At 42.9% G+C, this 71,848-nt stretch overlaps 2 protein-coding genes across 2 annotated transcripts; one reads left to right on the top strand and one right to left on the bottom strand.

Moving 5' to 3' along the window:
- Nucleotides 1–38,752: 38,752 nt before the first annotated feature.
- LOC308610517 (uncharacterized protein) lies at nt 38,753–71,570 on the top strand (the record flags this gene model as incomplete). Its single annotated transcript, XM_081259622.1, has 10 exons — nt 38,753–38,822; nt 42,110–42,765; nt 46,726–46,812; nt 49,927–49,951; nt 54,023–54,352; nt 56,283–56,459; nt 56,588–56,645; nt 58,640–58,711; nt 58,906–59,074; nt 71,047–71,570. 10 exons carry the CDS (start codon nt 38,753–38,755, stop codon nt 71,524–71,526), a joined length of 2,124 nt encoding a protein of 707 aa, XP_081115748.1. The 3' UTR covers nt 71,527–71,570.
- On the bottom strand, nt 47,656–57,315 carry LOC308610514 (uncharacterized protein). Its single transcript, XM_081259620.1, has 3 exons — nt 56,140–57,315; nt 54,128–54,254; nt 47,656–50,855 (listed from the first exon to the last, which is right to left on the bottom strand). The coding sequence occupies exon 3, from the start codon at nt 50,318–50,320 to the stop codon at nt 48,671–48,673; it is 1,650 nt and encodes a 549-aa protein (XP_081115746.1). The 5' UTR covers nt 50,321–50,855; nt 54,128–54,254; nt 56,140–57,315; the 3' UTR covers nt 47,656–48,670.
- Nucleotides 71,571–71,848: the final 278 nt, after the last annotated feature.

The raw sequence follows: 71,848 nt of genomic DNA, 5'->3' as shown, positions 1-71,848 counted from the left end.
TCTGAAGTTAGCCCCATCTTCCTCTAAACCCATTTGGTAGGGTTTTGAAAATCTCCTCCATGAACATAATACACTTGACATGAATTCATGGAAGTAAATGAGGTTAACAGGATCTGACCAACACCTTAGTGTCTCTTCCAAAGGATGGGCAGTGTATCCATAATGAGGAAAGGGATATGAAATGCTCACAAATCCCATGATGAAAATGCCTCTTGGTCTATAAATCATGTTTCCCTGCTGTTCATAGCTCTGAAAAGGATTAGAGAGAAACCTACTCCTGGGTGTGACAACTGGGGTCACTGAAGATTAGATGTTGCCATGAGCCCACAGAGTCTGCCCTGCAGAAAGCAGTAAAATGATCAAACCCCCACTCCTTCTGCTGGAATATTTACTGTTGACACAAGAGTTCAGCTGTAGACTATGAGCAAAAACCTTCTGTCAATCACTTTCAGTCCTTAATTGGATAAAAAGAGCTAGAGATCTTTCAAAACAGTTGAAGATTGCTACCTGACAGGGGGGGCTGGGAGTAGTGCAACTGGCATATGGGTAATTTTTAAGGCTACTTTTAAGTGTGAAGCCCTTTGACTGGTTCTCTGTCTCATGGGTGTCCCAAAATTTCCATCTCACTGAAATTTGGAAAAAAATTCAGGTTCTGTCTTTCCCCAGAGAGGGGAGGCAGCCACAAGCTTTACAAACCTAGCGTTTGTACAAACAGCGAAGTTACATTTGCTTACTATTGGAGCCTGACAATACTTGATACCTGATAAAAATCACTGTCAAATAACATTTATAAGAACCCAATTGCATGAGATGGGGTACGATGTTGAGGATCACAAGCAGTTACAGCAAAGGCCTCCAGGTGCCCAGAGTTTAGGGCAAGCAAATGAGTATATAGGAAAGGCAAAATTTAAAAATGGCAGACCAAATTTGAATGGACCAAGTAACTGCTTTGCCCTTGTACATTCTTCCTATTCCCCGTCACCCATCCATCTATCCATCCCCCCAAAACATACCCCAACCCTAGTGACAAAGGTGGAGGCAAAGCCTGGAAGGACAGTCCACAGGTACTGAGATGCTCAGGGTTGGGAAGGACTTTGATGCTTGTGAAATCCAATCCACGGCACCTTTGAATTTCCTCTGCCATGGCTCCACCAAGTAATTACTTGGCACATGTCCTAGGACCTTCAGGGACTGGGAATCCACCACTTTCTAAAACAACAACAACAAAAACTCAACATATTTAGGCAGATAAAACATATTTAGGCAGATAGAACAAAAAATTCTTCCTTGTAAGGACAAATCCACTTCCCCAGAGCCTGTGGCTTCTGGTTGCATCTTTTAGGGCCACAGAGAAAAAAAAATCAACATTCCTCTTCCACAAGACAATCCTTCTAATATTTGAAGACTGTTATCTCAGCCCTTCAAGTCTTTTCTTCAGCTGCACAGCCCTATTTCCCTAAACGTCCAGATTTCATTTCCACATTGTGATCCAAACTTTCTCCTGAATGTGGGTCCTAGTTGCTTTATATTTATCTTAGTCTACAGTCCCCAGAACTTAACACAGTATTCCAACTAAGGTCTGACCAAGGCAAAGCAGAGTGGGGTTCTTACCTCCCCCACCAGAGATACTTCTCTTAAGACTGGCTTTTTGGTAGCCACATCAAACTGCTAACTCCTACTGAGCTGATACAGCCACTTTAAAGTAGCCAAGTCATACTTCAAAACCATTATTTCTCACCAAGTAATGGAGCTATCTGGGTTATCCAGACCTCTTCTATCCCTCACCCAAAGACCATCCATAAGCCTCACCCCACCAACATAAAAGCACAAGAGATGGGTAAAGTTTTCTGTTTTGTTCTTTCCTTGGAAAAAGCTGAAAATTATTTGATTCGCCCAAGACTCCTCAAAATACCCCAGGTCAGGGGCTTCCCCGGTGGCGCAGTGGTTGAGAGTACGCCTGCCGATGCAGGGGACACGGGTTCATGCCCCGGTCCGGGAAGATCCCACATGCCGCGGAGCGGCTGGGCCTGTGAGCCATGGCCGCTGAGCTTGCACGTCCGGAGCCTGTGCTCCGCAACGGGAGAGGTCACAACAGTGAGAGGCCCGCATACCACAAAAAAAAAAAAAAAAAGAGAAAAAAAAAATACCCCAGGTCAAAAATTGTCATCTCAAAACGTTATGCAACTCGGTGAGCTAATTTCGTGAATCTTTAAATCCCATGAAGGATGCCTAATACGTTAGACCATTAAGTGGATCCTGCCTAATTAACAGTAAATCCTAGGGGAAAGAGTGCAGGTCTGTCATTAGAGTCACCTGAGTCTGAATCTCAGCCATATTCATAAAGTGCTGTTGGCCCAGGACAACTTATTCTGAGTCTTGCTTTCCTCCCCTAGAAATGGGGCTAATACATCCATCTTGCCATGGCCTTGTATAAAGTACTTGACACAATGCCTGGCCTGTGGCGGATGGGCAGTAAATGCTATGTTTCCCCTCGCAGCACAGATTATTACAGCTTACACCCCATTTCCCTTAGTAGATTCCTAGCTCTTAGACAAAGGGCCCGGGACTTGCTTGTCTTCACATCCCCCAGACCCTCAACACCAGCGTTAAGTAGACACACATTCCTCTTGAATATAAATGTGAGCATTTGGCTTTAAATTCAGTTGTGTATCATCTAGAAATAATTACATTTCTGCTCTGGCCTCTCAGTTTCAAAGGGGTATTTTTTAATTCCCAGGGAATAGCTAAGATTACCTATTATTAAAAAGAAAAAAGATAGACTCTACTCAAGTCTCGGGCAATCGCGTTCAAATGGTGCTCTAAGTCTCGGAGAACAGGTTGACATTGACATTTCTAATATTCTTAATGTTGACCCAATTTTAAGCTCTATTCCTCTCCTCAGGTAACCGCGTTTCAAGACACAGCCAGAAACAGGAGGGGCAAGATGAGGCTCTGACGGGGAAAGCCAACCTCTGATATATCCAATTTCTGACCTATGGCTCAGTCAGCTCAAGGAAAGTTTTGTGGGTCCCCAGTGTCTTCCCAGGGCGACAGACACTCCCACACGGCCTCAACCAGGCTGAGGTAATTGTTACTCTTATGGCTTTAACGATGTGAGTGGGAGAACATGAGAATTCTGAGATTTATTTACTGCAAAGCATCCCAAATATCTCATTAATCTGCTTTTCATTTGGCAAACTCTTCCTTCCTTAAAAGTGCCACACTCTGCTCTGCGGTTTATGACAAAGCAAAAACGTCTCTGGGAGGCAAAGCAGCAAAAATGGAAAGAATGGGGGCTCTGGAACAAATCAGACGTGAGTTTGATTTCCAAGTGTGCTATTTACTTGTTCTGTGACTGTGGGCAGTTTTCCTTAGCCTGTTAGAACCCCATCTTCCTCATCTGTCAAGAGAAGATGATTGTCCTGTCCTGGTTTATGAATACTGAGATCAGCCCTAGGCCCTAGGGCACTATGTTTGTTTCTCCTTTAAGGTTCAGTGGTCACCTGCAAAAGGAAGATCATTATATTACCAACTTCATACACTTCGTGATGAGGATTTAAATGGGTGAATGTATATAAACTAATTAGAACAGAGTCTGGCACAGAGGAAGTTCTATACAAGTGTGTGTTATCATCATTAAGGATTAAATGACACACATAAAGGACGCTTTGAATGGGGACTTGCACCTGTTACATATGAGGTGCTCAATACATGTACGGGAAAACATCTCCCCTCCCAACTAGAGACTTTTCCTCGGGGTCTGAAGAAACTCCTTGGGTGGGAGGAGCTTTTCAAAATTATATACTCAGGGCTTCCCTGGTGGCGCAGTGGTTGAGAGTCCGCCTGCCGATGCAGGGGACGCGGGTTCATGCCCTGGTCCGGGAAGATCCCACATGCCGCAGAGGGGCTGGGCCCGTGGGCCGTGGCCGCTGAGCCTGCACGTGCGGAGACTGTGCTCCGCAACGGGAGAGGCCACAACAGTGAGAGGCCCGTGTACCGCAAAAAAAAAAAAAAAAAAAAAAAAAAAAAAGTATATATATATATATATACATATATATACATATATATATATGTATATATATATACTTTCTTGCTCTACCATTTGAAAATAAGTTCCAGACACCATGACAGTTCATCCCTAAATATCACACATCTGCTAAGAATGAGTGTTCTCCTATATAATCAGAGTATCACTTTCATATATCCACATTCAAATTTCCCCAGTTGACCAAAATTGTTTTTTTTAATTGTTTTACTTTTTCAATCTAGGGTCAAATCAAGGTTCACACATTGCCTTTGATTATGTCTTTTAGTATCTTATCTTTTTTTTTTTTTTGCTGTACGCGGGCCTCTCACTGTTGTGGCCTCTCCTGTTGCGGAGCACAGGCTCCAGACGCGCAGGCTCAGCGGCCATGGCTCACGGGCCTAGCCGCTCCGCGGCATGTGGGATCTTCCCAGACCGGGGCACGAACCCGTGTCCCCTGCATGGGCAGGCGGACTCCCAACCACTGCGCCACCAGGGAAGCCCTGTCTTTTAGTATCTTACATCTTTTCCTGAAGAGCATTCTTTTTGTTTCTGTTTCTATTTTCACAACATTGAAAAATTCAGGACAGTTGTCCTATATTATGCCCCACATTCTATATTTCATTGTTCTTCACCACGAGAATCAGGTTAAATATTTTGGCATAAGTACTACATAGCACACAGGGGACACTGTATGCCTCCCATTGTGTCAGGTATCTATTCTAAAGGTTAATTTTCCTTGGCAATGGAAACACATAATCCATGGGATAATACCTCTTGCCACCTCCAACAACATTTTACTCAAAAGTTTTAGTATTCTTTGATGATCTTTGCTTGAATTGCATTCAGGTGCAAAATGGTGATTTTTAAAAAAATTCTCTCCTTTTTCTACATTTACTATAATCTTCTGTAAAGAAGAGCTTTCCTACTTATTTCTTCTCTCTCCCTCTCTTTCCCCTCTTCTTTCTATCACTCTAGATTTATGTTCACTGTGATATAATCTCGTACCATCATTATTCTTTTCAATGCTCAAATTGTCCCATTTTGACAAGTGGAAGCCCCTTCATCCTGGCTTCTGTTATTCTTTTGACATGATCCCATTAGTCTTGGAGCACTTCCCTGCTTTACAGTATGACAAGATATCCCAGACTTACCTTGTATTGTCCTTGCCCCAAACCTGGACTTAGTTCTCCAAGAAACCCTGGTTCCTTTCAGTACACGCCAATATCTGTGCGTTGTAACCACTCTGATGAAACAGAATGGATCTCCCACCCCAAATTTGGTTGGAATGTCAAGACTGATGACACACAGGAAGAGGGTATGAAAGGTTTATTACTTACTTAATGAGGCTTTCTGGGGAGAGCAGGGTAGTCTTCATAAGCTGGACTGAAAATGGTTTGTGAGAGCTGGAAGAAGACCTGCGGGGGCTTTTATGGTGGTTAGAGGGTGAGGCTGGTATGAGGGCCTCTGTGCACAGGCAGGGGCTTGTGTGGCTTGAACCTCCCATCAACACCAAAGGTGGAAGCACTCAGACTTTCTTTTTTTTTTCTGTTTTTTTTTTTTTTTTTTTTTGTGGTACGCGGGCCTCTCACTGCTGTGGCCTCTCCCGTCGCGGAGCACAGGCTCCGGACGCGCAGGCTCAGCGGCCATGGCTCACGGGCCCAGCCGCTCCGCGGCATGTGGCATCTTCCCGGACCGGGGCATGAACCCGCGTCCCCTGCATAGGCAGGCGGACTCTCAACCACTGGCGCCACCAGGGAAGCCCTCACTCAGACTTTCTTATCAGATTTCCCGGAAGTGGGGCACAAGGGGAGGAGGGAAGGATGAGGTTTAAGATGTCAGCAAACATCAAATAAATGGGGTCAGATAAAATTTAAAGTAAATAAAATCTAAAATATTTTTAAAATTTGTTTAATTTAAAAAACGTTAAAAATAGAAAAATTTTTAAATTTTTTAAAGTTTTTTTAATTTTAAAAAATAAAAATAAATTAATTAAAATGCTTTAAAAATGCGGTCAGACTATTACACTGGGCTACACTTACATTCTTTTACATAAGTCTATGAGATAGAGATCTGTTACATAGGTACCATGTGTGCCCAAATCACCTTCACAGGGTACATGTCAAGTACCTGGAATAAGAACACAAGGCACTTCCAGCTCTTTAAGTGGGAAACAACCTCTATTAATACACAGTAGCAGCAGCAAAATCATTATTCCTTTGCAAGTTACCTGACATTTTCCAATTGTTTCTAAATCAGTTATGGACTGGGCTATCAATTTTCTGTTTAGAAAATCAACTTTAGAAAGGATATGTGATTTCATGATGTCAGAGGGCTCCCCAGAGGGTCAAAAGCATTTAAACTTCTCTCTCAGTCAAGACATCAAGATAATTCTAAGAGCCTCTGTATTTCATATAAATGTCAGATTAGAGCAGCTCATCACTAAATTCAATTAATAGAAATAACCAGTACATTTAAACACTCAAAAAATAAACCTACAGATCTTTGTCAAAACATATAATGATAATAACAATAATATTAGCAGCTCACATGAATTGAATGTCTTTATGTTCCAAACACATTACAGTCATCCTCGTAACAGTTCTTTGGATTTACTATTAATATTATCTCAAGTTTGCAATGAGGAAATTGAAGCCCAAAGAGGGGAAGTAATGTGACCAACATCCCACAGCAGGTAAGTGAAGAAGTGAGAATTCAAACACAAAGCAGAAAAATAACATTGAAAATTCAACATTTCGGGACTTCCCTGGTGGTCCAGCGGTTGAGATTCTTTGCTCCCAGTGCGGGGGCCCCAGGTTCAATCCCTGGTCAGGGAACTAGATCCCGCATGCCACAATTAAAAGATCCCACACGCTGCAACAAAGACCCTGCAGGTCACAACTAAGACCTGGCACAGCCAAATAAATAGACAGATAGATAGATATTTTTTTTAAACAGAAAATTCAACATTTCATAACTATTTTAGCTCTGAAAGTAGAACACAGATTGATTTCCACTCGAGACAGAAAGTGCCAGACTGGCTCAGATTTTAACCTAGTCAGCATAAACTTTTATTCTCTGCTCTTCTATTTTTACCTTAGAATATTAGGGTCCAGCATCCAAGACAGCCAGTAGCCAAATGACCAGGGATGGGGCAGATGAACTGTTTGGACTTTTCCAATCCAAAGGATCACATCAGCAATCAGTTTGGAATTCAGCGAAGTATGCCCTGTTGCGGTCTTGAGGTGATTTTTTTCGGCTGAAATCCAGATTTCTCTGTGTTGTAACCACTCTGAAGAAACAGAATAAACCCCCCACCCAAAATCTGGTTGGAAAGTCAAGACTGATGACACACAACAAGAAGGTATGAAAGGTTTATTACTTACATGAAATGAGAGAGGTGTTGAGTTCAAAAGTACCTACAGACTAATGGGTTAAAAAAATTGTTCAACCACTGCTTGACCTTCAGCTTTGGAGATCTCAATATCACATGTGTAGTGTAATAGTCTACATGACATAGCTTTCAGAGCACTTGTACACACATCTCATTGAATCACCTCAATAACTGAGTGTGAATGACAGAAAATTTACCTATGCAAACGTGAAGCAAATATCTCATGGAATCAATATGTGTATTCCAGTAGGCAGAAGGTGCTAAACACCTTTATAACCCCTTGGCGCACGGCTTTGCTCAAATGGCTGTGGCAACCAGCTGTGCCGCAGATATAACCTTTGACAAAATGACACACCTCTGCTGCACTGCCCGTCACTTGCTTTCTGGCCCAAGCTTCTCTGTCCACTGAGATTCTGGGCTGTGATGGGTCATGTGCATAACTGTAAGTACAAGGAAATTAACACCCCTGGAGCAACGCTTGATTAACATAGGATAGGAACTGGGAAATAAACACCTTTCCCCATCCCTGGTGGACGATTCTGAGGCATGTTCTGTATAACTCCAGTGCGGCCCTGCTAGCATTGAGCCCCAGCTGCACCCGGCCACCCTCTTAAAACTGCATCCTTGGATTGGCTTCCTTTCTTCCCTGTTCCACTCTTCCCAATCTGCTGTGCTTATCCTGCTTTATCAGATTTGGCTACAGTCGTTAATTAATAAATCGTTAATATACACTTCAAGAAAAATCACATTCCCTAGGGACCATTCATCAAGCCCTTGTCATAGAATCTGCTTTAGGGGGGAACCCAAACAAAATCAGAGAGTTTAAGTAACTTAAAAAAGAGTCAGTTAACGTTGCAGTTAGAAAATAGCTCTGCTGTCTCCTTATGGGATGTGATTAAAAGCACAGGCACTAAAGCCACATTCAACTGGGTCGCAAACTAACTGGTGTACCTTAAGAATGTGACTTGATTCTTCTGATGCTCAACCACTTAACTGGAATATTAATATAAATGGTAATAACAATGGCCAGTCATTATTGAGTGCTTCCAGGTGTACACTCTTTGCATATATTAACCTTCTAATCCTCACCGTAACCTTATGAGATATAGATATATATATATATATATATATATATATATATATATATATATATATATATATTAATTCAAGACCCATTTATTCTCTAATTCTGCCCACATGGAGACACTCTCCTGGAAAAGGCATTGAATCCTTCCATTCACTTTAACACCTTGTGCTGAAAACATGTGTTCCGAGGTTTCACCTATGAGATCCACATTCTTAAAGCACTGATTCTTAAACCTCATCTAGATTTCTCCCCTTGGATGGGGGGAGACGACGCAAACACAGCGAAGAACAGCTCAGGACTGGGGGCTCTGCTCACCCAGAAGACCTTGCAGCTCCCCTGACCACCCGGCTGGATCCAGGACTAGGGCCCTGAGATGAGGGGCGCCTGCTGGGCTGCTGCCAGCGCCCCCGCCCCCAGCTCCTGTCCTCTTCACTAGGCTGGCTGTCCCCTCTAGTTTCCCTGGAGCTCGGGGATTCCAGACGGTCTCCGCTCACACTTCTGCATCACACCTGCTGCCTCAGCACTGCTGATCCACACCAAGGGGGAAAAGCACACAGAACTGCTTTTCAACCCACCAACATTCCACACAAAAGTTATTTTATAAGCCTGCGGGTTCTTTTACAGCAGGAGGAGACTCCCAAGGCCATGACTTCCCCCGGCTCCCCACTGCCCTTGCCGGCAGACTGGACGTGCGTGGCCACCGTGCTGAGCCGGGCACACACACCCCCACCCCCCGGCTCCACTCCGGAGCACCCTCCTGGAGAATCCAGGACGGTTCCCTGGCCTCATCTGTCCTGAAGCCAGCCCTAGAGTGACAAGAGCCACACCTGCAGGTCTATTCCACTGACCAGCCGCACAGGACCGAGCTGGGCCCACGGACCTTGGTCTGGATTGTGTTGGCTGGTCATTCTTGCCTAGGTTCACAGGCCAACAGCCAGTGTCCTTCCTTCCCTGCTCATCACTGCACCAGCGGCTCACTCCTACCTGCTGCCGTCACACGCTTGGCAACCTCGTGTTCGGGGCCAGCCAAGAACTGAGACCCCAGCAGGCCCCTAGTTCCCAGCAGGCAAACTCCCCGTTAAACTACCGCTGCCTGGCCGTATTCTCGAGGCTTCAGAGCCGGGAAAGTGCGGAGGGCATAGCAAGGCGCGGCGCCCCCAGCCCCTGACCCGCCATGCTCCGCGGAGGCGCCGGATCCTCGCCCCACCACTACCCCCAACACAAGCGACCTCGGCGCCCGCCTGTCCCGCGGAGCCGGATACGCCTCCGGCCACCGCGACCCAGGACGGAAGCGCGGGGCGTGGGGCTCGGCGCGGCGGACGCTGGGGCGGGCGGGGACCCTGGGTTCCGGCCCCAAGGCCGCGCGGACCCGCCAGGCCCACCTGCGTCCCAGCCGCCCGGAAAGCGAGACATAGTAATAATAATATTAATAATAATAATAGTATTACTAATATAATAATATTGAGATTAGGTTAATAATAATATATAGTTATATAGTATATCATAATAATATGATAATGTTGGTATTCTATTATTAATAATAATTATTATTATATATTATTATTATTGCCACTATTCTGCAGATGAAGAAACTGGGGTACAAAAAGCTTACTATGCCCAAGATCATAGAGCCAATAGGTGACACCTCAGGTATTCCAACTCCAGACGATCAAACTCTAGGGCTCACACATTTAATCATTATTAAACACATTTAAACACTATTAGCCTCCTCACAGGGTTGTAATAATAAAATTTAAAATAAAGCATCTAGTACAGTGCCAGTTGCATCAACAAGTGCTTATAAACATTAATGCAAAAAGGAAAGAAAAATACTTTTTAAAAAGTTTAAATCCTGATGAAAAAATTGACAAATACTTCTTCTCTGTTCATTTATCTTTGTTTCTCTAACTTCCTTTTTTCTTGGACTCTCTTCCATTAAAATGTCAGTGCCCTTCCACCACTGTGACTCACTGATGTTTTATCTTTCCCTTGTTCCTGGTCCCCAATCACCTGCTCCAACTTCACCCATTTCTTCCTTTCAAAGCTCATTTTTCTCAATTTCAAGGCTGCTGACATATCAGCTTGTGAAACATTACAGAGTTTATTTTCATACCATTCCCTTCAGAATATCACCAGAATAAACGTGTTTGTGGTACTTGAGACAAACACCCCAAAATACACGGACCGTTGCAATCAGTATTTGTCAGACCCTTCAGTATGTAAACAGAGGCTTCTCCAGTGAGGATAATTTGCATATGCAAAAGATTCACTCAGGGAGCTTTAATTAAGGTCCCTGACAACTTCTCCGATTGCATTTTTCACAACTGCCAAGAAACAGTGAACTGCAGTGTGGACTTCTTTACCCTGGTGGAAGAATACTGTTTATAGAATTCTGAATGAGTCAATGATCACTAGTGAAACATCAGCAGACGACACATAGATGATTCCACAACTGATGCACTTTGTCTCCTTAGGCAACCTTGAATTATCCTATGTTTTAGGAAAGCAGCATCTGTAACAGCTTGACTCTTCTTTGGAACTAAGCCGAGTATGAATTAATTTAGTTTAGTTTAATTATATTAGGTGTTTCCCAATGAAGAAACATTCCCAGGCACTGTAAGTAAACTTGCAATTTAGGATCTCCCATTGATATAGCCAATATTTTATGATAAGTTTAAATGAGTATAACCTTTAAAAATCGTGAAACACTACATCATAACTTATATAATATTGTACATCAACTATACCGAAATTTCTTTTAAAAAAGACCTTCCATTGAACAACCTTTTCAAGGTGGTTGGCACATTGACATTTCCAAGGTTTGCACTGGTTCCTCTATTCCTGTGGGAAACAGCCATTTGCTCTGACTTCTGCACAATGGTTAATTAATAAAAAAAATTAATCGACACATCAAAAGACCTTAATGGATCCACACCTCACACTGAAATATTCCCCCAGCTGAAGAGCTGACTACATATTGCTTACTCTTTCAGTCATCACTTGTTTCAAATGAGTAATTAAAGGAAAAGCAAAATTCTCAGGACCCACATATTCAATGGTATCTGTGTTTGTCTAATGTCCAGGATGTGCATTTCCTTGCATTTTAGGGGATAATATTTCCATGCCAAATATCAATATACTTCAGTGGTAATCATATAAATGTCTATAATTTCAATTTTCTCTCTGTGTTCCCCGTCTAGTTAGCTCAAATATAGAACCCCATATTAAACATTCTGAAACAGTGTGTCCTCCAGCTTTATCAGTTGAGGAAGTTGTACTGAACTTTAAAATCTAATGACATATGATGCTTTTAAAGGGGAATTCTTAGCACCACTTTCACAGAGCACTCTTGGTACAGGAATCACAATTATTAGCAGTGCCTTTTTTGTTTCTTGTTCTAAGAGACTTCTCATTTGGGGCTCATGGTTACACCTCTAAATAGATTTCACGCTCCATGCTCAGAGAAAGAAAAGCACACACAGCTCTCCTAGTATCCAAATGATAATCTCTTCACTCATCATCACAAAAGTCCAATCTCTATCCCAGAACCTATTAAATTAACTACAAACTCTTTGCTGGACTTGAGTTCTCATCAAAAAAGCCTGTCTGTGAGGACATTGTACTCATTTAACCTCACTATTCTACAGGATGTTCCTACATTCCAGAATGTACCTGAAAGGGTTAAAAACAAGTCCTTTCCTGTGATCCTCTGAATTAATCATAATGACTGCTCTCGATGACAAAGAAGGTCCCACATGAGGAGAGATCTGAGTGTAAGAACTACTGCTTGGTAAAAGCTCTGGCTTAGGGATATGCCATCACTTAGCCATAGGAAGTTCAACTTATTATAGTTCAAAAACAAGAAAGGGATTACTTGCAGAATCCAACTGAAGATGCTAACAATCCAAGAGGCAATTGATTCCCAGGGAGGCACTGACGCCAAAGCTGAGCAGGGCTCTAAGACAATAGCCAACATTGGAGGTCAGAAATCGGGTCATAGAGTAAGGGTATCAGGAGGGGGCCGCAGGCAATCAGCTCAGAGGACACCTGCTCCCCAGGAGTGACACACCCCCACTGGTCCTTAAAGACCTACCACAGCAATGGTGCCTGGCAGGAAATATTCACGAGAGATGAAAGCTTTTCCTTTTGAAGCTTTGATGGCTCTCCATAGCCTAGTACTACCCAGAATCAGCCTGTGCTGCTGGAAGGCATGCAGCTAACAAGTGAGAATGGCACTTTCATCCATTTGTTTCTCAATTCTAGAATGCTATCATTTTAGAAGAATATTCGAAAGAGATCTTACAGTGACCTCGGAGAAGGGGGACATACTGGGTGCAAGTATGTTGCTGTCACAGACGCTCATTTAGGGCTGACTCCACCTCTCCCGATATCACCTTCCCCACAACCATCACTATCAGTCAGTTCACCAGGAACCAATAAGCAACATCACCCAAAGCTACCAAAAATTTAATTTTAAGTTCGAAATGGTCTCAGAGGGTGTCAAAATTGTTAATGCCACAGGGCCTAAGCCAATGCTTCTCAAACTTTAATGTGCACACAAATCTCCTGAAGGATCTTGTTAAAATTCTAGAGTTCTGGGGTGTTAACTGACTGCTTGCATTTGTAACAAGCACTCAGGTGATGTCAAAAGCTGCTGATCTATGGATCACACCGTTGAGTCCCTTGGTGACTCAGAACCCCCATAATTGTCCAATACTCTTGATGCTCCTTCAGATTAGAACTCAGCCTAGAATCAAATCAAATGCTCCAAACCAAGGGGTCTCAAACTGAACTCCATGGGTCTCCAGCTCTGGCACCAGACTGTCTAGGTTTTCATCTCAGCTCCTCTGCTTACTTCCTCCATTTCCTCATCTTATAGAATGAGTATAACATAGAACCTGTCCCATCAGGTCATTGCTGGAATTAATTGAGATGACTCAGGTAACATGCATCACATAGTTCTTAGCATGGTAATCAGACAACAAAGGTTAGTTGTCCTTAGAGGACCCCAAGAAGAACTTCCGGGCACTCTACGAAGCCTTCAAAGTTATTTCTAAAATACTCTATGTGCTGAAATTCATTTACCCGAGAGAGAGTCTATGTCTTTCATAGATTCTCAATGGGATTCACAACCCCAAAAAGTTTGAGAACTGAATTTAACAGCACATTAAAAGTACTATACGGGCTTCCCTGGTGGCGCGGTGGTTGAGCGTCCACCTGCCGATGCAGGGGAGGCGGGTTCGTGCCCCGGTCTGGGAGGATCCCACGTGCCGCGGAGCGGCTGGGCCCATGAGCCATGGCCGCTGGGCCTGTGCGTCTGGAGCCTGTGCTCCGCAACGGGAGAGGCCACAACAGTGAGAGGCCCACATACCGCCAAAAAAAAAAAAAAAAAAAGTACTATACACCATGCCCAAATGAAATGCAGTGATGATGAAACATATGAAAATCAATCATTGTAATACAGCAAATTAACAGAAGGAAAGACAAAACCACGTGATTATATCAACTGATGTAGAAAAAACATTTGACAAAAGTTTAATATCCTTTCCTGATAAAAACACAGCGAACTATTAATAGAAGGAAAGTACTTCAACATAATAAAAGCCATATATGAAAAACTGATATCCTTTCCTGATAAAAACACAGCGAACTATTAATAGAAGGAAAGTACTTCAACATAATAAAAGCCATATATGAAAAACTGACAGCTAACATCATACTCGGCAGTGAAAGACTTAAAGCTTTTCCTCTAAGACCAGGAAGACGGAAAAGATACCCACTCTCATCACTACTATTCAACATAGTACTAAATGTCCTAGCCAGAGAAATCAGACACACAAAAAAATAAAATAAAAGGCATCCAAATTTGAAAGGAAGAAGTAAAATGATCTCTGTTTACAGATGACATATTAGGCACAAAAATTCCTAAAGATTACACACACACACACCCACACAAACAAACCTGCTGAACCCAAGAAATAATTTTAGCAAAGTTGCAGAATACAAAATTAACAAACACAATGCAGTTGCATTTTTATACATTAACAATGATCAATCTGAAAGAGAATTAAGAAAATAATCTCACAGCAGCATCAAGAAGGAGAAAATGCTTAGGTATAAAATTAGCCAAAAAGGTGAAAAACTTGTACATTGAAAACTACAACACACTGCTTAAAGATATCAAGGAAGATTGTATTTGTATATAAATGGAAAGACATCCCATGTTCAAGGATTGGAATATCGTTAAAATGGCCACGCTACCCAAAGAAATCTACAAATTGAATGCAATTCCGATCAAAATCCCAGTAGCAGAAAAATATCTTATGATTCTTATGGAGCCTCAAGTAGCCATAACAATCTTGTAAAAGAACAAAGTTAGAAGCCTCACACTTCCTGATTTCAAAACACAGTACAAAGCAACAGCAATCAAAGTGGTATGGTACTTGTAGAAAAACATTTAGACCAATTTAACAGAGTAGAGAGCCTAGAAATTAACCCTTGCTTATATGGCCAAACGATTTTTGACAAAGGTGCCAAAAATACACAATGGGGAAAACACAATCTCTTAAACAAATGATATTGGAAAACTGGATATCTACTTGCAAAAGAATAAATTAAAGAACGAAGTACAGGGGCTCCCTGTGGCGCAGTGGTTGAGAGTCCACCTGCCGATGCAGGGGACATGGGTTCGTTCCCCTGGTCCGGGACGATCCCACATGCCGCGGAGCGGCTAGGCCCGTGAGCCATGGCCGCTGAGCCTGCGCGTGCGGAGCCTGTGCTCCACAACAGGACAGGCCACAACAATGAGAGGCCCGCGTACCGCAAAAAAAAAAAAAAAAGAAAGAAAGAAAGAAAGAAAGAAGTACAGGACCAAAACTATAAAACTCCTAGAAGCAAGCATAGGGTAAAAATTTTAGGACATTACATTTGGCAATAATTTCTGGGATATGATACTAAAAGCACATACAACAATGCAAAAGTAGACAAATAGGACTACATCAAATTTTAAAACTTCCATGCAGGCAAGGAAACAATCAACAGAATGACAAGGCAACCTATTGGAATGGGAAAAATATTTGAAAATCTTATATCTAATGTGGGATTAATATCCAAAATATCTGAGGAACTTCCACAACTCAACAAAAAAAACCACAAATAACTGATTTTTTAAGTGCAAAGAACTTGAATAGACAAGTCTCCAGTGAAGATATACAAATGGCCAACAAGCATATGAAAAGATGCTCAACATCACTAAACTTAAGAGAAATGCAAATCAAGGCCACAATGAGACATTATCTCACACCCATTGGGATGGCCACTGTCAAAAGAATAGAAGTAACAAGTGTTGGAGAGGACATGGAGAGGTTAGAACCCTGTGCCCTCTTGCTGGGAATGAGAAATGGTGCAGCCACTATAGAAAATAGTACAGAAGTTCCTCAAAAAATTAAAAATAAAATTACCATATGATCCAGCAATCCCACTTCTGGGTTTATATGCAAAATAATTCAAAGCAGGATCTCAGAAATAAATCTGCACACTCTGCAACATTATTCACAATAGTCAGGAGGTGGAAGCAAACAAAATATTCCTTCACAGATGAATGGACATACAAACAATGAAATATTATACAGCCTTAACAAAAAAGAAGGGAATCCTGTCAAATGCTGCAACATGGATGAATCCTGAGGACATGATGCTAAGCAAAATAAGCCAGTCACAAAAGGACAAATACTGTATGATTCCTCTCATATGAAGTATGTAGAGTACTCAAAATCATAGAAACAGAAAGTAGAAAAGTGGTTGCCAAGGAAGGGCTGGAAGAAGGAGGGTGGGGGAATTAGTGTTTAATGGGTATCGAGTTTCAGTTCTGCAAGATGAAAAAGTTCTAGAAGTCTGTTGCACAACAATGTGAATACACTTAAAACACTAAACTGTACGCTTAAAATGACTTAGATGATAATCACTGTCATGTGTTTTTAGTACAATTTTTTAAATATATACTGACGTCTGAGTGCTAACCACAGAGAATATCATTTAATTTGCCTGGGATGCAGACTGGACACTGGGATTTTATTTTATTTAAAATTTTTTTTTTCTGCGGTACGCGGGCCTCTCGCTGTTGTGACCTCTCCCGTTGCGGAGCACAGGCTCCGGAGGCGCAGGCTCAGCGGCCATGGCTCACGGGCCCAGCCGCTCCATGGCATGTGGGATCTTCCCGGACTGGGGCACGAACCCGTGTCCCCTGCATCGGCAGGCGGACTCTCAACCACTGAGCCACCAAGGAAGCCCGACACTGGGAGTTTTTAAAGGCCTCCTGTAATTCATCAGTGCCATACAGGACCATGGGCCTAGTGTCACATGTTATGATTTTTCCAAGAGAGGCTAAAATCAAGATTTTTATCTTTATTTGTAATGTTTATGTAAACACTGCTGGGTTTTTTTTTAATGCTGGCAACTAATTTTTTAAATTCTGTGCAAACCAAACACACCACTCTTGCTGCCTCTTGGGCTACCGATCTCCAAGTTCCTTTCTAGTTTAAAATGTCTGTGGATCAAAATTAAGTTTCCTGTGTCTCAGTAGGTGGCCTCCTTACCAGGGGACTCTCCTCTGGCTTTTGAATCTTCCTATGTGAAATACTCATCAATAAAATGGGTCACTATGCACAATGGGGTGTCCCAAGAAGTGTATCATGTATCATGGTTACAAGTCCTTGGCATGTGTGGGTTATCGCTTTGGTCAGTAAAGTCGATTGGAGGTTTCTGAACAACAATTTCAGGCAGAGAAACCTGGTTTTTTTGAGGGGGTGGGGGGATGTTTGTTTATTTGATTTCCAGTTTGAGAGAACCCTGTAGTTTAAGCTGAATAGTACATGGATTCCTAAATACATTTACCATACAAAAGTTGAATTGCTTTGATGTAAGTAGGACTGGAGAAGTGGGAAGTGAATGACTGTAATTCATCTCCTGCCTTATCAACAGGCTTTTCTGTCCTGAGCAAACTCGGCTCCACAGAGCCTCCATCCAGGTTCAAAGGGAAAGGTTCAAGGGCTGGAGGAGGGAAAGCAGTGAGCTGAACATCTTCATTCCCTGCTCCTGAGTAACCACTGCTCTTACCCACTGTACTGAGCTTCTACTTAAGCTTTTGTTAGAAAAGGGGTTCAAGTGCTTTAAAGAAAGAAGTTAAAAAAACCCTGACCTAGATGAGGGTATCTAGAATACTCATTAATTTTTCAGATAACACTAATAGAAAAGTAACTGCACAAATAGAAAATACAAGCACCAATGAACAGTGAATACATGGATGGAAAAGCAAGTGGAATTCTGAGGCTATCCAACAAACCAAATCATACGTTATTGTTTATAACACAACTTCAACCTAGAGAAAGCCTAAGTAAAAGCATGGGGATGTAAGGTCCCTTGCAGCCTGCCCACTCACCTTCCGCGTGGAGCAACACTCCAGGCTAGATTTTAGTGTCTGTGAGAGTGAAAAGCATGCTTAGCAGTGAGGTTAAGTAAAGGTCTATAACATGAATCTTGAGGAAAGAGTAAAATAACCAAGATTATTCTTTCAAGATAAAAACACTATAAAAGATTGAATATAAAAAGACAAAGGCTGCAGAAGCAGCAAAAGAAAAAAATAGGTAAATTGGACTATATCAAAATTTAAAACTTTTATGCATCCAACTTTTGTACTATCAACAAAGTGAAAAGGCAGCTCTTGGAATGAAACAAAATATTTGCAAATTATATGTCTGACAAAGGGTTAATATCAAGAATATAAACAGAACTCCTACAACTCAACAACAAAACAAACAAACAACTCAATTTAAAAATGGGCAAAGGACTTGAATAGGAATTTCTTCAAAGAAAATATACAAATATCTAATAAGCGCATGAAGAGATGGCTTTACATCTCTAATATTAGGGAAATACCAATCAAAACCACAGTGAGACACCACTTCCCATTCGTCAGCATGGTTATTGTCAAAAAAACAGAAAATAACTATTGGTGAAGATGCGGAGAAATCGGAACTCTTGTGCGCTGCTGGTGGGAATATAAAACAGTGCAACACTGTGGAAAGTAGTATGGCAGTTCCTCAAAAAATTAAAAATAGGATTACTATCTGATCCAACAATTCCACTTTGGGATATATACCCAAAAGAATTGAAAGCAAGGATGTGAAAAGATATTTGCCCACCCACATTCATAGCAGTAGTATTCACAATAGCCAAAAGGAGGAAACAACCCAATTGTGCATCAACGCATGCATGGATAAAGAAAATGTGGTATACACCTAGCGTGAAATATTATGCAACCTTAAAAAGGAAAGAAATTCTGACACATGCTACAACATGGATGAACCTTGAAGATAGTGTGTGAAGTGAAATAAGCCAGTCACAAAAGGACAAATACTGTATATTACCTCACCTATATACGATACCTAGAATAGTCAAATTCATAGAGACAGAAAGTAGAATGATAGTTGCCAGGGGCTGGGGGAAGGGAGGAAAGAGGAGTTATTGTTTAATGAGTACCGGGTTCCCATCTTACGAGATGAAAAAAGTCCTCGAAGTCGATAGTAGTGATGGTTGCACAACAGTGTGAATGCCACTGAAGTGTATACCTTTTTATAAAATGGTTAAAATGGTAAATTACATGTTATGTATATTTTACCACAATGTTTTCAAACATTTTTTAAAAACAAAGACTATAAAATCATGAAAGCATGTTAGCCTACATGCCAAGTGAGTTTCATGAGATGCCAGCCATACGGACTTAACGTATTTCTTCTTTACAATATCATCCCACTTCATTTGATAGACATGAGAACCTGTGATCCACCAGGGTGAACTCTGAGTGCACCTGCAATGGCAGGACTGGTCATAGGGACTGTGACTTAGGAAGGAAATCAATGGAAACATTAAAGAAAGCTTAGAAGGGCTGGTTGAACACAATGAGGTGAGCAGGAATACTGAAAACATTTCAGCCCAAAGGGATTTTAGTGAACCTGATGATTCTCGAACATTACTGGCAAGGCTACTTATAACAGACATCAAACTACTTATTATAACAGGGGAGATAAAAGTCAACTGGTACAGTTTGTGAGAATGAAGTCTTTAGACTACTAACAGGACAAAAGTGTAGACAGTAGGGATTGTTTATCAGACACTAAATGTAATACAGAGAGAAACTAAAGGATCTCATTCCAAAAACACATAAAATTGCCTCATGGATGCTGAAACAATCTTGCGGTTGGAGACAGCAATGATTTCACACATTTTACAATATTAGAAGGTCTGGCCCCCCTTCCTCTGGAAAAGTGAAGATTCTGATTTTTTTTTTCATCCTCTCTGCTTCAGATGGATCTGAGAAACTCAGACGTGTTTGGCATGACGTGTACCACCATTAAATATGCTTAAAGGAGTTACAATATCAATGGATAATGAATAACGTAAAATTAACCATGAATAAAAGACAGACCAAATTTGATACTTCCACGAATTGAGAACTAAGAGCAAATTCACAGCAAGTAAGAGAAAACTCCAACAAAGTAACCTGGAAAAAGCTCCAAAAGATTTAGTTATAACGTAAAAAAGAATTTTCAAGAAAACGTGTCAATTAAGCTTTTGGCAAGATTTAAGAGCAGAGGCAAAGCTCTCAAGTTCATGGTGGTGCTAGAGGATCCAATCCCCCCGCTGTGCCTGAGGTAGGCAGTGAAGGAAGAAGATAAAGACATGATGCTTCGTGGGAGCAGGAAGATACACAAAGAGCTGCCAATGAGCTCCATCAGCAAGTGGCCCCCCAGCCCACTGGCAGCACAATGGGAACCAGACACCTGCGCACAATGCCTGAAGCACACACCAGAAGGATGCTCTGCGTCCAGAGACATGCCAAGCTTCAGCGGCAAAGACCTCTCCAGGTGGGAAAAATGTAATTGACCTATGTGCTTTTCTTCTTTTTATTCCTCTTTTTATTGATGTCAGGTCACTGAATATTCATATCATAAAAGCTATGTTCCATTTCATAGAGATAGCCATTTCAGGGTTTGGGATTTAGACAAATGATCTACTTCACAACAACCATCCATAAGACCCACATCACTTTACTTCTCAGTATTCAACCTTCCTAAATCCTCCCAGATGGCTACATTTTACCAAAAGACGTCTCTCCATTCACAGGAGCAGGGCTTCATGGGGGCGCAATTGCTCACACTTTCTGTGACTCGCCAACCACGTTTCTTGTGAGTAAAGGTCACCACGGCTTAATAACACTTTCTGTGTAGAATACGGAGAGGAACACAATTGCATTTTATAATCAGATCTACGTTTGTCCTTGTGACATAGCAACAGAGGAGAATAAAACATTCACTGACTGTCAAGCCTCGAAAGATGACTTTAAATCACCCAGCTTTATGTTTCAGTGGCCTTTTTTATTGAAACATAATCAACTCATATTTGATGAAACAGACACAAGACTATATGGGAAGAACAACGATTCCAAATGTGGAGAAGGTCTGGACTTCTTACGGTTTGTTATTTCAGTAATTTAAGCATTTTGAGATTCAGGTCTATGAAACTCCTTTCTAACCCAAGTCAAGGACTTGGTCTCTCTCCAAAGTTTTTTAAAGAAAACACGGATTGAAAGTCAATGCACATCAGTCATGTGGGGGAAAGGTGGCTTTTGTAGTGAGATATGGATCTGAATCTCAGCCTTATCACTTATTAGTTACATGACCTGACATTAGTGTCGTTACCTCTCTGAGCCTCAATTTTCTGTCTGTAACATGGTGCTGATAATGCTTACTTCTGCTGCTTGCTGAGGATATTAAATGGGGTAATGAATCAACATTACCTGGCACAGAGCCAGGGACATGGTCAATGTTTTAAAAATTGAAGGTAAAAAGAGGTTAGGACATTTCTGGCTTCTATATGTTCTGAGGAGAAGGAAGAAGGTGGGGAGAGAAGGAAAGAAAAGAAGGAGTATCACAGCACAATGCACTGATACCCCTAAGATACGTCACTATCCTAACATCCTTTCTAACAGAAACACAGAATAGAATCAAAGACCCATCTTATGCAGCCAACTCATAAAGCAGGTATAGGACTCCCACCATAACATCAGGAGTCCAACGGGTTCCACTGTAATTAACCTGGATTTGTACTCAGACCATTCAGATGTGAGGATAAAATCGTTTCTTAAATAAACTAAAGGGAACTTAAAGCTATCCCTCTACCCCCAGTCTCTACTGCAAGGGCTAAAGAATTTCCATATTCGTCTCCCTTTCCCACTCACTTCAGACATGCCATGTCCCACCAAGATGCAGTTATCCTACTTCCCTCTCTTCCATCTCTGTTTGGGTGAAAAAAATCATCCATTCCTGTATTGGTTCAGTCTTTTGGACCATTTCTAACCGATTTTCTTCATATCTCATCACAGAATGATACCTTTAGGCAAGGCTTGAAGAGTAAACTGCAGCCAGCTAGCAAATTCAAAACAAGCCCAAGGTCAGCAGCACACCAGTGAGACCAGGGTTCATTACTTAAATGTGAGAATCATTTCACATGAAAATGAAAAGGGGGGTTAATCAGTTAATGAATCTGGCACGGCAGCATCCAGAGCGGCAGGGGAGGACAAAACACTGAATGAGTTCAGAAACCAAGGAGACATTATAAACAAAGAGGGCCATTGCCTACATGTCCCTGCTTCTCTCCTTAAGATCTGAATGTCCTTTGAATCCTAACATTTAAGAGTGCAACCCTTTCCAGCTCTGGGAGGCTTGAATGCCTCTAGTGAAATGCCAGCGTTAATGAGAGTCTAATATACCTTTCCACCTGCAGCACCTGTGCAGACAAATTGTACCAGGCTTCAGACAAGCTGAAAAGCCTCCGTGTGCTGTAGATGGAACAGCTGGTAGAGTCAGTGTTCATTTGCTGAATGGTTCCTGTAGTCCCAGCTTGAGCTGGATAGGAAACTCTACAAAGGTAGCTAACTCAGAGCTTCCACGCAAGAAACATCTGTCAACTAAACAACTTTGTGTGAGACGCCTGCCTTCTCGGCTGTGGCGAATGACGACAAAGACTGCCACCAGATAGACTGACAACGGTAGTCCAACACGTCCTTTCTGAAGTGACACAGCAAGACTCCATCGCCACTAGCTCCAGTTGTTAAACAACATCTGGCACAGAACCAGGGTCATTTACCCAACCCCCTCCTTGGAATAAAATGAACACTTGGTTATTCACAATGCATTTGGTCCCCTTCCATTGAGAGGTATTTTAGCTACCTATTTGTTCTATCTATTGAGTTTATTCTGCATCATTGTATCTACTCTACAAAGCCTGTAAGCATTATTATCAAAAAGAAAGATGAAAAACACCTTTTCAGGAACAGAGTGGTAGAAACCTTCAAACCACCCAACTAACTTCAAAGCATTATCTAACTCCCAGAATTACCCCAGTGGGTACAAGCACATACTATGGAGAGAGTGTATTTTTCAATAAAATGTTCCCTTTGTGGGCTGAAACATGCCCTATCTTCTTATGAAATTATTAGTTCGTTATTAAAATTCTTCAATTGAACTATTTCTTGAGATCTGTTCCTTTGCTGACTCATATCCACTATCACTGATCCTAATCCCACCCTGTACCAGAGATTCTCAGTAAAAGGAAACGAGAAGATTGTACATACACAAAGCCTACGTTCACACCTTCTCTCCAAAACTAATACACCAATAAAGCCAATAAACCAGTTGAAAATCAACAAAGAGAAAAAGAGATCCTTCCATGCTCCATGCCCACCTGATCTCACATTGTCCTACTTCTACTCTCAGCTTTGTCTTCCATTTCTAGATCTTTTCCTACCTTTTGGGAAAATCTGAACTTATCTTCTGAATGAGAAAACTAAATGCCTTTAGTGAATACTCACCCCTACATCTTCCTTCACTACACAAACTTCATCATGCATTTTCAAGGCAAGCACCTTATCTGAGCTCCCCCTGACTCTCCACAATGAGGGAAGGGGACTGTCCAAAATTTCCCATCAGAATGAAGTTGGATGCAGACAAAGAGCCATCCGAACTTTAAGGCTAGAATAGGTTGTTCTGAATTTCACTCTTTGAGGAAAAGCATTTCTTTAAATGACGGTCCTTTAAAATGTTAATCTATTGCCAATGTGCTTCAGCATCACTTTAGGGAAAATCAAAATGACACTGTGTCCTATAGACACTTTACAGTCTACAAGCTGAGTTGATTAACGCTTGATATTCAGTACAACATGGTGGCCCAAAAGCTAATAAGAAACTTATTATGAATGACTTCACAGCCTAAGACAGTAGCCTACAATTCCTTCCCATTACTGGTTCTGTCCTCCAAGTCTAATGAGTATTCCTGCACATAACTTTACACTTTGATTTTTTATCATTACCAAGCCATCAGACATGGATTAGGAGCAAAGTCAAAGTAATAGGAAGTTATATCCCAATATTATTTTTGAGCAACTAACAGTTCTCACTTGAATGAAATGAATTTTATTTTACACCAAACTCAATGATATAGCTGTCGTCTGGAACTTCAGTGCTATACTCTACTTACTGGAAGTTTAGCTCATTGGATTCCTGGATTTCAGCACAGAAACCCTGAGTTCCACTCTTCAGGCCTGCCATTGAGTTACTATGTAATCATGCCTAAGTCATTTTTTGATTTGTTTGCTTTTTCTCCATTGGTAAAATGGCAATAATCCAAATTCTCCAAGCCAGGGACCTCATTTTAGGATTTATTTTTAAGCTATGTTTCTAGAAGCCCTAAAATTCTGCATAGTTGTTTCAGGTGTTACATACAAATAATTTAGTCCAAATTTTTTATTTTTAATGTATATTTTAACACTGTGGGAATATTCTAGGAGTCACTGACTCACAAGTGATATATATTAGGTTTTAACACATTTTGGCGAACCCCCTTGCAAGGCATGTCTGGTTAACTCATTCTTGTCTGCAAATCTCAGTGTAAGACTCCTACCAAATTTGTGTATATATATGACCTTACTTTAAATATGTTATTTATTAGTAAGTGTGTAGATTGGCCCTGGTCATTTTTTTAAAACAGCAGTACCTGGTTTGCTCTCATTTCTAAAGATGTGTAATCAAGTCCTCATGTCTGTGAAAGCCTTTGTCAAAGCCTACATGCTAAACCAGTCCATATGGGGCATGTGCAGTACCTAGTCTTATCATGCAACCTTTGGGCAATGAGGCAAGATGGTGCTAGTGGTATAGTGAGAAACTGCTAGAGCCAGGTTACAAGGGCTGCTTGATTAATGGCAGATTTTGCAATCATGTTGGGGAATCATGCTGGATTTTCAGGGCGACAAACAGTTTTCAGGATCATAAAGGGTTAGATGAGACACCATTCTGGGTTTCATGCAACTGGATAGGACCTCAGAGAATGGAAAATCCATGTTCCTTGAACATCGCACAGACTGGCCTATTGGTACAATTGGCTAAGTACATATCATTTAAGTTTATCACGGTAAACCGTCCCTTCTCTAAGATTTATATAATAAGAGAATTCCGTTTCCCCATATCCGTAACCCACTTCTACAATAACATGCCCCTCCAATTTCTATACCATGTAAAATTCAGACTCATCTACGTGGAACCCAGTCTTATCACATAATAGTCAATTACTCAATAACTAATTTCTAACAGATAATGTTTTAATATTACTTAGTTATAAATCTTTTAGTACTTATTAGAAGTTTTGTGTGCTTCTTCCCTGACTTTGATGCTTATGATAAGAAATACAAGGGCTTCCCTGGTGGCGCAGTGGTTGCGAGTCCGCCTGCCGATGCAGGGGATGCGCATTTGTGCCCCGGTCTGGGAAGATCCCACATGCCGCAGAGCGGCTAGGCCCGTGAGCCATGGCCGCTGAGCCTGCACGTCCGGAGCCTGTGCTCTGCAAAGGGAGAGGCCACAGCAGTGAGAGGCCCGCGTACCGCAAAATATAAAAATTAAAAAAAAAAAATACAAGCAGTAGTTAGGCATTGTTGGTGTGCAATTTTGAAATGGGATTTCTTACTATACCTCCCATGGGTTTCTGGGTAAATAATAACTGCAGAGTGTCCTGAGAGCACACAGCAGTCCATTACCATTTTCAGCTACCTGCCTGTCAAATCAGTGTTTTCATAATATAGTTTATGCTTTGGAGTTCTAGAGAAAATTATATTTGTAAAAGGAATCAATCACTGGGGGGAAAACGTTTGAAAGCTGCTATTTTGACGATACAACCGCTGGCATCATTTGTACATCAACCTGGTAGATAAAACCAAAACATCCAATGTGTATTCCATGCTGTATTTTGTCTGAGTTATGAGTAGGCATACCCACTGAGAGGGAGACTGCTTACTTCAGCCCAACTCGAAACACAGATGGAACAGCTCTCCAAACTCAACTATGCAGTCAATGCATGAACACAGAACAAGTCAGTTCTGTGGGGAGACAGAAAATTTGGGTTTCATCGGAATCAGACAGAGTACACAGAGGTCCCATGATCGTAGTATCATGTCACTGGTATTTATCATAAATACTGGATGCCTCTGGCCTGGCTGTGTATTTATGACGAGGAACTACACCAGTTGTTAAATGCCGAGCTGTGATTACACATGGCTTCTGGTCAGATTCAATCTTTGCTTTGCTTTGCTTTGCTTTTTTAACATCTTTACTGGGTTATACTTACTTTAAAATGGTGTGTTGGTTCATGCTTTATTAAAAAGTGAATCAGCTATATATATCCATAGATCCCCATATCTCCTCCCTCTTGCGTCTCCCTCCCTCCCACCCTCCCTATCCCACCCCTCTGGGTGGTCACAGAGCACCGAGCTGATCTCCCTGTGCTATGCGGCCGCTTCCCACTAGCTGTCTATTTTACCTTTGGTAGTGTATATATGTCCATGCCACTCTCTCACTTCGTCCCAGCTTACCCTTCCCACTCCCCGTGTCCTCAAGTCCATTCTCTACATCTGTGTCTTTATTCCTATCCTGCCCCTAGGTTCTTCAGAACCTTTTTTTTTTTTTGAGATACCATATATACGTGTTAGCATAGGGTATTTATTTTTCTCTTTCAGACTTACTTCACTCTGTATAGCAGTCTCTAGCTCCATTCACCTCACTACAAATAACTCAATTTTGTTTCTTTTTATGGCTGAGTACTATTCCATTGTATATATGTGCCACATCTTCTTTATCCATTCATCTATCGATGGACACATAGGTTGCTTCCATACCCTGGCTGTTGTAAATAGAGCTGCAATGAACATTGTGGCACATGACTCTTTTTGAATTATGCTTTTCTCAGGGTATATGCCCACTAGTGGGATTGCTGAGTCGTATGGTAGCTCTATTTTTAGTTTTTTAAGGAACCTCCATACTGACCTCCATAGTGGCTGTATCAATTTACATTCCCAACAACAGTGCAAGAGGCTTCCCTTTTCTCCACAGCCTCTGCAGCATTTACGGTTTGTAGATTTTTTGATGATGGCCATTCTGACTGGTGGGAGGTGATACCTTATTGTAGCTTGGATTTGCATTTCTCTAATGATTAGTGATGTTGAGCATTCTTTCACGTGTTTGTTGGCAATCTCTATATCTTCTTTGGAGAAATGTCTATTTAGGCCTTCTGCCCATTTTTGGATTGGGTTCTTTGTTTTTTGGATATTGAGTTGCATGAGATGCTTGTGAATTTTGGAGATTGATCCTTTGTCAGTTGCTTCGTTTGCAAATATTTTCTCCCATTCTGAGGGTGGTCTTTTCATCTAGTTTAGGGTTTCTTTTGATGTGCAAAAGCTTTTACGTTTCATTAGGTCCCTTTTGTTTATTTTTATTTCCATTTCTCTAGGAGGTGGGTCAAAAAGGATCTTGCTGTGATTTATGTTATAGGCTGTTCTGCCTATGTTTTCCTTGAAGAGTTTTACAGTGTCTGGCTGTATATTTAGGTCATTAATCCATTTTGACTTTATTTTTCGTATGGTGTTAGGGAGTGTTCTAATTTCATTCTTTAACATTGTAGCTGTCCAGTTTTCTCAGCACCACTTATAGAAGAGGCTCTCTTTTTTCCATTGTGTATTCTTGCCTCCTTTATCAAAAACAAGGTGACCATATGTGCGTGGCTTTATCTCCGGGCTTTCTGTCCTGTTCCACTGATCTATATCTCTGTTTTTGTGCCAGTACCATACTGTCTTGATTACTGTAGCTTTGTAGTATAGTATGAAGTCTGGGAGCCTGATTCCTCCAGCTCGTTTTTCTTTCTCAACATTGCTTTGGCTATTCAGGGTCTTTTGTGTTTCCGTACAAATTGTGAAAATTTTTGTTCTAGTTCTGTGAAAAATGCCATTGCTAGCTTGATGGGAATTGCACTGAATCTGTAGATTGCTTTGGGTCGTATAGTCATTTTCACAATGTTGATTCTTCCAATCCAAGAACATGGTATTCCTCTCCATCTATCTGAATCATCTTTAATTTCTTTCATCAGTGTCTTACACTTTTCTGCATACAGGTCTTTTGTCTCCTTAGGTAGGTTTATTCCTAGGTATTTTATTCTTTTTGTTGCAATGGTAAATGGGAGTGTTTCCTTCATTTCTCTTTCAGATTTTTCATCATTCGTGTACAGGAATGCAAGAGGTTTCTGCCCATTTTGTATCCTGCTACTTTACCAAATTCATTGATTAGCTCTAGTAGTTTTCTGGTAGCATCTTTAGGATTCTCTATGTAAAGTAGCATGTCATCTGCAAACAGTGACAGCTTTACTTCTTTTCCAATTTGGATTCCTTTCATTTCTTTTTCTCCTCTGATTGCTGCGGCTAAAACTTCCAAAACTATGTTGAATAATAGTGGTGAGAGTGGACAACCTTGTCTTGTTCCTGATCTTAGAGGAAAGGGTTTCAGTTTCTCACCATTGAGAACGATGTTAGCTATGGGTTTGTCATACATGGCCTTTATTATATTGAGGTAAGTTCCCTCTATGCCTAGTTTCTGGATGCTTTTTATCATAAATGGGTGTTGAATTTTGTCAAAAGCTTTTTCTGCATCTCTTGAGATGATCATATTGTTTTACTCCTTCAATTTGTTAATATGGTTTATCACAATGATTGATGTGCGTATATTGAAGAATCCTTGCATCCTGGGATAAACCCCACTTGATCGTGGTGTATGATCCTTTTAATGTGCTGCTGGATTCTGTTTGCTAGTATTTTGTTGAGGATTTTTTCATCTCTGTTCATCAATGATATTGGCCTGTAGTTTTCTATCAATGTGACATATTTGTCTGGTTTTGGTATCAGGGTGATGGTGGCCTTGTAGAATGAGTTTGGAAGTGTTGCTCCTTCTGCTACATTTTGGGAGAGCTTGAGAAGGAGACGTGTTAGCTCTTCTCTAAATGTTTGATAGAATTTGCCTGTGAAGCCATCTGGTCCTGGGCTTTTGTTTCTTGGAAGATTTTTAATCACAGTCTCAATTTCAGCACTTGTGATTGGTCTGTTTATATTTTCTATTCCTTCCTGGTTCGGTCTCGGAAGGTTATGCTTTTCTAATAATTTGTCCATTTCTTCCAGGTTGTCCATTTTATTGGCATAGAGTTGCTTGTAGTCATCTCTCATGATCCTTTGTATTTCTGCAGTGTCAGTTGTTACTTCTCCTTCTTCATTTCTAACTGTTGATTTGCATCTTCTCCCTTTTTTTCCTGGTGAGTCTGACTAATGGTTTATCAATTTTGCTTCTCTTCTCAAAGAACCAGCTTTGAGTTTTATTGATCTTTGCTACTGTTTCCTTCACTTCTTTTTTGTTTATTTCTGATGTGATCTTAATGATTTCTTTCCTTTTGCTAACTTTGGGTCTTTTTTGTTTTTCTTTCTCTAATTGCTTTAGGTGTAAGGTTAGGTTGTTTATTTGAGATTTTTCCTGTTTCTTGAGGTAGGATTGTATTGCTATAAACTTCCCTCTTAGAACTGCAGTTGCTGCATCCCATAGGTTTTGGGTCATCATGTTTTCATTTCACATAACTGATGTGTCTTAGATGCTTAACATGAAAACAAATATTCTAAAATCAGCAGTGTCCTTTTGCTTTTTGTATCACTTCTATATTATATCATTATTTAAACAATACTGTAGCCAATTAATGTGCATAGGGAAAAATGAATCGACCATAAAGAAAGCTTAAGTTTTTCTATTATTTAATATCTTTTCATAGAAGGCAACTTGACAACTATTTTCTCTCAAGAAAATGACTTCCTATGGGTTCTCCCAGAATCAAACCCAGTCATAAACATTCCAGTTCAAATAGTTAATATGAGAAATGGAAGAAACTCCAATAGGAAAGTGAGATAGGGAAGAGAAGGCAAGCATTAAGTACTGTGTTATAGCCAGGTAATAGTGTGGAAAAGTGGAGGTAATCCACAGAGAAACTCTGGGAAACACAAGCTTCCAACTTGAAGGGCCAGGGAGCTGGGGCATTTAGATACCCACTCCCATCAGTCCTTGGTTGAGGACTGCTGCTGGGAAGCTATTAATTCCCCTCACTTCCTTCCTGCCATCTACACAGGCAGAGCAGACTTCAACAGCTTCAGAAGTTCCTGGGCTGGAAAATGCCAAATAATGGCAATTGAAAGTTTGCCACATGCACAAAATGGTAGGGTCTAAGAAATATAGGAGGGACATTGAACAAATTGCCAATAGCAGGCAACTGGCAAATGCAAATTCAGAGGGCTTCACAAGTCATCTTAGCAATTAGAATAGATAATAAGAAACCTCTCTCAACAAGAGCCTGAGATGCACTATTCTTAGCATTTGAATAATGAGTGCTGGTTTCCATTTATTAAACAGTTCTTATGTGCCAGGTACTGTACCAATGGCCCAACGTCCATGATCTCATTTAATGCCCACAACAATCTTATTAGTACATCACCAGTTTATAGATGAGGAAGCTGGACTCAGAGGCATTAAGTAATTTACTGAAGTAACAGACACCAGCCCAGGTCTCTCAGTTGCCAAAATATTTTCTCTTTCTGCCTCCCACTGTTTTCAGTGTCCCTAGATGGACAGATATATATTTTCTTTAGCTTGAGTATGTCATTAGCTCTGGAAATTCTATCTAAAAAACGTCACAGTCCGCCCCTTTCAGAGAAAGACCTGTGTCTTCATATCTTTGAAATTCCAGCCTGTGTACCAAACATGGAGAGACTTCCCACCTGGTGCCCCTGTCATCTCTGCCGCGTGGACTTTTACGAGAGGCTCTCACTTGGTGCTCTGCACCTGCCCCATGGTGGTTAGCACTTTCAAAGAGCTGCAGGCTCCAGGAATCACAAAACCACCTCTGCTTCTATGTCCTTTCCCACCTGATTTCCATTTGCTCTGCCTGGTCATGATGGGAAGTTTCTTTTTTTGTAGCATCATTCCAGTCTGACTTTTCTTTCACCTCTTCACAGTCCACATTCCATCAAGTGGCAATTTTATTCTACGATCACCAGTTAGAACTTTCAAATAGATTTTCAAAGAATATCTGACTGTTAGAACTTCAAATAGCTCAAATATAACCATTTTCTTCAATAAACCTAAATTCTAATCTCTTTTAAATAGTATTTTGAGCAAAATAATAATTCATACTCACTTGTATTAGTCCCTTTTCACTCCTGCGTCTCCAAGTCATTCTTAAAACCTTCAAACTTTAAGTCCTCTAACGCTACCACAGCACACTTTTAATTACTGGTATCAAAAGAAAGGGACTATCATAGGGGAAAAGCCTTCTATGTTATTTTACCAGCTTAATTTCTACACAAAAGCTTTCAAGTAATCAACAAAAAGAAGAAATGCGAATCCAAATAAGCCACAAACTAGGAAGACAGTCCAAGAATGAACAATGAAGGTCAAATCCAAGTACAACAAACCCCATGGAGAATACTGATGTTTTGCTGCAGTGACATTTCATGGTTAATTGGTGGTTTGTTAAAGATTACATTTCCAAGATCAAAAAGAATAATGATAAAACACACTCAGAAATGGAAAGCAAGGGCTCTATAAACAGTAGCTGTTTGGAAATTATAAATGGTACTAAATGACTAATGAGGAAGATAGAGAGCTTACCAATTCTCAGGGAATTTTGTAACTTTCAAACCACAGACTGTTGTGGGCAGGATTTGATCAAAGGTCGCTAGAGTACACTTTCATCCTCATGAGGTTGGGGTCAGGAAGAGGAGAAGGTAAAGAGGACCAGGAGCTATAAGGCTGTGACTTGGAAAGGCCTTTTGCAGTCATCTACTTCCAGCATCCTGCCCCAGAATTCCTCAAATTCCATGTTTTCCCATAAGCTGTTATTTCCATCCAGGTGTTACATGTACCAGACCCCTTTTCTACAGCAATGGCCCTTTCAGGTCTTGAGGGAATTTTAAATAATACAAAGAAAAATCTGCCTTGCAGAATCTTAGGAGATTTCACTGATTTCACATTGCTCTTAATGGAACGAAGGCATGGCATCATCTGCCTAGCCTCATATAAAAAAGGAGGAAAAAACCAAAAAACATTCATTGCCCCATTGAATCTGGTGCCCTACATAGTCCCATGTGTGACACTGGTCCCACACAGAAAAATTTGAGCTTACTGTCCACGCTGATGCTCAGTTAAACCCACCCTATACACAGTCACCTAAGTGGCTTTTCTAGGACACAGTCTGATGGAGGCACTCCTCTGCCTTCACCTTCAATGAATCCCCATTGATTACAGAACAAAGTCTAAATGACAGAGCCATGGCTCTCGTTCCAGCCATATCTCCTATCAAACCCCTTTCTCAGAGTTCATGCCCCAGCCATGCTGAAGAACATACAATATTCTCTTTATCTTAAGGATTTTGTACAGAGTGGTCCCTCTGCCTGAAACTTCCTTCCTTCCTTCCATCTTTGCCTGGGAAGGTCCTGGAAAATTGCTACTCACCCTGCTGATCTCCACTATCACTTTGTTCAAGAAGTCCCTCTGGGTCTCCCATTCCCTACCTCCACAACTGGACTTAGTTAAATTTACCCTCCTGTTTACACCCACAAACACCTACTTCCTCTATCAAATGACTTATTTCCTATGTTGTAATTACCTACTTCTTTATCAGTCTCTCTGACTGAACTATACACTCCTTAAAGACCGAGAAGTTGTTTCCTTCACTATCGTATCACAAAACCTAACAGACTAACTGACACATGATAGTAACTCAGGAAATACGTGTTGGATGAATGAATGAATGAAAGAATGAACGAATGAACAACACACTAACCAGCTGTATGAGCTCAATCTCTAGTCCATCCCTCTGTCTCTTACCTGCAACCTAAAACAATCCCAGTACTTCTGGTTGTCTTCCTTGGTCCTGGAGCATTTGTGAAATTGCAACATCATTCCCATGCCAGACAACTCCACTTCCAATAATTTGTTGTCCTTGTCTATAGTAACACCAGTTACCTAAATTTGGCCCATCTACTCCAACCACATCCCAAATCCTCTGAGCCAGGTGCAGCAGCTTCCTTTCACAATGCTAGGAACCACCACAAAACAGATGATAATCCCTTTGCACATTTCAAGGAGCAGCACCAAGGGAACAGTACCTGGGAAAGGCCATTGACAGCTCAGACTATCCAGGGCATTTCTAGAACCTCGGCACTGCTCTCGCTCTAGGAATGAAGGTCCAAAAAGCATGTCAGAGAATGTTCATAATTGTAAACAAGCTCCACCTTTGAAACACAATCTACATAGAACCAAATATACAAGCCTGCACAATGGATGAAGCCAACGTCTCCTCCATGATTGCCCTTCTGACAACCTTATTGTCTCCTCAACCATAAAAGGTGAACTTCAAACTCACGACCTTGCCTTGTCACCAGAAACATCCAAGCTTGGATCAGTCTTTCCAAGACCAGATATTTGCTCTGTGAGCTACTAGAGACTTGTCACATACACAGAAGTAGAACAGGATTATTTCTATCTACCTGGGGACCTGGAGTCTTTCACATTGCTCCTGTTAAAACTCTCACAACAGCAAAACTTTACCTACAAAGGGTTCAAGCTATGACACTCCCAATTTTCACAAACCTCATCTCTTGTGAGTCAAATGCAGCCAATTCCAGGAATTGGAGACATGGTTGTGAGGATGAAACTGACTTTGGGGCTCCCCTTGGATATGGTCTTCCAGACTTAACAAAAGGCCATTAAGAGGAAGGTTTACCCCACCTCAGGGAAACCCGAGGCAGTACTTGCAGTCATAGGGCTGGCCATGGCTTCTGAGCTACATCCAAAAAGAATTTCATACTGTACCTGGATCTGCTGGAGCCATTTCTGACTGTCCGAGAGCCAGCATGTACCGTTCCTGAAGTGCCTCCATTGTGGATCATCAGTAGGGCTGTCACCTTTACTAAATAAAAATACAGGATACCCAGTTAAACTTGAACTTCCCATGAATAGTAAGTCATCACTTTTAGTATAAGTAGATCCTATGTAGTATTTGGGGCATACTTATCTTAAAAATGTACTCGTTGTTTTTCTGACATTCACATTTAACTGAACAGCCTATATTTTACCTGTCAACCCTACTCATCAGAAATGATGGAGGCTTATAGAGATCCAAGAGATGCCTCAGAGCATCCTCAGCTTTGATTTCTATGTCCTGGACAGTGAGCCCGAGCTTCCCACTCCCATTAATTGCCTGTAATGGCATATATTCTCCATTTTAGAGTCTTTTCTACATGTCATTGTAATTATCTTCCTTATTTTAAAGAGATGTATATTTTTTTCCAAACTTAATGGCTCATCCAAAAGTATTTGGAAGTTCATTCGACAAGGGAAAAAACAACATGATTCTGACAAGCGAAGGAAACCACCTGGTGCTTACTAAAGAAGTATTAGGGAGATTGAAAAAGCCAAACTTAATAAGCAATTCTCTCCAAGGGTATTTTCAGAGCTTGATACCCTCCCACACCCTGAAAATATTATTACATCAAGAATGTAGAACCTGCTAACCAAATGTAAGGCTCCCATATCATTCTATCAAACTGAGGATGCTTCTTCACTAAGCAGTGAGCACACATGCTGCCCCAGGGACCTTGGCAGTTGCAACACAGAGCTCTTCCCTTTGGAATGGAAACAGCAAGTTTTCCTGTGGTCTTCACACTGGCCCCCAAAATACTACAGTCCCAATACTTGTCAACTTTAAGTATTTTTCTACATATCTCCATTTTTCTGTTACTATTTGGACTACATCCTAGACTTGACATTACATAAATTGCATTCAAGAAGCTACTTTTAAAAGTTGGTAGGAAACCTTAAATCTATAGCTTGCAGTCCCTGCCTTACTTTCATCCAGGTGCATAAGGGTTTTCAAAAGTAGTCAGGTTAGTTACCCCGTATCACAGTCCCACGCTTGTGTCACAGATATGAAAATGGAACATGATATTTAAGGTTTTAGTTGCCAAATCCTCAAGCTTCCCAGACAGAGGCAATAGAGCAAAATGACTACAGAGGCATGGATTTTGATTTGCTCCAGTGTCTTGGGCAAGTCACTTGGCCTCTGTATTTATTTGTACTTATCTGCACTTATCTGTCACTTGGGGGTTATAATTGTACCTAGTCCATGGGTATGTTGTACAAATTAACTGTAAAGTAGTTAGAAGAAACCGACACAGAGTAAGCACTCCACAGACATTGGCTATTAGCTATTGGAAATATTTCTCCATGAAACAGATGACTTTATCAGTGGATGACTCGGTGGGAGACAGTGAATCACAGAATCACAGCATGTTGAAAGTGACCTAGTTCACACTCTTATGTGAAAAAAAGAAAAGTGTGCATGTGTAGAAAATGTCTGAAAGTTTACATAACAAATAGTTCATCATGTTAACTTGGAGGATTAGAATAAATCAGGAAAGGAGGAAAGAATAACTTGAGTGTAATTCAATTTCTACATCATTTGTGTTTCTACACTGAGACTCTGAATACACTGGAGGTGCAATTTTTTTTTAACGTGGCGGGATAAAGGTTTTCAAGTTTTCCTGATACATCCGTATTATTATTTCAGAATTGCTGGCATTTCTTGCCATCTTCGGATCTACACCCATTTGAATCAGGGGGCCATTCTGGACGGAGGAGATAATAGAGCAGAAGTGAAGTGAGAAAAAAGGAGAGAAAAGATTTTCTCTTTTCTCTTCAAAGAGGAAAGGTCTTTGGAATGGGAACAACTCACAACCAAACTTTGGGGAAAGGATGTGATGGAAAATGAGATAAACATCCTACCCCTGTGATGAGAAGGATTCCCTGGGCTGGATGGAGGGAGGTCACAGGTGGCTGGACAAGGAAACCAACTAGGGAGAAACACACACAAGTGCAGAGCAAACACCCTGAGGCCACTCAGCCTGACTCCATGCAAACATGTGTCCAGCAGCCAGCCCTTCACCTGTGGCTCCCCAGCAAGACAGGTACCTCGGGGGTGCCAACTCATTCTGAGTCCATTATGCCTGGCCATTCATAAACCGCTGAGTAAACTGTCAATGTTTATGAGGAAATTGGGGAAGGAGATTGAAAGGTTACTTAAACGGAAAAAAAAAGAAGTTCAGGAAGGCAGGATGGTAGAGAGACAAGAAAAAGACCTTAAAAGATAGAAAGGATTTGCCAAAGAAGAGAAAGAAAAAGAAATGATTCCGAATGGCTTAACCTGCAGCTAGGAAGTTAAGGAAGATTATTGATGGGTGAAGACTATGGAATAAAGTGAATAAAAGTTTTCAGAAGTTGCTGAGACTATGGTAAGAAGCATGATTATCCAATTATGAATTGGCTGCAATGGCATTCTAGGGGGACACTAGGAAGGGGAAGCAAATGTTCCTGAGATGACAGTGGCAGGTGGAAAGTGGTTTCAGGGGAAGATCAGTCTTGCAGAGGGTGTGTCAGAGGAGGGCAAGTGTGAGCAAGCAAGGAAATACTAAGTGTATACGGTTCCTTCACTGAGTGCACCCAGCCCCGTGGTCAGCCTTGAGAACAAGCAGGACTTCAGGTACTGGAGCTACATTTCAGTCATCAAGACTTGAGAAGACACCCTTAACTCAGGTCTTCTCTTCAAACTCCATCTTTCCTTCTTGACCTTCATTTGGCCTCTTCCCTTACCCTCAAGCTGTGGACTGAGGCCACAGAGCAAGATGGGTCACTAGTGTCCTCCATCCCCTGGCGACTGTGGTTCACATCAGTGGAGTACCAAAGGCAATAACCAAGTAACAGACACAAGAGTGTATGAAGAAGAAGAGATTCTGATAAGGCTTTCTGTGACAGTGTGGGCCAAGTCGGCTCTATATGGCTGGTATCACCTGAATTATGAGCAGCCTTAGGGGAGAAGTTCTCAGAAGGCAGAGCCTGGCTCTCTAGAGGCTCTGCGTGCTCACAGCCCACTCCAAGACCTCAGTTACACCTTCGGCCCCCAATATCTCTCCCTCTGCCTGCTCACAGTTTTTGAAGTCTTCTTTCCTCCACATTTCTCTTGAGAGGTGGAGGAGGAAGATGAGCTTCAGGCCAGCTCAGACTCCCCTGGGATCCCAGCAGGATGCCTATCATTAACCTCCCACCTTCTAGGAAGCTCCTAAGATCTTCACATTTGGGGCAGTTTTCATTTCAGCTGTGCTTCAAATTGCTGGCTGGAGACGACCTGTTGGAAGGTGGCTAAAAGCAAGTAGCAATCCTTCGGGCAGCCTGGCCCTTCTCGACCGTGAGACATCTTCAGGGATATTCTAGGAAATGTTGTTTGTTCTAGAGAAGGGAGGGAAACAATCCAATTGTCCAATAATGCTTGAATGGAAAATAAATGATGCTATATGCATGTGATGAAATAATATCAAGCAGTCAAAAATCAAAGACCTAGATCTATATGGATTCACGTGGATAAATCTTGAAAACATAATATTGATTGAAAGAAAATAAGATCAAGAATGTTAGATTGTGATAACAGGTATGTAAGTATTTAAATATTTAAATCAATTCAACATATTGCTTCTATATATATAGATGCAAGAAAATAAACTTTATCCAAAGAACACATTATTTACATTTCATATGCTCATTTATCTAGGAGACCCAAAAGAACCCACAGATAAACTAGCAGGAACTAATAAGACGGTTCAACAAGGCACACACATACAAGATCAATAAATTTTAAAAGTCAATCAGGCTCCTCTACACTGGCGATAACAAATTAGAAACTGTAAAAGAAAATAAGAAAAAAAGAAGATCCAAAAATTGTCACAAGAGCCATATAAATTATTTAGAGCTAAGCATACGTAGAAGGCAATATAACTAACAAACTGAGTACGAACAGTTAAACTCCACCCAACCCAAGGTTAGGAAAAGACTGTTGTTACTTTATGAGAACAGACCCTCTTCTTAAGTGGCAGATCAGTAAGTGAGAGTGAATCAAAGAAACACAGCATTTGAAAAGTCAGCTAGTCCAAGCCTCTTGATGGCACATACAGAAGCTGAAGCCCAGATAGGTTGAGTTACTTGGTAAAGGGCCCAACGTCCTGACTCAAGGACTAGCATTTTTCACTCATTCGTAAGACACAATCAAATGCAGTACCTTGGAAAGAGATGGGAAAAAAATGAAGAAATCAATTATATAGTTCCTCATCTTTAAGTACAGAAATAGCTGTGACAAAATTACACGTATTGAGGGAAAATTGAAGTGCAGAGTTTAAAATGTCAATAATCCACAGGGAAACTGGAGACCACTGAAAATATTCATATTAAATCTCTCTAGAAAAGACATGAAAAGATCTCCACTCAAAATGTGAATTTTATAATAGACATGGTATGATACAATTTATAATAGATATGGTATGAACCTTTCCCTTTCACGGGAAAGGTTCAGCTGGGAAAAAGGAAATGTTCTTGAAAATGGGGCCTGTGCTATTGCAGACACTGTGCTCCACCTAGGTCCACGGAATGCTCTGATGTCATCACTGAGGTCACAGAATTCCACTGTGCGCCTGGCAACCTTGCAAACATAACAGCCCTGGTGAGCACTAGGCAGTACTGCTGGTTCACTAAGTGGTACAAGTTTTTCAGCCATTTAGGAGACTTGACTATTTTTATTTGTATTGAATCATTTCAACGGATTGCCCAAGAGCCAACAAGGGCCAACCTGTAGGGAAGAGGAGGAGTTGGACATCTCTTGAGGCATCTTCTAAGGGAGACTTCTAGTTGGTACCATGAAACGGCGACAAAAGAGGAAACATCTGGAAAATGAAGAGTCCCAGGAAACTGCCGAGAACGGAGGAGGTATGTGGGGGGCAACTTGCTGGGGCACATGGGTTTCTGCCAAACTAAACCTTCTCTAGGATGGGGGGGACTGAGAACGTGTCACCTGTGAAGCAGGGAGCGAGAGACCTTGTCTCACTGACGCTGCCGTATCCATCCGGAGGGTCCCTGTGGTGTGAGACGGCACAGAACGGCCAGATGCCCCCTGGGAGATGGGAGGTCAGCTCCGCTGGTCTGAGGACTCTCTCCTGGGGCTGCCGGGCCTGGAGCTTTGTCGGACTCATAGCCGGCGGCATCCTGCTTGCACAGACCTAGAGATGCAGCTTTTCTCAGTCCCCGATTTCTCTCTTATTCTCTTGGATCTTTCCCTGGGGTCATGAGGTGGGGGATGTGAAGGATGCAAGGATGCTGAGAGAGACCCATGAGTTGCTTGGCCTCTTTTACCAAAGTGGAAAGAGAAGCCCCATGAGTTGAAGGCCCTGTTGAAAAGTATCTTGACAAGTGGAATGCAGTTCGAAAGAAGATTGTTTGTCTAGGGATGGTGTCATATTGAAAGCAAGGAGGTTTTATTCCTTCAACAGGAAGAATTGCCCAAAGGAGATCAAGGGAAAGGAAGGGTTTTCCAGAGACTGAGACCGCGTGAGCAGGGTTGAGAAATGTCCTCAGGGTCCTGCGGGGAGCTCTGAGAGCCACGGGCCACGGGGTGCCTGCGTGCATTAAATGTAGGCGAGTAGCTTGCCCTGGGAGAGGCGTGGTCACCCCAGAGTTCCAGCTAGACGTCTCTGCCCCAGATTAGAACCCAGTAGCTCCTACCAGGCCCAGGACCCTGGAGACTGTAGGGTGGGCCCTGCCAATGGAGGTCTAGACAGCAGGCAGATTTTCAGGCAGTGGCTGGGACAGGCTGGGGAAGGCAATGACTGCCCCTGACCATTCAGAATATTTTGCTCTATGTTCCTGTGTGTGTGTGTGTGACTGTGTGTGCGTGTGTGTGCGTGGTAGTGCAGAGATGAGCAGGATGAATGGGGGTAGAGTGCTTATCAGGTATAAAGTCTGCGTGGTAAAGTTCTTGTTACCCTGCCTGGACCTGGCTGACATTCAGTGTACGTAAGAGTGTATACAGAATTCTTGTTAGGGGTGTTTTATGAGACAGTAACTCATACACCCATGTACACTCTGATACAGCAAAAATATCACACACCCCACATATAACTTCCTTAGTAAACCACACACAGCACATGGAGGTATATACACGCATCCCTCCTATACTACGTTCTCATACAACCCATCTGTACCACAATCCTGTCCTCCAACACCAAACGCTGGAGATGAGATATGCATATAGACACACACACTATATATATAGGACACACAAACACACACTATATATATATATGTATCTCCTCAACTCTCGCACAAAGACAGCTAACTTCAGCCATCGCTAAATACCTCTATAAGAACCAGTCACGTGTCATACACACCACACTTATAACACATTCTTGAGTAATGCCAGACCCGCTTTGTACAAACCACAGTAAACCACAGTGTCACTAACCCATGTCAGGGTTGCCAGAGAAAATATGGGCTATCCAGTTCAATTTGAATTCCAGATAAACAACAAGTAATTTTTCAGTATCAGTATGTCCCAAATATGGTATGGGCCATACTTACACTAAAAGTAAGTAAGACCAAATACGGCCTGGGAATACCTACACTAAAAAATTATTCTGGGTTTATCTGAAACTGAAATTTAACTGGGTGCTCTGTATTTTTCTTTGCTTAGTCTGGTAACCCTTATATACTTACAACCAGCTCAGGTATTATATATTTATTGTATTTTGGTTTAGTCTGTGTCTTCCACTACTAGAATGTGCAGCATTACCAGAGACTAGAACAATGGAAGAGTGCCAGATACACAGGAGTAGCTGCTTACTGAATCTTGGTGAACGAATGAATGAACACACACCATAAATACAAGCCACACCATGTAATGAGGAAAAGTTACATGTCCCAGAATTCCTGACTTGTGAACAGAAACCATGCACACAAAGGCCACAGACACAGATAAGACACATCTGCACCGTGCTCCCCATGCCAACCCCACACTTACCACAGACTTAACTGATACACATCACTCACTCACTCTTCCCACATACTCACAGTCACCACCGAGGCCTACATTTCCAACAAGACAGTGACAGAGTAAGTACTGATTGGAATTAAATACTGGAGGATCCACTGGGAACCACACTCTCAACTGTGTGTATTCACTGCACCTGACACGTGTCACACACTCAGTAAATATTTGTGGACAGAGGACTGATGAACCCACCCTGAGCCTTTCATTCCTCCCTCAGGAATCTCGAAGTCACAAGAGGATCCCCCTCACCTTCGATCCACTGTGGTGGCCCAAGGCTGCAGCCCAGGGCCAGGGGAGGTCTCCTCTGCCCCTAAACACTTCTCCTGTGCTTCTTCTCCGCGCAAGCTCATGTACGCCGGTAAGGGCGCGGGGCTCCTCAGGTGAGGGGGTGCTTGGCTGTGAGGCAGGAGGCACACAGATCCCAGGGAGGCTGAGAGGAAACCCAGGGTCATCAGAGGTGATGAGGGCTCTGTGGAGGAGCCTGGGCGGGATGGCTGAGCTGTTACGAGGGCGTGTATCCCAGCTGAGTCAGGGGTGGGGGGCGGGTGTGAATCCTGGTACTACCATGGTGGGGAAGTCAAGGAGCAGGGGCCGGAAAGGTCTGGACTTGAGGTGGAGGGAAGAGGGACCAGATTAAGCATCTTCAGAGAAAAATGTAGGGTTTCTCTTTGCCTTTGCTTCCAGAGAAGGACAGAGTTCTGCATCATACACCTCCAGCCTCAGAGCAGCACCATCCAGCTCAGGTCCACACAGCTCACACACACATGCGCGCTCCAGGCACAGCCCTTCTCCGTGCACACATGAACCCCAAGCACGTGCTCTACAGTACTCTCCTCCTGCACCACAGCCCCATTCCACAAGGAATGCACCACCGATATTCCCAAACTCACACTCCTCGTCATACACGCATCCATACGCTTCCCTCACATACCACAGTCCTCACCACTGTACTCCACACCCGTGTATACAGACACCGCTCCAGTATCCCCCAACACGCAGATGAAAAGCCCACAGATGACACCAGATACACCACTGCCTCCTACGGCCAACAGACACCAAGCTCACGACATAGCTACGTCATGCAAATGTCCCTCTCTCGTCTACCACACCTGCTCCCTCAGCTTCCGGCAGGGCCCATGCATGTTATTATGATTTTAATTTCCTTTTTCAGGAATCCGGAGATCACATCGAGACACTGCCCAGCCTACCGCACCCCTAGCCCAGGTTCAGGAAAAAGGGGAGACCGCTCCCCCATCACACTGTGTCTCCTCCTCACCCTCTTCACCCTGTAAGAACGATCTGCACCCAGACAAACAGGAAAGGGGCATGAAAATATACTACATGCAGGTACAAGTGAACAAGGGTGTCGCTGTCTCCTGGAAGACAAAGAAACCCTTGGAGTTGCCTGAAAAGCAGCTGAGGATAGAAGAAGTGACCCTTCCTGAGGATGCGTGCACAGTAGCCACTGAGCCCTCTGATGTGTCCACCGAAAACCTCCTGTCTGACAGTGAGCCCACTGGGGAGGACAAAGAGTATGAGGAAAGGGCAGCGCCAGGCAGCCCATCAGGGTCACCTGCCGTCGAGGAGAGACCCAGGGCCAAGACACCGGAGTGGATGGTGACCATGGAGACCGGCTTCAGGTGCATGGCCTGCTGCCGGGTCTTCCCCACCTTGGAGATCCTCCAGCAGCACGTGAAGTTTGGCGTCCTGGAGGGCTTCAGCTGCCGTGTCTTTCATCTCACCATGGCCCAGCTGATGGGTAATGTGGAATCCGAGATCACCCCGAGGAGGAGGACGAGGAGGACGAGGAGGACGAGGAGGACGAGGAAGAGAAGGTAGAAGGCCCCAGCCCGAAGAGACCCCGCAGGCAGGCTCTTTTCTCTCTTTTGAGTTCCACACAGCAACTGAGATTCATGGGACAGAAGATCCTGGAAGACGGTGTGGCCGTCCCTTGGAAGAGGTAAGGCTTGAGGCTGGCAGTCTTCTGAGCCTATGTCACGAGGGCCCAGAGGAGTCTAAGGGAAGGGGCCGCACACATGTGCTGGTTGACCTAATGGCTCTGCAGTTGCATCAAATGGGACACACCCAGCACTACCAAAGGCATTGAGCTCTGTTGACGTAAACAAGAAGGTGGAGCCTTTTCCTAGGAGTTTTCTCAGGGTCTGCACGACGGACCTCAACTCTTAGAGGACGTACTGCCAGCAGCGCCTTCTCGGCAGAGCGAGCCAGGAGTGGTCTCCAGAGAGGACAGGGGCCCTGGCAGGACCAGAACTTTGAGGTCTGAGAGCCTTGGGCCTGAGCCGAGATCTCACCCGGACCACTGGACCTAGCCTTCTGTGACAAAGGGGAATATGAAAGAGAGTCACGTGGAAATGAGGTCCCCCGAGATATGGAAATGTTCCAGAACCTTCGTTGCGTGGTAGTTGATCTGGAGCCAAGCTCACTGTGGTGTGTGTGGCTCTGAGCATTAAGGCAACGCTGGAGGGTAACCCTGACCAGCAGAGCTTGGAGTGCTTCTTGTCTCTTCCTGTTCTACCTCAGTTGTTTTATCCCTTCCAGGGAGAAGAAAGCACCCTCGGGAGAGTTGGTAGTAAACCAGGGTATATCCTCCCTCAAGGGGACCCGGCCTGCCCTTCATTCAAGATGCTCTGGAAATGGGAACTGACTCATGTTATCCAATTGGCTGAGGGAGCACAACTCCCATGTTGATTCCGGTCAGACATGTTCATCAGACCTAGAGCTTTTCTCCTGATTCAAATCAAGTAGGGTATTAGTAGAGTTCCCATTTATTTCAGCCCTAGAGATAGCACATGAGCAAATAAAAAATCTTTTGTGTATCAAAGCATTCTAATGAGCCCTTTCATTTTGCTGTTCATTGTGAAAAACACGCTCACTTTATCTCTGCCAATGAAGTGTTTCCACTTGACCAATGATGCCCCACGATCCCATTAGCCTCACTGAATTTAGGGAGCCCATTATGATGACATCATTTCCCTCTCATTCTTGGCCTGCAGAGAAGAGCAGCTACAGAGCATTCCAAGACTGCTAACGCTCCCCTCACCAATACGTTTCTTAAACCTCTGGCAAAGGAAGTGTCCTCTGAGCCCTCCCAGGGCACATAGGGGGTTTGGGTGAGCAGATCTTATATGATAAATCCACTCCAGTGGTCTGGCATTCCTATGCCTTTGTAAACCTTCTACAGTGGTGGTTCTCAGCTGGGGACACTTTTGGTCCCCCCTCCCAGGAAATATGTGGCAGTGTCTTGAGACTTTTATTTTATTTTATTTTTTTTTTGTGGTACGCGGGCCTCTCACTGTTGTGGCCTCTCCCGTTGTGGAGCACAAGCTCCAGACACACAGGCTCAGTGGCCGTGGCTCACGGGCCTAGCCGCTCCACGGCATGTGGGATCTTCCCGGGCCCTGGCACGAACCCATGTCCCCTGCATCGGCAGGCGGACTCTCAACCACTGCGCCACCAGGGAAGCCCCTTGAGACTTTTTTCTTTAAGGAGCTGTGTTATGAATGAGCCCCACGTGGCTGGTGCACACGGATGTATCAAGGCACTTTTTTTTTTTTTTTTTTGGTACGCGGGCCTCTCACTGTTGTGGCCTCTCCCGTTGCGGAGCACAGGCTCCGGACGCGCAGGCTCAGCGGCCATGGCTCACGGGCCCAGCTGCCCCGCGGCATGTGGGATCTTCCCGGACCGGGGCACAAACCCGTGTCCCCTGCATCGGCAGGCGGACTCTCAATCACTGCGCCACCAGGGAAGCCCTCAAGGCACTTTTTATTGTTACAACTAGGGTGGCAGGGAAGAGTATGTGCCACTGGCCCATCTTACATTGCACAGGACAGCTCCCAACAACAAAGAGCTATCCAGTTCAAAATGTCAGTCATGCCAACGTCAAGAAATTTTGCTACAACATACTTAGAAAGTCCTGGCATTTTGACTTTAGCCTACGCTAACTTTGGGTACAGGTTTCAGTCATTTGAGCAAACTGCTGAAGGCATTCCCAGGTAGCCAAGCTAACACGCTGAGTCTGGAATGGGTGTTGAATGCACTCGTATCAACAAATCCAGCCTAACCCAATATTACATTACTCCCACCTGCTTCAATACCTACAAACTCCACACACATTATTTCTCAGGTTTCTATTGATATAAGTTATAAAATTCCGTATTTTAGCAGATAGTGTCTCCTCATGGTCATCCTTTATACCCGGTGGGTACCCACCCCTTCCCTGCTCCCGTCCCCATTTCAAGGACTCTAGTCTGATTACTAGGTCTGGAAAAACGAGAGGTAGTGGAGGCAAGTCTTGAGGATCCACAGACCCCTGCAAGGAAACTACCTCAGAGTAGAGGCAGACTTCCTTCTAATAGCACAGCAGGCTCAACTAAGAGGTCACAGGTCAGAGGTCACAGGCCTCAGCTTTGTTGGAATCTGCCCATATATTTCCACCTCAAATTTCCAGGATTCTACTCCTTCCCACTGATGCCCTATGACATAAGAGAATCTACAAGGTTGTGAATCAATGTGTTGTCATTCAGCCACTGACTGAATTTGACTTTGGATCCCCTTAAAAAAATAAATAAATAAAAAGGAAGGAAAGAAAGATAGAAATGCTGATTATAACAAGTCCCCCAAAGTGTTGCTATGTAGCCAAGCTCAAAGCTAAGACAGAAAATCCCCAACGGTAAAAACAGATTTCGAGCTCAAGCTATCAACTGGGACTTGAAACTGAAGGCCCTACAAAGGCCAATGGAACTGGATACAAAGCTAAAGATTTAGTCTTTAGCATAGATGGGAGTCAAGGTTAGAGGAAGCCACGCACTGGGAGTGAGTTGTGAACTACTCAACACTAAGAATGGAAGAGCAGCTCTTTCATTGAATGTGAAGAAAGAAACAGGTAGTCCCTAGTTGCTACCACTGTCTTTGAACCAAACTAAAGAACAAGGTCAACCAGAAGGGCAGATATGTGAATCAAAAAGGAAACCTCTCTGGAATCCTCACTGAACCAAGTCTAAGTTCTGCTCTACTTGTGGTCTTTCACTTACAGAGACAAACCTTTTGGGCTTACCACAGGGATCAACAGACTTTTTCTCTGAAGGGCCAGAAAGTAAATATTTTAGGTTTTGTGGGCCATCAGTGCTCGTCACAACCACTGAACACTGTCAGCACAATGGGAAACACTCAAAGATGGTAAATAAATGGATGGGCCAATAAAGAGCTTTTAGGTTCCAATAAAGCTTTAAAGGCAACGAGCCAGGTTGGGCTCACAGGAGGTAGTTTTCCAGCCCTTGACTTAACTCACTAAACTACAAATTACCTTGAGAGTTGGTGGTTTGATATCTACCAAACCAAACCAAACAAGAAAGCCCTAGGATTTCTGACATCTAATGCAATGCAATTTGAGGTAGCATGGACTTTACATACACATGTGAAGGTGTGGTCTAGGAAACCAATCTTGGAAACCTGCCTCTCACATTAAATACATCTTTTGCTGAGTAAAGCCCTTTAACCAAGTAAGTGTTAAACATCAGTGAAATGACCAAGAAGTAGGAAATGGTATGCAAACCTCCTCCTTAACAACTTGTTCCCATCATTCTAGGTTTCTTCCCTATGCACATTTTTCCTTAGGGAATCGTTGATAAATTTTACCTCTAAAACTTACCTATTTCCACTCTCTATCTTCAGGATTTGCCCAATCACTGTTACTTTGTAAACAATTTAAAAAGTTTTTTGGGGGGTAAATTCCTCTTTTCCCACAGCTAATGGTTCTCTGTGTCATAGTGTCTGGAACGACCCAGCTACTTCTCCAGTCAGACCAAGCACTTGAAAGGACAAGCCGGTACCCCGAGCTATCCATCCATTCACCCAGTAAGGAAGCCTGATGAGGAGAACTAGGATGTGTACATTTCTACTGTTGGAATTAAAACAGAATATTCTGGGCTGCATGGATTTATCCTAAACTTCAAATGCATTAATTATAAATAGACCGTTACACTGACTAATATTCTGTCTCTTTGAATAACCATATACATTTTTTCTTTTTTATAACTGATTTCTAGAGGTCTATTCCTTAATTTTGGCCATATATATGTATACCTCATGATGATAGGATTTCTTACTGTGAGGGATTAATATGTTCTTAGTAATTTTTAATATTATATTTTACATTATTTTACTACCTATGTTACTATAAAAATAACAGTATTTTACTGGAAAATTGATGCTCAATGAAAAATTTAAAATATGGAAGTTAAATGTGGAAAAAATCCCTGAAAATCTTGCCACTGTTTACATAAGGGTGAATATCCCTTTACAGATGATAGGATGCATTAACACACACACATACATGTTTGATTAAGGTATGTGATGTACCTACCTAAAATACATTAAACTGTTACATGCTTCTGTCATTAAGTTTAAGCCATCATTTTAACAGACCTGTCATTACATAAGTATCTTAAAATATAAAGACATTCCTATTGAATATTTCACTTTTGCAAAATTTAGTAACATTGACATGCTACTCACCTTTTCTACTTGAATTTCCTAATTATAAGGTCCTATTCTGTGATTTCTATATCAAAGGGACGCACGTTCTATGTTTTGATATGTACTCAGCAACTTCACTTTGAAAATCAATTTTTCAATCCACCGCTAGGAAAAAGTGTGCAAGTCAGTCATTGAATAAATATGTTTGATGAAGTTACCAAATTTCAACAAATAATTTTTTTCTTTTTATCTCAGGCCAGAGAGGAGTAAGGAGATAGAGAACTTGACAAAAGTAATCTACTTCACACAGCCTCTTTTCTCTACTTAAGAAGTCCTGATGAAAGTAATGCTAAAACCCTTGGGAGACAATCACATCAAAACCTAGACGGAAATGTGGTGAATAAGAAACCAACGATCAGTTCATTTACTAAGAAATGTTTGTCCTCTGTCACTGTCATTAGTAACTCTTTCTGACACTTAAACCTCTGCCTTGACGTTCTTGAAAAAAGGGTCAACAGTATGCTTTCTGTATTGCAAGATGAACAATCCATTTTCAGTAAGTCTATACTGTCACAAAAGATAACCAAATTTGTACTGTATAAGGTTCACAGAATATTAGATAGACAAAGTCCAAGATAAGATCCAACTTGAAGCGAGGCTGGGGGGAGACAAATGGAGCTCATCATAACAGGACGATGCCACATTAATATTACAAATTGCAATACTGAGTGGTTTTCTAACACTTCAAATTTTTGTCTCCCTGAATTACTTTTAAGGCCAGATTTAGGTTAACTCCTCTGAATACAAATTTTTATGAAATTTTGGAGGGGATTGCAACATAATTTTCAAAAAGTTGTTCCTCATTCATTAACTGAACAAATATCGAGCACCTACAAAGTAGCTGACAATGTTCAGACTGTAGATTCAGAACAAACGTCGCTGCATTCGTGGAATTTACGTTGTAATGGGCATAAATTTTGGCATGTTCATCATACTTTTGTACAAGGCCTGCTAAAACTCACACTAAGGCTTCTCCCCTAATATTTAATAGAGGTCAAAGTTCAAACTTACTACACCATTTACCAGAGTTCTCTGCCGTGTGGCCTCCTGGCTACTGGGACATGTTGAGCTATGGCTGAAACACCGACTTTAATGAAACAAATGATTTTTTTTTCTTCTGAACTTGATGACTGGAAGAATTCACATGACACCTGAGTTGTTTCTGTCTCTGTTTTCATCATTCTATGGAACTTTTTTCGTGTGTGGGCTCTCTGATGGTCTTACCACTCCTATCACTTTTATAGGATTTATCAGCAGCATGGATTCTGTGATGAACTGTCAGATTGGAGCGCCAGCTGAAGCTCTTCCCACAGGTCTCACACGTGTAAGGCTTCTCCCCCGTGTGCACTCTTTGATGGGACTGTAGCTGTGAAGGCCGACTGAAGACCTTACTGCATCTGTCACATCTGTACGGCTTCTCTCCAGTGTGGACGCTTTGATGAAGCTGAAGACTTGAGGCCTGACTGAAGTGCTTCCCACACTCCCCACACTTACATGGTTTCTCTCCTGTGTGGACCCTCTGATGCATGTCGAGGTTCAGGCTCCGCTTGAAGCCCTTCCCACACTCCTCACATTTGTATGGCTTTTCTCCAGTGTGGACTTTTTGATGGGCTTGAAGGTGTGAACTCCGACCAAAGCTCTTCCCACACTCTTCACAGTTGAATGGTTTTTCTCTGCTGTGGACTCTCTCATGGGCCAGAAGATTTGAGGCCTGCCTGAAGACTTTCCCACACTCCTCACAATTATACGGTTTCTCTCCGGTGTGGATTCTGCAATGAATTTTAAGATCTGCTCTACGACTGAATCCCTTCCCACACTCTTCACATTTGTATGGTTTCTCACCGGTATGGATCAGCTGGTGGATCTGAAGTCGTGAACTCTGATTGAAGCCCTGCCCACACTCCTCACACTTGTAAGGTTTCTCTACACTGTGGGCCTTCTGATGGATTTGAAGATATGAACTCTGACTGAAGCCCTTCCCACATACCTCACATTTATAGGGCTTCTCCCCTGGGTGGACAACCAGATGAACTTGATAATGGGAGTTCCTCCTGAAGCTCTTCCCACACTCATTACATTTGTATGGTTTCTCTCCTGTATGGACTCTTTGATGTGCCTGAAGGTTTGAACTCAGAGTAAAGCCTTTACCACACACATTACATATGTATGATTTCTCTCCAGTGTGGACTCCCTGATGGGCCTCAAGACTTGAAGGCCGACTAAAGCCTTTCCCACATTCCTCACATTTGTAGGGTTTTTCTCCTGTGTGGACCCTCTGACGAATGTATAGATTTGAGGTACAAATGAAGCCCTTCCCACACTCCTCACATTTGTACGGTTTCTCTCCCGTATGGACTCTCTGATGGGACTGAAGGTGTGAATTCCGACTGAAGCTCTTATCACATGTGTCACATTTGAATGGTTTCTCCCCAGTGTGGACTCTCTGATGGTCCTGAAGGTGAGAGGCCTGACTGAAGGCCCTCCCACACTCCTCACAATTATAAGGTTTCTCTCCCGTGTGGACTTTACAATGAATAGTAAGTGCTGACCTACGACTGAAGCCTTTCCCACATTCCCCACATTTGAATGGTTTCTCTACAGTGTGGACTTTCTGAGGAGTCTGCAGCTGTGAGCTCTGACTGAACTCCTTGCCACACTCATCACACTCACTGTGTTTTCCTCCCACGTGAACTCTCTGATGAATATGAAGAACCGAGCTGTAACGGAAGCCTCTTCCACACTCACTGCACATGAGACTTCTCTTTTGAGTGTAATTGCTGGTGAAGATCAAAGGTGGAGAGATCGGTGAAGGTTTCTTTACATTCATCACACTGGTAAGGTTTTTGTCCTGTGTGAATCATAGTATTCTGATCCAGTGTTGAAACCCTCGTGCTATCTTTTCTATAATCACTGTAGCCGTAAGATTTTTGACCCTTGTGTACTCCATGAGCATCAAGGTGATGTGAAATCCAACTGATGGTGTCAACATCCTCTTTACACTGACACAGTTTATTTTTCATGGAAATTTGCTGGTGTCTATTCTGATAATTCTGGGACTCAGCCAATGAAGTTTTCCTCCAAGAATCCTGGGCTCTCAAAGTTGCAAACCTTGGATTTCCAGTACTACTGGGATCACCTGCTTTATCATTTAATATACGGTTCTCATCTTCAGAAATTTGAATAGAGTCCTGCCCCAATCTGGCAGGGGGAATCACCTTGTTTGTGGAACTGACAACTATTTATCATGGAGTCTTGGCATCTGGTTAAGTCATTTGCAATCTGTTGCCAGATTTGCCAGCAGGAAAGCTCTTCACGTGATCCTCTGTCTTGAACGGCCCTCAACTCACTTTGATTGTTTTCTTCTATATGGACAGAGAATTCAGAGATGTGGACACGTGAAAGCTTTGTTCAAAGATTCAAGATTTTACACTTAAGACACAGTATGAGACTTTAATGAACCTCAGGATGGTTCAGCTGATCTTTCGCACGACAAATGAAGTTCTCTGGTTTATATACTAACAGAAACCAAGAGATGGTCTGTTAAACTCCCAAATACTTAGCATTAATGAAACCCATTTAAAACCAAATGACTACTCTGACATACTATTTAAATCATCTTTCAAAAATTACATGTCATTCCTACCATAACACAGTATCAATAAAGACAAGCATTTTGCTGTGCTCACAGCTTTAACAGTGCCTAGCAGTTAGTCAGGGCTCAAGAAATGCATGCACAGGTGAACTCAGTTTGATTTCTAGGATTCTCTACAATTCTGAATCCCAGGTTAAGTTTGAACCAAGTCAGAGAAGCGAAACAGCTTTTACACGTCAGGTATCAGATACAGGAAAAGGACTGGAAAGTACAGTTTTGCTTAAGTTGAAAGGCTGCACCCGAGGCGGCAGCACACCAAGGGGGTTAGTGCTGAGGAGGATATGAAAGGTGCTAAAAACCGGGACTTCCCCGGTGGCACAGTGGTTAATGATCTGCCTGCCAGTGCAGGGGACACAGGTTCGAGCCCCGGTCTGGAAAGATCCCACATGCCGCAGAGCAACTGAGCCCGTGAGCCACAACTACTGAGCCCACGTGCCACAACTACTGAAGCCCGCGTTCCTAGAGACCGTGCTCTGAAACAAGAGAAGCCACTGCAATGAGAAGCCTGCGCACCACAACGAAGAGCTGCTCCCACTCACCACAACTAGAGAAAAGCCCATATGCAGCAACGAAGACCCAATGCAACCAAAAATTAATTAATTTTAAAAAAGGGTCTAAGAATCAGTGGGGTTAAAAAAAAGCATAAAGACCTATGCACTGGATCCTTCTGAGGCATTTGTGCTGCCTAATATGTTCCTCCACTCCCCCTGCCAAGCAGGAGTCAAAATGTAGAAGCTAGGGAAGAATGCTGTCTCTTTAAAAACAGCATGGAAAATTTTTGGACACAGATACATTGGTCTTTAACAAGAATGAGTTCCAAAGTGAAGAATGGGGTTTATGAGTGAGCTGGGAATAACTTCCATAGCCTGTGATAAGTATTGAGAAGAAACAGACTAGAAACTATTAAAGAATGATCAAAGCACCCAAGGTGACATTATCTAAAATGCCTTCTACAAGATACATACAAATGCACACACACACACACAAAATGTTTGTAGAGCTAACAAAGATCGATTTCTTATTAGTGAGGTGGGCTTTGGAGGAGGCAAATGGGACGCAGCGGGGCAAATCTTTTAAGGGAAAGGCTAACTCACCAGCTGCCTGTTTTCTGAGACCTGTTCTCCCCTGGTATAAGGGATAAGGAAACAGAAATTTCTTTCCTTCTATGGGAGGGCTACCTAAGAAGTAGACATAAGAATCCTCATTCAAAACAGTATTTCCTCCCCCAAATGAATTTGCTCTGCTACTAAGAGCTCAAGGAAAGTCACAGGGAAAGCATTTTACTCAGTTTGGTTATAATTACAGGTTCTATACATATTTTTTGTGCAAGTTGATGAGGGCCAACTTGTACAGAAAGGCAAACACACACATACACACATCATGGGCACCTGAGAAGTTAGAATTAGGCTAGGAATTCATTTGAAGACAAAAAAACATTTAGCAATATCCCTTATTCACTCGGATTTGTTCACCGCCTACTAGCTATTTTCATGGAAGGCTAATTTCTCTATCCATTAACTCATTCGTTTATTCAAGAAATATTTAAGAGTTCCTGTCATGTACCAAGACTATGCTAAGCACTGAGGCTAGTGAGCAATAAACATATAACAGACCAAATTCCTCCTGCACTCCTGGATTACCCTCCAGTGGAAGAAAGAGAGGCGAGAAACAGGTGAACAAAATGTACATGAGTGAAACGCTTAGAGACAAAACAAGGCAGGGCAGAGAGAGTAAGAAAGAGAGGACTGTATTTCCCATAGGGTGGTCAGAGGACAGCCACCTCCTCATCTTTAAGGTGACTGACTGAAAGAAGTAGAGGCCTAAAAGATTACAGGTGAAAGAGCATTCCAGGCAGAGAGAAGGACAAGGAAAAGGCTCTGTGGCAGAAGCATCCTTTGCAGGTCTGGAAAAGATAGGGTAAGAGGGAGGAGAGGTGGTGTATTCAGGGAGGTGGTGGAGAACAAACAGCAGCCCACAGAAGGCTCTAGAAGCCACTTTAAGTGGTTTTTATTCTAAGTAAAAGAAGCCACAAGAGAATTTTGAAACAAGAACATAACCTGACTTAAAGTTACAAAAGATCACTTTGCCACCTAAAGAACAAACTGTGGGAGGAGAAGGGTGGCAACAGGTGACCAGTACAAAGACTATGCAATAATCCTGGAAAGAGATTTCCAACTGGGACCAGGTGATGGACAGCACAGGGCTGGTGAGAAGCAAAACAGACAGACAGCTAACCACAGGAACTCACGACTGCTTGGTTCTCACCTAAATTTCTATCTGCGTTGCTGAATTCATCAACCAAAGCCTCTCTTCTCTTTCTATATGTTTTGTATCTCGTTTGAAGAATGAGAACATGCAAAGTCACAAGTTAACATGAACGGGCTAGAGCGAAAGTTTACTAGAAATTTGAGTTCCAACTGCATATTCAAGGTATTGAAAGCTGTGTTTTTCAAACTTTGTATCACGACCCACTGAAGAAACAGCATTTATTTCACAACCTAGATACACAGGTAGAAAAGTATACATTACTAAAACGAAGCTTGAATGACCTATATCTAACCAATGTCTCTTTTCATGAAATCTGTTCCCACTGGCTCTCACACCACTCATGCCATCGCCCAGAGTTTCTGCTGCAATGTGTTGTACTCTTCCTAAGAAACTCTGATATTTTCTATACTTTTTTATTTCATTAAAAAATCACACGTAGGGCTCAATAAATTGGCTTTATGATCCACTAATGGCAGGGAGGGAAATCTGAAAAAGAATACACAAGGTACAGCAAGATACTGTCGATTTACAGTTCTTTTACAGAATAATTGAAAAGGACCTGAAACACACTGTTTGGAAAGACCAGAGGCATCCTCTCGTGTCCCACAGGAATTGCAAAAGTCTGGTCCCCAAACTCAGGGAACCACCTCAAGAGGCCCAAAGCCTTGAAACACCAAGGTCACAAAGACACTCGCAGAGAAAGGCTGTCCTCACCCACTGAGACCAGGTTCCGGAAGTTTTCCACCATCACATCCTGGTACAGCTTCCTCTGGGCCGAGTCCAGCAGCCCCAGCTCCTCCTCTGTGAAGGCCACGGCCACGTCCTTGAAGGTCACCGCCTCCTACGACAAACACCACCACCTCAATCTTATACCCAGTGGCCAGTGGAAGAGGGGCAGCCCCGAGGAGACGAGGAGGATGGGAAGTTGCTCCGGCTCCTGTGAGGTGTGCAGACTTCCCAGCACCCCCTCCTTCCATCCTGCCAATGCCACACACTGACTTTCCTCAGCCTCACCGGACGTGCAGCTATGAAAGAGAAAGCTTTGTGTATTTACCTGGGGCTCTCAGACAACTCATAAGTAAACTCCCTAGAATTCTAACCCCTGGATCCTGAACTAAAAAGCTTTCACTGTTTAATTATTATTGCCAAGTGCCCCAGAAACAGTTACCAATTTAGTCCTGGCAGTATTTGATGGCACCTGCTTTCTCATTGAGGTGGGAACCAGCTGAGAAGGAGTGTTATCTGTGGAAACTAACCAAAAGGCCATGCCAGGTCTCTGAATGAAAACTCTCTCTTTCCCCGTTTCTGTCTTTCGCTTGAATGCAATACTCTGACTCCAGACCCTTGGTTTTCTGGGTGAGTCTGAGTTGGTTCCTCCTTTTTTCACAACCCCTATTCTTTATATTTAAAACAAAGATGAAACCAAGCACCTCTTTATACAATTGTTCTGAGCTGTCTATGCAGTGACAAGTGCTTTAAGTACCACTGGACTTTTTAAACTAAGGTCATGTATTACTCTGATTAGAAAAAAATAGAAGATGGAAAAAGAAACAAACCAGTAAATAAAATACACAAAGGGTCTGACTCAAGCATGGGGAAGACTGAATCTAACTCTGGTCGTGAGAAAACTTCTAACCATACATTATTTTTTCTGCGTGAAGCAGCAGTTTGATCCTGCTGTGCTCTGCCGTATTTGGATATTCTACCAAAAAACATCCAAGGCACCACATGGAAAACATACCTCTTAAATTCTGAATACCTAAACCTACTATGTTAAGGGCAAAAAGGGGCAATATTCTTCAGAACAGATATTTTGAGAACAAGGTTAAATCAGGAACACTGTCACTGTAGTGCTCCGAAAACAGGAGAAGTCTTTCAACTCAATGTCTGTGAATAAAGAATAGTTTAAAAAATAGGTGCAGGGCTTCCCTGGTGGCGCAGTGGTCGAGAGTCCGCCTGCCGATGCAGGGGACACGGGTTCGTGCCCCGGTCCGGGAAGATCCCACGTGCCGCAGAGCAGCTGGGCCCGTGAGCCGTGGCCGCTGAGCCTGCGCGTCCGGAGCCTGTGCCCCGCAACGGGAGAGGCCACAACAGTGAGAGGCCCGCATACCGGGGAAAAAAAAAAAAAAAAGGTGCCTAAGTTTGCAGGAACATGATAAAGCAATTAAAAGTGAATGTTAGCTAGTATTAAATGAAAAAAACAATTTAAAACTGTATCTATGTTATAAATACAAATACGCATCCATGAATACATATGATGAAGAGATTACAGAAATATAAAAGCAGCTAATTTGTAAGCAGGTAAGCAGTAGACTGGAAGATGTCCTTCATTTCCCTTAATTTTTCTTTTACTTGTAAAATAAAAAAATGATGAAATAAAACAAAAATTAAAACCGAAACCAATTAAATTTAACAGGAATTTTAAAAAAAGCACACATGGCACACTCAGGTCCTCATATGCTTAGACTCTCCTTGAAAGAGAAAACCCATATGGAACTATACCCAATATTTCGTAATAACCTATAAGGGAAAAGAATCTGAAAATATATGTATATATATGTATAACTGAATCACTTTGCTGTACACCTGAAATTAATACATTGTAAATCAACTATACTCCAATCAAAAAAAAAAAAAAAGAAAAAGAAAAAAAAAGAGGAAAACCTGTGTCCAACCTGAGTACAAAAATGGCGTTTTTAACAGCAAGAAAGGCAAGCTCTACTCACCTGGAATGTGCTCATTTTCTCTCTCCTTCTGGGGCAGTGCAGAGTCCTAGCAAGACAGACAGGGAAAGAAGAAGTCAAACTGGAAACTGGTTTAAAGAAAAAGAAGTCACTAACCCACGTGGTGCTCATTGTGAATTACCAAGGCTCCCAGTCCTCGGGGTGGCTACAGCTGATTATGCTTGATGAGCAGAGCCCCACGCAGATACCAGATGCCCCCGTGAACCCCCTCAGTGGCTGTGTGAGGAATGACCTGCCCATTCATACACAGTGGCCCCCTCACAGTGTGCCTGCAGCTTCCACAGGGGTCATTCTTATTCTGGGTATGGTGTAAACAGAGACCATGTAAGTCAGAGTAGGTTTTGGAGTCAATAGGCATGGGCTCTGATCAGGCTACGCCATTCACTAGCAGTGTCACCCTGGGCAAATTATGCACATCCCTTCGCCTCAGTTCTGTCCTCTGCCAGTAGGGGAGAACACGGGCATCCACCTCGTGAGATCGTCATAAGGTAGGAAGCTCTGAGAACACCACTGTCAGGGTTTCTTATTTCTTAGCAACTGCGGTAAAGCAGATGATATTTTAGTTAGAAATTATCCTTAGAGATGTGATTTCTACCAACAGAAGACTGTCAGACATGTGGAGGTCATACGTTGTTGCCCTGTTATGTGAGAGTCTTTAGACTTCTGAAAATCTCTGCTTGTCTTCCTAAAGATTTTGTGACTGCAACAATAATATTTAAATTGACATGGACAACTTTTTACAAAAGGTATAAAAATACGTTAAGTTTCTTTTTAGACAGGAAGTACCCTTTTGACAATTATGCACAGAGGTAAAGAGAACTAATAAAAGCCAGGATTCTGCAACAACAATAAAAAATAGTTTGACAGTCCATACCTAATTCAAATGAAAAAAGACAGGAATCTGAATTGTAATTATATCATCATAAATATAGGAAAGTTTAAGAAATAAATGGGAGACTTCCCTGGTGGTGCAGTGGATAAGACTCCACATTCCCAATGCAGGGGGCCCGGGTTCGATCTAGTACAAAAGATGGCAATGATTCCACTCCCCAAAGCTTGGGAGAGAGACATCTTCACAACTTCTAACGACCTCCATTTTGACTCTACACTTGCTAGCTGTCTTCTGCTCAACTCAGGATTCTGAAAGGGGCCCTGACAGTTGACAATAATTAGTGGGGGAATAAAATCATTGGACTAAGTAGGGCTTTGGTGAATCCAGCTCAGTTTTATCTGTGACATCCAGCAGGGTCAATTTCCTCGGCCTCAGTTTCCAGAAAAGACCCTCTCTTGAGCTTCTCGAATTTTCACGTGCATGTGAATTACTGCGGGATCTTGTTGGAATGCAGCCTCCTGGGCCCCCTACGCAGAAATTATAAATCAGAAGGTCTCGAATGGGGCTCAAGGCTGGGCATTTCTATCCAAGTGATGCCAGTGCCGCTGGTTTGTGGACCACAATTTGAGTAGCACTGCAGTGTAACATCAGTCCCACAAAAAACAGCCTCCACTACACAGAAACATACACAAAGAGTAACCAGACAAAAAGGCACTAAAACATTAACAACTGCTATCTTTACATCCTAAAGTTATAGATAATTAAAATTTTTCTTTATGTATATATCTGCATTTTTCCATAATGATTATGCTGCTTCTATGATATACATATTATTTGAAATAAAATAAATGACCCAGTTGAGAAAACTATCTTAAAAACTCATAAAATAGCCTAAACCTTGCTCTCAAGGTCCCCACAATTAAGTCCCAACCTACTTTCATGATATGATTCTAGCCAGTACCCTATGCTCAAAGAGAATATACCAAAGGGATTAGCAAACTCAGCTGCTGGACTCAAACTGCCTGGGTCCCAACCCCAGCTCTGCCTCCTACCATCGGGGTGAGGATGGGCCAACAGGGTTGTGTTCCCTGCCCCCAGCTCCTCAGCCTTAAAGTAGAGAAAACAGCAGTACCAATTCACAGAGCCACTGCCTGATGGAAATGTGGTCATGTGCATAAAGCTTTTAGAATGGAAATTAGTGACCAAGGCTCAGTTATCATCGTTACCCATGTCCCATACGTTCTACAATTTATAGGAATATCTTAAGTAGAAGAATGCCAAGTCCTACTCACGTGGGGCTCTGTTGCCTCTTCCTCCGTGCAGTGCTTTTTGAGAAGCCAGGGCTGGGGAAGGAAAGGAGACTGTGAAATACCAGGGCTGTTGTTTCCATCCCCACTAATTCATACCGCACCCCCTTCCGCCCCCGTACCAGCTAGAAGTCCTCTCCTTCCAAAACAGGCCAGGAGTCCAGGACAATTCAGCTTCCTGGGCTCACAGAATCCCGCTGCGAAATGGGTGCCTCCCGAATTAGCGTAGTATTAATACCAACAACGTATCAGGCAGTTGTAGACCTTTTACTTGTGCTATCTCGTTTCTTCTCACAACACTATGTTAACAAGGCATTCCTTTCTCCCCCCTTTTACCGAACAGCAACGGAGGCACAGAGGAGTTAAGCAACTCACCCAGTGTGACGCCGTATGAAGCGGTAGGGCTAGCTCATAGGTGGGGGACGGGGTCAGGTTAGGGGTGAAGAAAACCGGGGAGACCCTCAAACCCCAGGAGGCACGACCTGAGCCCACCCCATCCCGGGTACGTTACCAAACGCAAAGAAGCTCCGCCCGCGGGACGTACATCACCACTCCAGGCCCTCAAACCTCCGCTTTTAGCCGCCCCTCCTCTTTCTCCCCAAATGAAAGGTCTGCAAACGTTGGCCCCAGGCGCATGTCGGGGAAGCTTGAATGGGTCGTGAAGAGCGGACCTGAAACACCGCCATCACGCAAAACATGGCTGCTACGTGTCCTCCTGGGGCGGAAGTGCCTGCGACTAACCCGGAACTCCTGGACCACATTTCCCAGAATTCCGCGGGTAAACCTTTACAGCGAGGCGTTACTGTAGCTGCAGTATATGGGACTACACGAGTTTACGAGCTCTGGACTACATGTCCCAGAATGCAAGGGTGGGTGCGGGGGTGTCTACCGGCACCAGCTCTGGACTACATGTTTTCACTCTGGTTTTCACTTTCCGGAATCCCTGAGAAGGTCTCGGGCAGTCTTGCCGTTCTACTGTGTAGGCTTCAGAAGAGTGTAGATTCTGTTCATTGAAAGGCGTACAAACTCAGTAGAATTTTGGACGTCTTCAAGAGGCTAAGCGACATAAAAGCATTACCAGCCACGAAGGCTTCCTGGTAAACCCCAAAGAGTTTCACCATTGGAATAAGGGGAGAAGGAAACTGGGCTTTCTTTGGCAGGGACTGAAGCCAAACGCCAAAACACCTCATTCCCTGAGATTGTGTAAAGGTGAACGTGTTTTGTTAGCATCTTACAACCCGTGCAGAAGCAAGGGAAAATCCTTTCTAGAGACAGACATCAACATCCTAGGTCTCAAGTTATTTCTGTAATTATAAAATCTGTGACATTGTTATTTGACCAAGTGAACTTTAAGGGGAAGGAAAAAGCATTACTTGACATACGGAGGGACACTTCACAGTCATAAAAGTTTCCAATTATCAGAAACTAATAACTTCAGCTGATACTTTATAAAGCAAAAATTGACAGAACCATGAAGAGAAACATTCAAATTCATAATTGGATCTGGAGATTTGAACACATACATAGAGGGAAATGTTGAGCCTTAAAAGCATATATTAAAGTAGAAAGGGGGGCTTCCCTGGTGGCGCAGTGGTTGAGAGTCCGCCTGCCGATGCAGGGGACACGGGTTCGTGCCCTGGTCCGGGAAGATCCCACATGCTGCAGAGCGGCTGGGCCCGTGAGCCATGGCCGCTGAGCCTGCGCGTCCGGAGCCTGTGCTCCGCAACGGGAGAGGCCACAACAGTGAGAGGCCCGCGTACAGCAAGGAAAACAAAAACAAAAAAAAAAACAAAACAAAAAAAAAACAAAGTAGAAAGGAAGTTGAAAATTGATTCAGAAAACATCCATTTCAGGAAGTTAATAAATGAATAATAAAACTGAAGAAGGCAGATGGAAAAATATAAGATCAGATTAATGAAATACAAAATAAAGTAGATCCCACACACACCCACAAAACAGAAATTAAAGAAAAAAACAAAACAAACAAAAAAAGATCATCCATAGTATAAACAAAGATTTTTTCAAAAATTTGTTCCAAATTCTTTCAGGAAAATATCCTCCAAGAACTATTCCTGACTTAAGCCAACATAGCACACAGGATTTCTTTCCACTACAAGTAAAGTGAAATCTTGGATATAGCATGATGAAATACGGTAACATGATTAAGTTTTATTTATTCACCTCCTGTTCCCTGTGGCACCCTCCACTCCCTTCTCTACCCCGTAAGCTACCATTCTAATTTGTTTGATGTGTTTTCTTTTGGGTGTGTTCTTGTGCACAATGTGCACTTGTGTATATTTTCGATTCATATAAATAATATTGTGTCATAAAATTCATTCTGGTGTTTATTTCCTTCATTCAGGAGTATATTTTTAAGATTCACCCATCCGGGCTTCCCTGGTGGCACAGTGGTTGAGAGTCTGCCTGCCGATGCAGGGGACGCGGGTTCATGCCCCAGTCTGGGAAAATCCCACATGCCGTGGAGCGGCTGGGCCCGTGAGCCATGGCTGCTGAGCCTGCACGTCCGGAGCCTGTGCTCCGCAGCGGGAGAGGCCACAACAGTGAGAGGCCCACGTACCGCAGAAAAACAAACAAACAAAAAAAAACATTCACCCATCTATCTAATTTGTTTCATAGAGTTCCATTTTCTGCACCCACATTTTACCTGTACTCTTCCAACTGCCATGCCAATGACAATAAAGTAAACATCTTCTTACATTTGTTTATAGACGTATCTGAGAATTTCTTTGGAATACATACCCGAGTGAAATTATTTCATAGCAAATGTGTATACTTTAATAATATAGCCAGATTGACTTCCTGAAGGGCTACACCAGTCCAGATTACCAAAGAGTTGCACGTCAGGTTTTTGTGCAACCACTTACCTTCATTTGGACGACTCATCACCGTTTTGCTAGTGTATTAAGTGTATAGTAGTATCTTGTTTTAGTTAAATTTCTCTGATTTCTAATAAGTTTGATCTTTTATTCAAATGCTTGGTAGCTTCATCTATAAATGTCTACTTAAAACTTTTGCCCCATTTTCTAATGTGGATGCTATCTTTTTCTTCCTCATTTCTATTACATATTCTGATTATTAATACCTTTTCAGTTTTACCAATTACAAGTATCCTTTCCTAATTGGGCACGTGTTTCTAAAATTTTTCTATTGTGTTCTTCATGGAATAGAAATCTTTAATTATAAGATAATAAACCAATAATTTCTTAATATCTGTGCTTCTGAAACTCCTCAGGTGAAAAAATATATTTCTACCTTTTAAAAATTAACTTTCTAGACTTATCTTTCACATGTAGGTCCTTTAAATATTTTGGAGTCTATTTATGTACATTTTATTACATGGGATCCACTTTTATTTTTCTCCAAGAGAAATTCTTAAAAATAGTGATATTCATGGCTTGAAGATTCAATATTACAAAGATATCAGTAATCCTCAAAATGATCTATAGGCTCAGTCAAACCCCAATAAAAACACCAGCATTTTTTCCCCTTGGAAATTGATGAGATGTTTACAAATATTATGTGGGAAAGCAAAGAGCTACAAGAAGGGCTGGGGGCTTCCCTGGTGGCGCAGTGGTTGAGAATCTGCCTGCTAATGCAGGGGACACGGGTTTGAGCCCTGGTCTGGGAAGATCCCACATGCCACGGAGCAACTAGGCCCGTGAGCCACGTAGTGAGCCTGCGCGTCTGGAGCCTGTGCTCCCCAACAAGAGGCCGTGATAGTGAGGCCCACGCACCACGATGAAGAGTGGCCCCCGCTTGCCACAACTAAAGAAAGCCCTCGCACAGAAACGAAGACCCAACACAGCAAAAATAAATACATAAACTCCTACCCCCAACATCTAAAAAAACATAAAAATAAAAAATAAAAGAAGAGCTGGGACAATCTGAAAGAAGAATGAAAAGAAAGATATTAGTCACATTAAATCTTACTATAAATCTACAATATAAGATAGTCTGGTGTTCGCTCAAGGATAGACAAGATAATAGACATCAAAATCCATGTTGAAACAGACATTATAACAACGTGTAAAAAGAAAACACTGCAGGGAGTTCCCTGGTGGTCTAGTGGTAAGGATTTGGCGCTTTCACTGTGGTGACCCTGGTTCAATCCCTGGTCAGGGAACTGAGATCCTGCAAGCCACGCAGCACGGCCAAAAGAAAAAAGAAAGAAAAGAAAACACTGCAGCAGAGAGGGGAAAGAACTCTTGTTAATACAGTTGATCCTTGAACTAGGGTTCAAGGGGGTTAGGGGTGCCAACCCTCTGCTAAGCTGAAAATCCAAGTATAACTTATAGCCAGTCCTCTGTACGTACATGGTTTCTCCATAATCGGCAATTCTGCATCTGAGGATTGAACCAACCTTGGATCGTGAAGTAGTGCAGTATTTACTATTAAAAAAAATCCTCGTATAAGTGCACTTGTGTAGTTTAAACCCATGTTGTCCAAGGGTCAACTATTGGTTCTCAGTCAGCTGGATATCCATATGGGAAAAATATTAATCATTACTGCATAGGATATAAAAATATAAATTGCAGAAGATCTGCAGACTTAAATTTGAAAAGTAAACAATGATGCTTTAGGAAAGAAACGTAAGATAACAGCCTTTTTGCCTTGGAGTAGGAAGAATTTCTTAAGACCAAAAAAGTCACCAACTGTGAAAGAAAAAATTGAAAAATTGGACTATTTTAAAGTTAAGAAACACTGTAAACCCAAACGCAGCACTCTTGGGCCAAAAGTGAGAGATATTTTAAAAACATCTATGGAATAAAAGACTCAGATGCATCCCTCATGCCCATGCATTCTTCAAGGGTCAACTGTATCTACCAAAGTTGAACATATACCCTAGAACCCTTTGGCTCCACCCATAGAAATATCCCTCAAACAAGTGCACAAGGCACATTCTAGATTGCTCACATCACCACTAACTGTGATAGCCAAGAATGGGGAAGTACCCAATACCCACCAATAATGGGATTAATAAATAGATTTTGATATGTTTACACACTGCAATAATATCCACCAATGAAAATGAATCAAAGGTATCCACTCCCAACAATATGGATAAATGTCATGGATATACTGTGGAGCAAATGAAGCCAACACAAAATAGCACCTGTTACACGACTCCATTTATATCAAGTACAAAATAGGCTAAGTGAATCTACACCATTACAAATTAGTGGCTACCATATGGAAAGGAAGGTTACTAGAAAGAGCCAAAAAGGGATGCTTCTAGGGCTTGGGGTTTGTCCTGGTCCTCCAAGAACTAGACGGCAAAGTGCTGAGAAAGACTTTAATGAACAAATCTTTCATTAGGGAAAACATCGGAGAGGAAATGGCAGGGAGCTCTGGAAGGCTGGCGGAGCTATCAGCTCATAGTGCAAGTCTGACCCTGAGTGAAGATTTGGAAGAAAGATTTGGTAGATCATCCGAGACTGCCTTGTCATCCACGTAAACTCCTTCAAGGCTGTCAGAGTCCTTGAAAAAAGGTCACTGGACAGAGGAATCCTGGTCTCCAAGAAATGGCCTGCCTTAGGATCCCTGCTGTGCTGACTAGGAGCAATCAGGGGCAAGGCCGGCCTCCAGGCAAACCTGGTGATGGGTTTAAGAGCAGCAGCTGGGACCTTTGGCCAGTTATGCTCCCTGTGGTCATAACTGTGAAACAGGAGACTCTCAACGTGGATGCTTCCTTGCGATAAGATCTGGTTCTTTATTTCTGTCAGTAATAGTACTGAAGCAACGTTGCGTCCTTCTCAGTATAGCATACCCCAGAGATCTAAAACGTTCGTTTGTTCTGTTATTGATCATGTTCATCTCTTGGCTAAGGTAGTGTTCACCAAATTTATACCTACTGTATTTCTTGTTGTGATTAATACTTTGTGGAGAGATACTTTGGGTTTTGTAGCATCCTGCTCCTTGTAAACTTTCAACCAGTAGTTTTATAATTCATTGATTACTCTTGCCAGAACCTATCATTACTATGATGGTTGTAAATAAGGATTTTTACATTACATCATTCCTTCTATATATTTATGGTTTGGCATTCTATTATGAGAGCCCTTCCTTCCCTCCCTTCCTCTTTTTTTATTCATATTCTGTATGATAATTGTTTATTTTATGGCCAAATTGCTCAGATTTACCCAGTGTGAGTCTCTTCAAGCTGGATCTTTTTACACATCCCGCCACTCTTTCCTACTTTCTGGCACAGTAAATTTTCTCCAGGATCATTCTACACTTTCCTTGCTCCAGCCCTGAAATAGAAACGTGGATATACATGCTTATATACATCACATACACATGTGTGTGTTTGTATATACTCACACTTCCATATCTACTTCTGTAAATACCTAGCATGTGCACTCACTCCCTCTCTCTCTCTACAGATGGGTGGACGGATGGATGGATGGATAGACAGATCTGTATAAATAACTTATGGTCAGACTTCCATACCGTGGTTCCTCTGTATCTGCAACCATGGGTTCAACCAACCACAGATCATGTAGTACTGTAGTAATTACTATTAAAAAAAACCCTGCATATAAGTGGACCTGCCCAGTTCAAAACCATATTGTTCAAGGGTCAACTGTAACTTGCTAAATAAAGCCCTTTAACCAACTATATTAAAAATACCACCATTGGTCTGCGTATGGAACGCCATCCAAACCTGCTTTGTCCTTACTGGTTCCACATCCAGAGGGTCCTCTGCTATTATGCTCAGTTCTCTCCCCTTGTGCATCTTTTCAACAAGAGCAACTTTTTTTTTTTACACCTCCACAATGTAGGTATATCCACTTTTGTTTCTAGCTCCAGGATTTTCCCTCTCCCTATTATGGATCTGTAGTTAAAGCACAGCATAAATAATAAAGCTTCAATTGTTGAAACTCATGAATTTTTCTGTGTATGCAAAATAATCTGAGAACTGTTTTGTTTTTGAAATTGGCTTCCGGAGTTCCTACCATAATTTTGATCTTATATGCCTTATGACAATATAGAACAATCATATAAGGTCTTAACTTGCTATTGCAGAGACTGCGCTCAACCTAGGTCCACAGAATGCTCTGATGTCATCATTGAGGTCACAGAATTCCACTGTGCGCCTGGCAACCTTGCAAACATAACAGCCCTGGTGAGCACTAGGCAGTACTGCTGGTTCACTAAGTGGTACAAGTTTTTCAGCCATTTAGGAGACTTGACTATTTTTATTTGTATTGAATCATTTCAACGGATTGCCCAAGAGCCAACAAGGGCCAACCTGTAGGGAAGAGGAGGAGTTGGACATCTCTTGAGGCATCTTCTAAGGGAGACTTCTAGTTGGTACCATGAAACGGCGACAAAAGAGGAAACATCTGGAAAATGAAGCTCCTAAGATCTTCACATTTGGGGCAGTTTTCATTTCAGCTGTGCTTCAAATTGCTGGCTGGAGACGGCCTGTTGGAAGGTGGCTGAAAGCAAGTAGCAATCCTTCGGGCAGCCTGGCCCTTCTCGACTGTCAGACATCTTCAGGGATATTCTAGGAAATGTTGTTTGTTCTAGAGAAGGGAGGGAAACAATCCAATTGTCCAATAATGCTTGAATGGAAAATAAATGATGCTATATGCATGTGATGAAATAATATCAAGCAGTCAAAAATCAAAGACCTAGATCTATATGGATTCACGTGGATAAATCTTGAAAACATAATATTGATTGAAAGAAAATAAGATCAAGAACGTTAGATTGTGATAACAGGTATGTAAGTATTTAAATATTTAAATCAATTCAACATATTGCTTCTATATATATATAGATGCAAGAAAATAAACTTTATCCAAAGAACACATTATTTACATTTCCTATGCTCATTTATCTAGGAGACCCAAAAGAACCCACAGATAAACTAGCAGGAACTAATAAGACGGTTCAACAAGGCACACACATACAAGATCAATAAATTTTAAAAGTCAATCAGGCTCCTCTACACTGGCGATAACAAATTAGAAAGTGTAAAAGAAAATAAGAAAAAAAGAAGATCTAAAAATTGTCACAAGAGCCATATAAATTATTTAGAGCTAAGCATACGTAGAAGGCAATATAACTAACAAAGTGAGTACGAACAGTTAAACTCCACCCAACCCAAGGTTAGGAAAAGACTGTTGTTACTTTATGAGAACAGACCCTCTTCTTAAGTGGCAGATCAGTAAGTGAGAGTGAATCAAAGAAACACAGCATTTGAAAAGTCAGCTAGTCCAAGCCTCTTGATGGCACATACAGAAGCTGAAGCCCAGATAGGTTGAGTTACTTGGTAAAGGGCCCAACGTCCTGACTCAAGGACTAGCATTTTTCACTCATTCGTAAGACACAATCAAATGCAGTACCTTGGAAAGAGATGGGAAAAAAATGAAGAAATCAATTATATAGTTCCTCATCTTTAAGTACAGAAATAGCTGTGACAAAATTACACGTATTGAGGGAAAATTGAAGTGCAGAGTTTAAAATGTCAATAATCCACAGGGAAACTGGAGACCACTGAAAATATTCATATTAAATCTCTCTAGAAAAGACATGAAAAGATCTCCACTCAAAATGTGAATTTTATAATAGACATGGTATGATACAATTTATAATAGATATGGTATGAACCTTTCCCTTTCACGGGAAAGGTTCAGCTGGGAAAAAGGAAATGTTCTTGAAAATGGGGCCTGTGCTATTGCAGACACTGTGCTCCACCTAGGTCCACGGAATGCTCTGATGTCATCACTGAGGTCACAGAATTCCACTGTGCGCCTGGCAACCTTGCAAACATAACAGCCCTGGTGAGCACTAGGCAGTACTGCTGGTTCACTAAGTGGTACAAGTTTTTCAGCCATTTAGGAGACTTGACTATTTTTATTTGTATTGAATCATTTCAACGGATTGCCCAAGAGCCAACAAGGGCCAACCTGTAGGGAAGAGGAGGAGTTGGACATCTCTTGAGGCATCTTCTAAGGGAGACTTCTAGTTGGTACCATGAAACGGCGACAAAAGAGGAAACATCTGGAAAATGAAGAGTCCCAGGAAACTGCCGAGAACGGAGGAGGTATGTGGGGGGCAACATGCTGGGGCACATGGGTTTCTGCCAAACTAAACCTTCTCTAGGATGGGGGGGACTGAGAACGTGTCACCTGTGAAGCAGGGAGCGAGAGACCTTGTCTCACTGACGCTGCCGTATCCATCCGGAGGGTCCCTGTGGTGTGAGACGGCACAGAACGGCCAGATGCCCCCTGGGAGATGGGAGGTCAGCTCCGCTGGTCTGAGGACTCTCCCCTGGGGCAGCCGGGCCTGGAGCTCTGTCGGACTCATAGCAGGCTGCATCCTGCTTGCACAGACCTAGAGGTGCAGCTTTTCTCAGTCCCCGATTTCTCTCTTATTCTCTTGGATCTTTCCCTGGGGTCATGAGGTGGGGGATGTGAAGGATGCAAGGATGCTGAGAGAGACCCATGAGTTGCTTGGCCTCTTTTACCAAAGTGGAAAGAGAAGCCCCATGAGTTGAAGGCCCTGTTGAAAAATATCTTGACAAGTGGAATGCACTTTGAAAGAAGATTGTTTGTCTAGGGATGGTGTCATATTGAAAGCAAGGAGGTTTTATTCCTTCAACAGGAAGAATTTCCCAAAGGAGATCAAGGGAAGGGAAGGGTTTTCCAGAGACTGAGACCGCGTGAGCAGGGGTGAGAAATGGCCTCAGGGTCCTGCGGGGAGCTCTGAGAGCCACGGGCCACGGGGTGCCTGCGTGCATTAAATGTAGGCGAGTAGCTTGCCCTGGGAGAGGGGTGGTCACCCCAGAGCTCCAGCTAGAGGCCTCTGCCCCAGATTAGAGCCCAGTAGCTCCTACCAGGCCCAGGGCCCTGGAGACTGTAGGATGGGCCCTGGGAATGGAGCTCTAGACAGCAGGCAGATTTCCAGGCAGTGGCTGGGACAGGCTGGGGAAGGCAATGACTGCCCCTGACCATTCAGAATATTTTGCTCTGTGTTCCTGTGTGTGACTCTGTGTGTGTGTGTGTGTGTGTGTGTGTGTGTGTGTGTGTGTGTGTGGTAGTGCAGAGAAGAGCGAGATGAATGGGGTTAGAGTGCTTACCAGATATAAAGTCTGCGTGGTAAAGTTCTTGTCACCCTGCCTGGACCTGGCTGACACTCGGTGTACGTAAGAGTGTATACAGAATTCTTGTTAGGGGTGTTTCATGAGACAGTAACTCATACACCCATGTACACTCTGATACAGCAAAAATATCACACACCCCACATATAACTTCCTTAGTAAACCACACACAGCACATGGAGGTATATACATGCATCCCTTCTGTACTACGTTCTCATACAACCCACCTGTATCACAATCGTCTCCTCCAACACCAAACGCTGGAGATGAGATATGTATATAGACACACACACTATATATATAGGACATACACACACACACTATATATATATGTATCTCCTCAACTCTTGCACAAACACAGCTAACTTCAGCCATCTCTAAATACCTCTATAAGAACCAGTCACGTGTCATACACACCACACTTATAACACATTCTTGAGTAATGCCAGACCCGCTTTGTACAAACCACAGTAAACCACAGTCTCAGTAACCCAGGTCAGGATGGCCAGAGAAAATATGGGCTATCCAGTTCAATTTGAATTCCAGATAAACAACAAGTAATTTTTCAGTAGCAGTATGTCCCACATATTGTATGGGCCATACTTACACTAAAACTAAGTCAGGCCAAACACTGCATGGGAATACTTACACTAAAAAAGTATTCTGGGTTTATCTGAAACTGAAATTTAACTGGGTGCCTTGTATTCTTGTTCGCTAAGTCTGGCAACCCTTATATACTTACCACCAGCTGATGTATTATATATTTATTGTAGTTTTGTTTAGTGTGTGTCTTCCCCTACTAGAATGTGCAGCGTTACCAAAGACTACAACAATGGAAGAGTGCCGGATACACAGGAGTAGCTGCTTACTGAATCTTGGTGACTGAATGAATGAACACGCACCATAAATACAAGCCACACCATGTAATGAGGAAAAGTTACATGTCCCAGAATTCCTGACTTGTGAACAGAAACCATGCACACAAAGGCCACACACACAGATAGACACATCTGCACTGTGCTCCCCATGCCAACCCCACACTTACCACAGACTTAACTGATACACATCACTCACTCTTCCCACACACTCACAGTCACCACCGAGGCCTACATTACCAACTAGACAGTGAGAGAATAAGTATGGATTGGAATTAAATCCTGGAGTATCCACTGGGAACCACACTCTCAACTGTGTGTATTCACTGCACCTGACACGTGTCACACACTCAGTAAATATTTGTGGACAGAGGACTGATGAACCCACCCTGAGCCTTTCATTCTTCCCTCAGGAATCTCGAAGTCACAAGAGGATCCCCCTCGGCTTGGATCCACTGTGGTGGCCCAAGGCTGCAGCCCAGGGCCAGGGGAGGTCTCCTCTGCCTCTAAATACTTCTTCTGTACTTCTACTCGGCGCAAGCTCAGCTACGCTGGTAAGGGCGCGGGGCTCCTCAGGTGAGGGGGTGCTTGGCTGTGAGGCAGGAGGCACACAGATCCCAGGGAGGCTGAGAGGAAACCCAGGGTCATCAGAGGTGATGAGGGCTCTGTGGAGGAGCCTGGGCAGGATGGCTGAGCTGTTCCGAGGGCGTGGATGCCAGCTGAGTCTGGGTGTGTGTGTGTGAATACTGCTACTACCATGGTGGGGAAGTCAAGGAGCAGGGGCCGGAAAGGTCTGGGCTTGAGGTGGAGGGAAGAGGGACCAGATTAAGCATCTTCAGAGGAAAATGTAGGCTTTGTCTTTGCCTTTGCTTCCAGAGAAGGACAGAGTTCTGCATCATACACCTCCAGCCTGAGAGCAGGACCATCCAGCTCAGGTCCACACAGCTCACACATACACGCGCCCTCCAGGCACAGCCCTTCTCAGTGCACATCAACCCCAAGCACGTGCTCCACAGTACTCTCCTCCTGCACCACAGCCCCATTCCACAAGGAATGCACCACCGATATTCCCAAACTCACACTCCTCGTCGTACACGCATCCAGCCGCATCCCTCACATACCACAGCCCTCACCACCATACTCCACACCCCTGTATACAGACACCGCTCCAGTATCCCCCCCACGCACATGAAAAGCCCACAGATGACACCAGATACACCACTCCGTCCTACGGCCAACAGACACCAAGCTCACGACATAGCTATGTCGTGCCAATGTCCCTCTCTCGTCTACCACACCTGCTCCCTCAGCTTCCGGCATGGCCCATGCATGTTATTATGATTTTAATTTCCTTTTTCAGGAATCCGGAGATTTCATCGAGACACTGCCCAGCCTAGAGCAGCCCTAGCCCAGGATCAGGGAGAAGGAGAGACCGCTCCCCCATCACACTGTGTCTCCTCCTCACCCTCTTCACCCTCTAAGAACTATCTGCACCCAGACAAAGAGGAAAGGGGCATGAAAATATACTACATGCAGGTACAAGTGAACAAGGGTGTCGCTGTCTCCTGGAAGACAAAGAAACCCTTGGAGTTGCCTGAAAAGCAGCTGAGGATAGAAGAAGTGACCCTTCCTGAGGATGTGTGCGCAGTAGCCACTGAGCCCTCTTCTGATGTGTCCACCGAAAGCCTCCTGTCTGACAGTGAGCCCACTGGGGAGGACAAAGAGTATGAGGAAAGGGCAGAGCCAGGCAGCCCATCAGGGCCACCTGCCGTCAAGGAGAGACCCAGCGCCAAGACAGCGGACTGGATGGTGACCATGGAGACCGGCTTCAGGTGCATGGCCTGCTGCCGGGTCTTCCCCGCCTTGGAGATCCTCCAGCAGCACGTGAAGTTTGGCATCCTGGAGGGCTTCAGCTGCCGTGTCTCTCATCTCACCATGGTCCAGCTGATGGGCAATGTGGAATCCAAGAGCACCCCTGAGGAGGAGGACGAGGAGGAGGAGGAGGAGAACGAGGAGGAGGAGGACGACGAGGAGGAGGAGGAGGAGGAGGAAGAGAAGCAAGAAGAAAAGGAGAATGAGGGAGCGCAGCCCACGGGGGAAGGCCCCAGCCCAAAGAGACCCCGCAGGCAGGGTCTTTTCTCTCCTTTGAGTTCCAAACAGCAACTGAGATTCATGGGACCGAAGATCCTGGAAGACGGTGTGGCCGTCCCTCGGAAGAGGTAAGGCTTGAGGCTGGCAGTCTTCTGAGCCTATGTCACGAGGGCCCAGAGGAGTCTAAGGGAAGGGGCCGCACACATGTGCTGGTTGACCTAATGGCTCTGCAGTTGCATCAAATGGGACACACCCAGCACTACCAAAGGCATTGAGCTCTGTTGACGTAAACAAGAAGGTGGAGCCTTTTCCTAGGAGTTTTCTCAGGGTCTGCACGACGGACCTCAACTCTTAGAGGACGTACTGCCAGCAGCGCCTTCTCGGCAGAGAGAGCCAGGAGTGGTCTCCAGAGAGGACAGGGGCCCTGGCAGGACCAGACCGTTGAGGTCTGAGA

Source organism: Mesoplodon bidens (genome assembly GCF_964165515.1).
Source record: "Mesoplodon bidens genome assembly, contig: HAP1_SCAFFOLD_856, whole genome shotgun sequence".
Classification (NCBI taxonomy): Eukaryota; Metazoa; Chordata; class Mammalia; order Artiodactyla; family Ziphiidae; genus Mesoplodon; species Mesoplodon bidens.
This window is presented reverse-complemented; position numbering and strand designations above follow the sequence as displayed.

Bases quoted from the DNA above. Each gene is read 5' to 3' on its own strand.
- LOC308610514 (XM_081259620.1), bottom strand. From the start codon at position 50,320: ATGAATGTAAAGAAACCTTCACCGATCTCTCCACCTTTGATCTTCACC.